This window comes from Lactuca serriola, chromosome 1 (genome assembly GCF_051521515.1).
Source record: "Lactuca serriola cultivar US96UC23 chromosome 1, Lser_US96UC23_V15, whole genome shotgun sequence".
NCBI classification, from domain to species: domain Eukaryota; kingdom Viridiplantae; phylum Streptophyta; class Magnoliopsida; order Asterales; family Asteraceae; genus Lactuca; species Lactuca serriola.
This window is the reverse complement of record NC_136408.1, coordinates 23,385,383-23,457,471: the sequence shown is the minus strand read 5'-3', so window position 1 is coordinate 23,457,471 and position 72,089 is coordinate 23,385,383. Positions and strand designations below refer to the sequence as shown.

General features: G+C 36.5%; 2 protein-coding genes, 1 long non-coding RNA gene and 2 pseudogenes across 4 annotated transcripts; 2 read left to right on the top strand and 3 right to left on the bottom strand.

The window, feature by feature from the left end:
* The first annotated feature begins 31,014 nt into the window (after window positions 1-31,014).
* Window positions 31,015-35,915, top strand: LOC145067768 (uncharacterized). 2 transcript variants are annotated; one of them, XR_013688882.1, is made up of 2 exons: window positions 31,015-31,128; window positions 34,987-35,915. It is a non-coding gene; the product is annotated as an uncharacterized LOC145067768 (long non-coding RNA). The 2 variants fall into 2 exon arrangements; XR_013688883.1 differs by having other exon boundaries at window positions 34,984-35,915.
* Window positions 31,500-34,176, bottom strand: LOC145095138 (uncharacterized; annotated as a pseudogene).
* Window positions 35,916-39,864: 3,949 nt separating the features above from the next.
* LOC145073743 (uncharacterized) lies at window positions 39,865-41,356 on the bottom strand. Its single transcript, XM_079020272.1, has 2 exons — window positions 41,220-41,356; window positions 39,865-40,782 (listed from the first exon to the last, which is right to left on the bottom strand). Exon 2 carries the CDS (start codon window positions 40,754-40,756, stop codon window positions 40,055-40,057), a length of 702 nt encoding a protein of 233 aa, XP_078876398.1. The 5' UTR covers window positions 40,757-40,782; window positions 41,220-41,356; the 3' UTR covers window positions 39,865-40,054.
* Window positions 41,357-43,387: 2,031 nt separating this feature from the next.
* Window positions 43,388-44,972, top strand: LOC145052489 (putative 1-acyl-sn-glycerol-3-phosphate acyltransferase 5 pseudogene; annotated as a pseudogene).
* Window positions 44,973-46,430: 1,458 nt separating this feature from the next.
* Window positions 46,431-51,800, bottom strand: LOC145073639 (uncharacterized). Its single transcript, XM_079020191.1, has 17 exons — window positions 51,264-51,800; window positions 50,381-50,740; window positions 50,153-50,293; window positions 49,926-50,058; window positions 49,730-49,843; window positions 49,450-49,523; window positions 49,271-49,345; window positions 49,088-49,180; window positions 48,928-48,988; window positions 48,508-48,840; window positions 48,295-48,421; window positions 48,069-48,168; window positions 47,879-47,948; window positions 47,628-47,780; window positions 47,460-47,555; window positions 47,061-47,380; window positions 46,431-46,989 (listed from the first exon to the last, which is right to left on the bottom strand). Exons 1-17 carry the CDS (start codon window positions 51,354-51,356, stop codon window positions 46,804-46,806), a joined length of 2,529 nt encoding a protein of 842 aa, XP_078876317.1. The 5' UTR covers window positions 51,357-51,800; the 3' UTR covers window positions 46,431-46,803.
* Window positions 51,801-72,089: the final 20,289 nt, after the last annotated feature.

The following is a 72,089-nucleotide window of genomic DNA, read 5'->3' as shown; positions in this document are numbered from 1 at the left end:
AATGAAGCTCGTACGAGAAAAATAAGATTTTTTCGAAGATTTGAAAAATACATGGTAAAATGATAATGTGGTTGTCCGAGAGTGCACCACATGGCAAGCCGCAAAATCTCTAAACCGACTCAGAACCAGCTTACCACGATGTGGCAATCTTATAATCATGATGTGGCGAGTCATGAGGAAAACTCTTGAACTGACTCGACACATGGCAGATTCGGGAGGAACCAGCAAGCCACGACGTGGCGAATTGCAGATTTCATCCCTATAAATACTTGCAAAATAAGCCTCCTCTCCATAGAAAATTTCATCTAACTCCGCTCTTTTCCTCCGAAGACTTCCCCCTCCCCCCCCCCCCCTCGTGGTCCTACCATCCCAAGTTTCCAACCACTTTCAGACAAAGTCTAACGTCAAATAGAACATGCTTCGAAATTGAGTTTACGACCTCACTTTTAAACTATATTAATGTTTTTGGGGGAGAATATATGCTCGTTATATATATATATATATATATATATATATATATATATATATATATATATATATATATAGAGAGAGAGAGAGAGAGAGAGAGAGTAAATTCCTGAAATCGTCCCTGTGGTTTGGTCAAAATTGCATGGTTGGTACCTAACTTTTTTTTTTGCAATCGGATCGACCCTGTGGTTTGCTTTTGTTGCGTTTTTCGTCCCTATGGTTTGGTAAAAGTTGCATGTTTGGTCCCTAACTTTATGTATCTAAGGGACGAAAAATGCAACAAAATCAAACAACAGGGACGAAAAACGCAACAAAATCAAACCACAGGGACGATCCGAGTGCAAAAAAAAAGTTATGGACCAAACGTACAATTTTGACTAAACCACAGGGACGATTTCAGTAATTTACTCATATATATATATATATATATATATATATATATATATATATATATATATATATATATATTATAAAACGACAAATATAGTTTTTAAAATAAACAGTAAATGTTGTTGATCGTTTTATAATTATAATTGCTAGTGAGCTGGTTTATCATTATTATACAATGTTAACTTTGACCGTTGACCATTGACATTTTGACCAAGTTGAGGGTTTTACGTTGTAGATTAAGTATTTGCCTCTAATTGTTGTATAGGTGGGTCGTGGTACAAGTCTGTACCTCTGCGTGAGCCGTGGGATTTGTTTGCTTGCTTTTGAGGTGAGTTTTCTTACTATACTTTGAACTACAGTATTTATCATTTGAATGTTAGGATATTTCTAACATCCCAAGTTCGGAAGCAATAAGTTGGAGGGTGCTAAGTGTAAATTAAGGAAGCTACTCGACGAGTAGGTATGCTACTCGTCGAGTCGGAGCGGGATTGATCGCGAGTTTAAGTGGCCAACTCGCCGAGTCAACGATGGACTCGATGAGTTGGTGCTGAAGAGAGAAAACCCTAATCTCGAGGGTTGCACCCTATTTAAAGGACTTTATGTCCTTCCCCCAGCCTTCTAATCCCCCTGAGAGTTCCAGAAAACCCTAATTTCATGTGAGGCTTCATTGTTGAGGATATTAGGACTTGGAAGAGGAAAATTGTTTGAAGGAGCTTGAGAAATTGGAAGCTAGCATCAAGGGGTTTGTATAGATCTGGGATCTACATCAGATTTGGGCACCTCTCTGAGGTAAGGAGCCCTTATCTTAAGCTATTTCCTTTGTGTTTCATCCTTGGTGGTTGTTTTGGGAGTTCTTTAACTTGTTTTGAGACCTATCTCGGATTTGGAGTTACATTTGGGGTTGCTACTCCAGATCTAGACTCATGATGGCCTAGAATGTCATAAAGCTTCAGTCTTTGAGTTATTGGTGAAGCCCCTTTGTCTAAAACCCAAGCCCTAGTATGGTTTGGGCCTATATCTCCTTGGTTTCACGTAAAGTTTGCAACTTTATGTGAGGGTTAGATTGTAGAAGGGTGGATCTATGGATTGGAGCCCCTGCATGGCTCGAAAAGCTTCTGAATGGATTGAGAACTGGAGAGACTCGGCGAGTCACATGGGTGTACTCGACGAGTTGTTTGAACATGTGCATGGACTCGACGAGTTGGAAGAACGACTCGGCGAGTCTGTTGAAGATAGCCTTGGACTCGGCAAGTCTGTTCTTGGACTTGGCGAGTCTGGTCGCAGACCCCAACCTCTTTTGGTTAAAGCCTTGGATTAAGTGAGTCGGTCGGCGACTCAGTGATCGGACAGGATGAGACTCAGAGATCGTTGGACTCGACGAGTCTTGGGGCGACTCGGCGAGTTGATTCGTATTATGGGAGTTTCTGAGTATAGGAACTCGACGAGTCGTCGGGTGACTCGGCGAGTAGAATCAACCAGGAAGGTTGACTTTGACTGAGGACTTTGACTTTGACTTTGACCAAGAGTTGACCAGTTTGACTTCCAAGGGTATTTTGGTAATTTTGGGTATTTATGGAATTGGTTGTTTGGTAGTGTTATGTGGTGAAGATCGTGTCTATGGTCGGAGCAGCTTGGTCTTATCTTTCCAGTCGGCAATTACAGGTGAGTTCTCCTCACTATATCGATAGGGTCTACGCCACCAAGGCCGGCCCTGTATCGGATGGAAATCTGGGTATTGTTTGTTATGTTATTGCTTTGCTAGATATGCATCCTGGTATTTAGGATGGTGTTATGTTAGTGACCTGGTTAAGGTCGGTACCCAGTATATAGGGTAATGTTATGCTAGTGACTGGTTAGGTCGGAATCCTGGTTAGGATGTTGCAATGTTATTGATATGCTAGATACATCCTGGTTTAGGATGGTTGCTATGTTACTGATATGCAAGATTTCATCCTGGTTTAGGATGGTTGCTATGTTATTGATATGCTAGATTTCATCCTGGTTTAGGATGGTTGCTATGTTACAGATATGCTAGATTTCATCATGGTTTAGGATGGTTGCTATGTTATTGATATGCTAGATACATCCTGGTTCAGGGTGGTTGTTATGTTACTGATATGCTAGATACATCCTGGTTTAGGATTGTTGCTATGTTACTGATATGTCATGTGATCTGTTAGAATGTTTGTCTGGTTAAGGATTGTTATGCGATTAATTGTTTATTGTGCATATGATTGTTTGACGGGGGTTGGGTTGAGGCAGGTCCTAATTTGTGCTCTAGGTCAACATACCCAGGGCGGACCGGATATTCCGAAGGCGCAGCGAGTGTTCCGGATAGGATAAAGGCCCCAAGAGGGCGGACCAGACGTGCCGAGGCTCATAGAGTGGACCAGGCCGACTGAAGGCCCGGTGTGGGCGGACCAGTCATACTGTAGACTCAGAGAGTGGACCAGGTGGATTGAAGGCCCAGTGTGGGTGGACCAATCACACTGTAGACCCGATGTGTATGGCTGTTCTATTTGCGATATGTTATGAGTATGTTTGTGTGTGGTTGGTATTTTTGGGGCAACTCACTAAGCTTTCGGGATTACAGTTCAGTGTTTTGTTTCAGGTACTTCAGGAGAACGTGGCAAGGCGAAGGCGTGATCGTACCTCTCCTTATGTTTTATGATTTATGTGATATGGTTCTGGGGAATACTCTGATGTTTAAACTATTTTGAAAACAAAGGTATGAACTTAATGGTTTTGAATGAATTAAAATGTTTTAATTTGGATCAAATTTTATGCGTGTTACGAGTTGGTATCAGAGCCTTGGTTTGAGTGAATTGGAGGAACATTCGTGTGAATCCAGTCTCAAATCAAGGAGGGCTTTACAAAATGGTTTTCAAAAGGTTTCGAAATAAGTAAAGGAGGATGCAGAGGGTATGATCAGCCAGAGCCAGTAAGTAGACCCCAAAATACCACACAAGTTATTTGATTATGTGATATGTTAGAACAACATGCTAGTAATAGGCTAGGGATCTTCAGGAATTGCATGATAGAATTGCCTGATTTCATGATGCCTATTAGCCTAGGGTTTTCCTTATATGAAATTGACATCCTTACTATAGTTGTTTAGTGTATGCATCACGACTGTGCATAATCAAGATCTTATAGCCTGAGAATGTTTGATTCGAACTTAGGGTAGAATTGGATATTCGAAAGTCTATCGGGTCCAGCGTTATGTGTTGCTAGTATACACTAATGCTGCAAGGTCGGTGGAAATTTCATGGATTGGGTGGGTAGTGAGACACCGGAAGGCCAGATATGAGATGTTTAGCATTCCTCTAGGAGTGAGGATTAATCGCTCGTTACATTTATGTATATTGTTAGGGCGTTGTGATGATACTTGAGACAAATATGGGTAGGTATGGAAGGTAGTATGGGCCCGTACTACTGAAAGCACAAGACGCGTACACGTGGCAAGGAATTCACAACCCCTAGGGTTGGGTTTTGGAGTTGTTCCCTGTCATTATATAGGTTATTAGAGACCTTTTGGTGTATTTCCAGAATGGTGGTCACAAGACGTCTTGTGACCGGATCCAGGTTATGATTGGGAGCTGGCAGCCATGATAGGCCAGCATTGTCAGGGGATCGTTTCAGGGAGATCCTCCGGGGGGAGACGATCGAGATTGTTCGGGGATAAATTTCAAAGATAATTGGGTCTTTCAAGACGGCCATGGTTGGGTATTTTGTCGAGCGTCATGCAGACATTGCTGAAACGGTGGCCGCGGCAGCTTTGGCAGCTGTAACGACGGCGTGGAGAGGAGCTGGACGAGCTTTCCCGGATCGGGACATGTTATCGGTACATAATCTGATGAGCAAAAGGATACAGTTATCTGGGATCAGGAAGATGACCTGTACTCATTATATTTCTGCGGGTTGAGCGGGAGAGTCTAGCTTGTGGGTTTATAGATTTGAGGCTCGGGGGTTTGCTAGAGGCTGGGTTATGTGAATCTGACTAAAATATCGTTTTTATAATATGAACATGAACATATGTTTAAAAAGTACCAAAAAGTTTGAATTTTGATATATTTATTAATTTTTTTCTATAAAAAATAGACCTTAACTTTTCATCAAAGAAAATGAAGTGAGTTTTTTTTGAAAAAAAAAAGTTTGTTTTTTATATATTATCATGGATCTCTATGGAATGATGACGAAAAATCGTGAACCGCGATATTTTCACGTTTTTTTTTTCCGATAAAAAACATAGTCTAAAAAAATTTTATACGAAAAAAAGGAATTGAGTTTTATTATAATCCGGTGCATGTGCGTCCATTGTAAAAGTCTACAACTGTTGATCGTTTTAAATTTCGACGTTTTGGATTGGTTTATTGGTTATATGATTAAAAATGGTTCTCTCTCTCTCTCTCTCTCTCTCTCTATATATATATATATATATATATATATATATATATATATATATATATATATATATATACACGTTTAATTGAGAATAATTTTGGATTTGAGAACAAAATTAAAACATGCATTGGTTTTAATTAAAAGATGGGCCTAGTCCATCTGCTTTACTTATTCACGCAAAAAACCAATGACACCCAACTCCGATCTTGCCTTCCGCCCAACACCGCCTCCTCCCGCAAATCGCATCAGCACCATCAATCACTACCGGAGATAACCACTGTTGGGAAGACATTTTCTACAGGTGGTTGTATCATGGGGTACTCCATGTTGCTTCTTTTCAGCCTTGCAAGTGTCGTATGTGTTTCAGTTCATCATGAGACGTAATTAGACAGGTAACAATTTGAATTCGATGCTTGCTCAATCTAGTTTGAAATCCACCTGAATATTCATTAAGATGCCATAATTTCATATATATTTCCATTTCATCTCAATGTATAAAATGATGATAGAAAATCAATTGTTAGGGCATCTATAAAGTTTTAATATTTTCACAAGATTTTCTTTAGTCTTTAATTATTAGTGGAACAAAATGAGAATTGGTGGTGATGAAGTTGGTGCAATGGCAGAATTAAATGATATAGTAACATAAGTACTCATTTTTTAAAGTTGATTTGCATTGCCTATCATATGTTCGATGAAAGTCCTCTAAGAAAATATACATCTTTGAAGGTAGTTAGGTGTTATTATGTCTATGTATAATTTAATCCCAAATGTTTATTTTTGTATTTCATTTTTGTAGCCATTTTCAGGAACCACTAAACTATCCTTTATATTCACAATTGTTTTTGTGTTCACAATGCTAATAAATGGATGGAATGGAAGTATCTACATATTCTTTTTTCTTTAAGTTGGAGTTTGAATTACAAGTTGAACATTTATTAACGTCATTGTAAAATTTTATTACGAACTTTGTTGTTCATTTGCTTGCTTTTATGAGGAATTATGTATACAGTTGGATTGAATTGTTTTTATTGAAAATATTAAGCTCTAGGGGTTGGATTAGAGTCTATTAGAGAATTGATGATCACTGTAGGATTTCATGCACACAATGTGTTTGTCGTATTGTTTGAAAGAACCTAATAAGTATGAAAGTGACATTTTATTTGAAAATCCTTAACTTTGAACCGTCATTAAGCCAAGCATTAAGGTCCTTAGGTTAAATTGAATTTCACATCTCTATAGCCTAATATTAACCAACAATCATGTTAAAAGTGATAAACTTTAGGCTTAACCATTAATTCCTTAATAGAACACCAAAAGTGATTTAGAAGCAATTATGATCAATTTTCCCAAATCAGTCATCCAACTTCTAAAATCCGTGAAAGTCAATACGAACATCTAAAAATCATGAGACTTGGTTTTTATGGAAATGTTAGTGTGTCTACTTTCCTCGAACTTTGAATCACATTTTGAAATTCCAACTCCTTGAGGGGTAAAATTGGCAATCTTCTCAGGCTGGTCCATGTTGTCACATATTTCATGCACTGTCTTCAAAAAATCATAATTAATTCATCAAAACTCCAAATGCTGAAATTCCAAAGCTTATAGTTAGATATGGATGTGTAGTTTCCAACATATAAAGGGACTGATGTAATTCTTAGTAGATTGATACAGTTTATTCCAAGAGTGTTGAGTGGTCCAGAAATGACAGCTAAAAGTTACCAACTTGTAAATTGAAAATAAAATAAACCAAAAATCATTCGAATGATATATTTATATTTCTGAAAAGATAAAAAGGGGAACTTTACCAATATAATTTTATAAAAATTTAATAGTGGGTTGAAAGGTAAGAAAAGATATCCCAAACAGAGGATTAAAATCAAATAGAAAATAAGGAAATATGTACATAAGTTTTATAAGATTAATACAACAAACACAAGCTAAATAATGTTATAATTTTTTTGTAGGCTCTCGGAAAGGAAATGATCCATGTTGCTCATGCTAGCTAATTTTCAAGCTCAAGGAGGTGAGTTATACTAACTCTCCTATTATGTAGGCATTACTTGTTTTGTGTTATTGTTCACGGATACCCTAATAAAATGTGATTATGTGTATCTAATCACATATGATTTATGTGGCTAAGATTCATTTTCACGTTCTCGATTCAATAATTGTTTTTTTCCTCTTTAATCATATGTGATTAAATACATTTAATCATATGTGATTATATATTTCTAATCACATATGGTTTTATTTGGAAAAAACAAATCTTGTCTATTTAAATCATATGTGATTAGATGCACACAATCACATGTAATTATATACACAATAACAAATATTGAACCAAGAACCCGAAAACAAATCTTTATCTAAATTAATCATATGTGATTAAATACATATAATCACATGTGATTATATGAATCTAATCACATATGATTTATGTGAACATAACTCATTTTTCCTTTGTCGATTCAATAGTTGTTCTCATGTATTTTATCACATCTGATTATATGTATAATCATATGTTATTAAGTACATGAGCACAACTATTGAATCGAGAAGGAAAAAATGAATCTTGTCCATCTCAAATGATATTTGATTATATACATATAATCACATGTGATTAATTACACAAAAGAAATTATTCAGTCAAAACCACAAAAATAAATATTGTCTACATAAATCATATATGATTAAATACATATAATCACATGTGATTATATGTATCTAATCATATATGATTTATGTGGATGAGATTCATTGTCACATTCTCTATTCAGTAATTGTTCTTTGTCAACTGTAATCATATGTGATTAAATACATATAATCACATGTGATTATATGTACCTAATCACATATGATTTATATGGACAAAAAATAATGATGTCTATATAAATCATATGTGATTAGATACATATAATCACATATGATTATATACACGAGAACGACTATTGAATCGAGAACACAAAGATAAATATTGTCCACATATATCATATGTGATTAAACGCATATAATCACATGTGATTATATGTATCTAATCACATAGAATTTATGTGGAAAATATTCATCTTCGCGTTCTCGATTCAGTTGTTGTTCTTGTGTATTTAATTACATTAGATTATATGTGACATCCCCATTTTTACAGCCAGAAAAGACCGATTTCGTTTATGCTTTTTAACAAAATCAGAGTAACTTTTTAAAGAAAAGTGTTGCGGAATTTGTACCCAAAACAAAATATGACAAAAAATTTATCAAAGCATTTCTTAAAGAAATGTATTTTCATTACATTACAAAACTCGGGATGTCATTGTCAATATAGATAAAAAACATAAACAAACATCATAGGCCACAAAACAAAATTGGCCTCAAAGTAATATAGGCCTTATAACATTCAGTTTATTTTCTACTGGCCTATAAATCCATAATCTCTCGTCAGATCATCCAACTATGCTTTTGCCACTACCTATAATACAAGAAACTGAGTGGGTTAGGCTGGGGAGCCTGGTGAGCATATAGGGTTTTCAACCCATAATAAATAAGTTTATTATTTTCAACAATCATTAAACCCGATTACATGTTCCCGTTATCCACACCTTACGTCCCTAAATCATCTAATATAAGGGACCTATCCTAAGGAATTTCATCGGGATGGACACTACTGCTAAGGGGATTCCTCAGCCATAAGTGTCCGTAAGGCAACCATGAGGGGGGGGGGATGGAGTACACTGGTGAACAAGTCGTTCACAAACACCTACAGGTTGCGAGCCTGCTAGCGTTCCACTGGACTTCCTAGAAAAGTCTGTGGTCATCATCCATACTCCTTTAGATGGCTGGATCAACGTCAACATCGAGGCCTCTCATCATTTTATTTCGTCACACACCAACTATTTCATCTACCCATTTTTCACCCAACATATTTGTAGATATAAAACACATATACAACTCAGATATGAAAACGAAGTTTATATCTTTCATACATCATAGATCACAGGTATAAATTATTCATATATCAGGTTTAGATCTGAAAAGTTCACATCTGAAGTGAGAGTGTCTAGATCTGAAGGAAAAAGGGTTAGATCTGGAAGAAAAGTTTAGATCTGAAGGAAAAAAGTTCAGATCTAAAAGGAAAGAGGTTCAGATCTTTCATCTAGCGTAGATCCCAAGGAGGTGATTCAGACATAACACGTAATTTATATAAAATACTTCATATCTATGTGTAAGATGAAAGTGACTATACACTCACATGATAAGGAGGTGATTCGGACAACACTTCGCTTCTTAAAATAATCTTCTTTGATGAAACCGGGAGGTTTGCTTGAAAACCAGGCTCTGCGGGGGCAGAGTTCCCAAACCAAAAAACTCTTTTTCTTGGAGCCTTCGGGCTCTCCGAGGCTTTCTTCTAATGCTAGGGGGTGCCCTAGGATTTTAGGGGTTGTGGAAGGTTAGAGAGATGTTAGAGAGAGAAAGTGATAGTGAATTGATGAAGAAAAAAGGCTGCCCTCGCAACGCTTTTATAGGGTGCGAGGCCTCAGTATGCTGGGCGTACAACAGCTCTATGCAGGGCATACTGCGAGGTTCGTATAACATGTCTCGGAGTCTCGGTGGTGCATCGTGGCTCATTTCGGACCGTAGGAAAAGTCAAACCATGTAGCGTACCCATCCTTGTACGCGGGGCGTACCCCTCGCATTAGCTCGCATTTTCTCATCTCGACTTCTAAAATTCATAACTTTCTCATACGAGCTCCGTTTTTGATGTTCTTTATCATACTCGAAAACTTTCGTTTAGACTCCGTCGACTAATTTTGACTCTATTTTTAAAGTTATATTTTTAACAGGCCGGGACAGGAAAGTCCGTTAAAAAATTGATAACTCCTTCATCTGAACGCTGTAACGACCGGAAAATACAACCAATTTTAATTTTTTCAAAAAACAGCTCGATTCCATTAAATCTTTACAAAAAGGTTTTCAATAAAAAACATTTAACGTATTCCCAGAATCACATTACTACAAAATCATGAGGAGCGGTACGATCACGCCTTCGCCTTGCCACGGTCTCCTGAAGTACCTGAAAAACATAAAACCACAACTGTAAGCCCGAAAGCTTAGTGAGATATCCCCAAAATACCAACCACATACACCATACACGCATAACATGCCACAACATATCAGATCACAGAACAGCCATGCACTTCGGATCTACTGTGTGACTGGTCCGCCGCACTGGCCTACAGTCCACCTGGTCCACCCTCTGAGTCTAGCCATAAACCTCGAGTCTACTGTGTGATTGGTCCGCCCGCACCGGGCCTTCAATCCACCTGGTCCACTCTCCACATACATCGAGTCTGCAGTGTGATTGGTCCGCCCGCACCGGGCCTTCAATCCACCTGGTCCACTCTCTGAGTCTACAGTATGACTGGTCCGCCCACACCGGGCCTTCAGTCTGCCTGGTCCACTCTCCGAGCCTCGACACGTCTGGTCCGCCCTCTTGGGGCCTACAGCCTATCCGGACCGCTCGCTGGGCCTTCGAAACAACCGGTCCGCCCTGGGTATCTTGGCCTACAGCACAAAGCAGGACCCGCCTCAACCCAACTCCAGTCCAAACAACCATGTGCACATATACATACAATCATATAGCAATTCACAGTCAACAAGCAGATCAAACAGATCACATAACATATCATCATCCTAACCAGGATACCGACCTAACAGGTCACTAGCATACCATCTCCCTATCTCTCAGGATACCGATCTCAATCAGGTCTCTAACATATACCATCCTAGCTCTCAGGATGCAAACATATCACAGCAACAACATAACAACAACTACCCGGATCTCAATCCGATAAGGGCCGGCCTTGGTGCCTTAGACCCTGTTGATATAGTGAGGATAACTCACCTCGAAACTGCCGGCTGAAAGGATAAGATCCCGCTGATCCAAGCTCCGACACAAACTCCTCCACTGAACACCAACACACTCAATTCAATAAATATCCTTAATTACCAAAATACCCCTGAAAGACAACTGGTCAACCTTTGGAAAAGGTCAAAGTCAACCCCTGACTGACTCTACTCGCCGAGTCAACCCGATGACTCGCCGAGTCCCCATGCTCAGAACTTCCCTCAATCCGCGACCTAACTCGCCGAGTCACCCCGAGACTCATCGAGTCCAATATCTCTGGGTCCACTCGCCCACAAATTACCGAGTCATCCCTTGACTCGCTGATTCTCGACTCAACCAGAAAATATTGGGACTCTTCGACAAGACTCGCCGAGTCTAAGGCTATCTTCAACCTACTCGCCGAGTTGTTCATACAACTCGCCGAGTTCCAGGCCATCTTCATCCAACTCACCGAGTTGTTCTTCCAACTCGTCGAGTTCCAGCTCATCTTCAAGCAACTCGTCGAGTCCACCCATGTGACTCGCCGAGTACCACCGGTCTGAATCCATACAGAAGCATTCCTGGCCATGCAATTGATCCAAAACATAGATCTAGCCTCCTACAACCCATCCATCACGTAAAGTGGCAAACTTTACGTGAATCCAAAGAGATCTAGGCCTTTAAAACTTTAGGGCTAGGGTTTGGGACATGATAGCTTCACTACACACTTGAACACAGGGACTTTCAGGCATTCCAACCCTTCTCCATTCCAGATCTGAGGTAGCAACCTCAGATCTAAATTCTAAACTCCAAAACACCAAAAGATAAGCTCCCCACAAACCCCATAATGATGAATCCATAAGACTAACAGCCCAAGGACGAGATATTACCTCAAAAGAACGCCCCAACTGCAATGGAACTCGAATCCAAGCAAAGCCCCTTGCTCCAAGCCTCTTCTTCTTCAAGATCTCTTCAACAACCACCTCTCCAAGCTCCAATTCACTCAACAATGGGGTTTCTCCACGAAATTAGGGTTTCTGGGACTCAAGGGGGTGATAAGGAGGTTGGGGAGGAAACATAATGTTGCTTATATAGGGCTCAACTTCCGGATTTAGGGTTTTCTCCATTCAGCGCCTACTCGCCGAGTCCAATACACTGACTCGCCGAGTCGGCCACTTAACACGCGACCAAGTCGCGACTCTACTCGCCGAGTCCACCCATGGACTCGCCGAGTCTATCTTTCACATTTTACTCTTTTAGCCCTTCAACTGTACTCTTGCTATTCCGGGATGTTACAATTCTCCCCCACTTACATTAGGCTTCGTCCTCGAAGCCTGCAACAACTCAACTCCCAGCAATACTCCTGTCATGCACCACCTGGCATTAATCCAACCAGGTTTCTCAAAACACAACCATAGAACCAGAAACTCGTTTTCTCCTTCCTTACGGTGTCCTGACCACCGTCTCGAGCCGGGCACCGACTGTACCCTCTGATAATCACCCTCAATCAATCGAGAATTACCCATGATGCATCACTGCTCCAAATCTCAACAATCACTCGACCATATGGGCTAGAAAACCATGAACCATCGGATCCACGATCCGAATCCCACTCTATCCATTGAATGTTGACGGAAAGACCCATCCTTCAATCTCAGAGCAACTCCCACGAGTTCTCTTCTTGCAATCACATACACATGCTGAACTAGCTCTAGCACCCTCAGGTTGGGAAAACCCGATACACTGATGATATCCTCAAACATCCCCCAGGATGAACCACTAATACATACCCAATACCCTGATCAGAATCACACTGAGAGCCCAAGACTCTCTCCCTGCATCCCTTCCAAGCCTCTTGGCTCTACACCTGTGAAATTCCTTCCGCGACCTCAGTAGACATCCCAAACCGGATGAGCTTCTATTCCACTGCCGCAAACACGCTGCTCGATAACCATACTCGAATTACTCTATCCATAACTCTGCTCTGCCGCTTTCACTTTCGTGAACTTGCACTCCCTCTCGGAGTTACACACCTCTCTCTTTTCCTTACCAAGGAATCCACTTGGCCACATTGTCACTCCGACAAGTGTCACGGTGCTCGCCCAACGCTACACCACCCTTTTATAGCGTATCTGCTATCCATGCAACACACATGCTCTGAATCTGCTCGCAAGGACTCTCGAGTCCATGCACCATCTCCACTAATCAAGATCAATACCTGGGGCCAGACCTCCTGATGCTAACAATCGCAACATACTCAATCCATCTCCTCAACCGGACTAGCAATACCTGCAGAGTTTTCAGCATGACTGGACCGCTTCACTAGGCCTTCAGCCAATCTGGACCACTCTCAGAACCTTCAGCCAATCTGGACCGCTCTCAGTGCCTTCAGTTTGGCTGGACCGTTCTCCGAGCCTTCGGCCTGACTGGTACGCCTACCGGCCTTCAGTCTATCCGGACCGCTCAACTAGCACTCATCATTCCGAGTTATCACTCCCGGAAACCCTCCTATGCTCACTGTTCTAGCCCTTTAAGGGTTCCGAACTCTGTCTCAATCACAAATACTCGATCCCGGCCTCCTCCCAGGCCCTCCACAATCAAATGCCCTAGGTCTGTATCCCGCCCCGCATGCCCGACACTTGCTCCTATCAGCCTATACCCTGGGCTGACAGAACACTGTTGAATCCCAACAGCTAAGCACCGTCAAATACTCATCGATGTCCCGAAGAATTCTCCAATTCTCCCCCACTTGTAGCACTGATTAACAACCATCGGTCGCCATCACCGACCTCCCAGAACAACTCTGCACAAAGAAACACTTACATGCGGACTGCTTCCCACAAGCATAAACAAACTTAACAAGATCCCACATCAACACTGATTATCCCGCTCGAAAGAAATTTAATCTGCATCTAACCACTCCTCAGAAAGTAGATGCTACCCGGCCTTCAAACTAATGCCAGGTTCCCACTAATAACTCTCATGGATGATAACCAACGAAATTCCCAAAACAATAACCCATAACCAAACCGCAACCCTCAAAACGACGAATACCACATCGAAAACCAAACAAAATACCAGCACATAAACAATACACCACAATAATCACAAGATAACAAGATATCAAGAAAGAAATATACCCGCAGCTACATCCGGCACTGCTCTGACCTCCTCTGCCGCAAGCTGATAAGCATGACCCTGAGCCCTTTGGGGCTCCGCTCCACCCTGAACTCCACCTGTGATCCTCAAAGTGGCCGGTGCTGGAGCATGCACCGGTCCTACAGCAAGCTGTGGACAGTTGACCCTCAAGTGTCCAATCTGATGACAATGATAACAGATCCTTAAATCCCGAACCGGTACTGACTGCCGACAATCCCTCGCATAGTGCCCCTCCTTTCCGCACTTGCGGCATGCACTACCGGACCTACAAAATCCGGTGTGACCCCTCCCACACTTCCCACAAGTGTGGCTGCTCAGATCCCCCACTCTAACATCAACGGTCTTGGACCGTTTTGGCGCCGGCTGCGACTGCACCGGAGCCTGCCTCAGCTCACGCAACTGCAACCCAATCTCAAACTCACGCCGCCTAGCGGCCTCCTGCAACTCCAACAAGGTCTCGCACCTCTAGGCAGACACAAACTGTCTGATGTCCCTCTTGAGCATGCTCAGATATCGAGACATCTGAGCCTGCTCCGAAGCAAACTCCTGGCAAAACATCTCCCTCTCAGTGAACATCCTTGTGATCTCAGTCACCGACTCCGAACCCTGCTTCAGCTCAAGGAACTCCTAAGACAATCTCTCCCTCTCAACGTGCGGAACATAACGAGTACTGAACATCTCCCTGAACTGATCCCATGAAACTGCAGCCCTCTGCACATCCGAATATGACCCCGTGGTCAATCTCCACCAATCCTTCGCCCCGAGCCTCAGCAGGTTCAGAGCACACCTCACCCTCTGATCAGCAGGGCATGAACACATGAAGAAACACCCCTCCACGTCTGATAACCACCTCATAGCAACAATCGGGTCCTAATTCCATCGAAGGTGGGAGGCTTCGTATTATCGAAGTCCCGATACTGAAAGCCCCGACCAGCTCCTCCCCCTGTCGCCGCTACAGCCGTTGTAGCCGCCGCGGCAGCCATCTCTGCGAGAGCCGCATAACGCTCATCAAAATACTCAACCATGGCGGTCTTGATCGACCCAAACAGCTCCAGCAACTCAGCCCGGAACAACTCAGCAATCTCATCACGCAGGATCTCACGAATCCTCGCATCCAACTCACACGTGCTCATCTGACCGATAACCTCAGGCGGTACCGATCCGCCCGGAACTCTCTCTCCTGCTCCCGATCCTGATCCGGATCCACTCTCATCATGCCTCGGAATCTCCATACTGAAAAACACCATAAAATCTCAGACTCTTCCCACTAACCTAGGATCCAACTCTCTCAACCCAACCCTAGAGATCATGGTTTCCCTGATACGCGTATGGGTACTGTGCTTTCAGTAGTACGGGCCCATACCACCTTCCACACCTACCCATATTTGTATGAAGTACTACCACAACACCCTAGAGAAACATGCATAACAACGCTCAACCCTTACCACTAGAGGAACACTGAAAATCTCCCATAAGGGACCCTAGGCTACAGGCATCACAAATCAGGCAACATTATAATGAAATCCTGAAGATCCCTATCCTATCACTAGCATGCTGTTCTATCAAGCTCAAAAACAAATAACATGCATGGTATTTTGGGGTTACTTACTGGCTCCGGCTGATCGTACCTCCGCGTCCTCCCTAACTCATTTTGAAAACCATTTTAAATACTCTTTTGAAAACTCTCCTCGATTTGAGACTGGAGTCACACGAATGATCCTCCAATTCACTCAAACCAAGGCTCTGATACCAACTTGTAACCACCGGAAAATACAACCAATTTTAAATTTTTCAAAAAACAGCTCGATTCCATTAAATCTTTACAAAAAGGTTTTCAATACAAAACATTTAACGTATTCCCAGAATCACATTACTACAAAATCATGAGGAGCGGTACAATCACGCCTTCGCCTTGCCACGGTCTCCTGAAGTACCTGAAAAACATAAAACTACAACTGTAAGCCCGAAAGCTTAGTGAGATATCCCCAAAATACCAACCACATACACCATACACGCATAACATGCCACAACATATCAGATCACAGAACAGCCATGCACTTCGGGTCTACTGTGTGACTGGTCCGCCGCACCGGCCTACAGTCCACCTGGTCCACCCTCTGAGTCTAGCCATAAACCTCGAGTCTACAGTGTGATTGGTCCGCCCGCACCGGGCCTTCAATCCACCTGGTCCACTCTCCACATACATCGAGTCTGCAGTGTGATTCGTCCGCCCGCACCGGGCCTTCAATCCACCTGGTCCACTCTCTGAGTCTACAGTATGACTGGTCCGCCCACACCGGGCCTTCAGTCTGCCTGGTCCACTCTCCGAGCCTCGGTACGTCTGGTCCGCCCTCTTGGGGCCTACAGCCTATCCGGACCGCTTGCTGGGCCTTCGTAACAACCGGTCCGCCCTGGGTATCTTAGCCTACAACATAAAGTAGGACCCGCCTCAACCCAAATCCAGTCCAAACAACCATGTGCACATATACATACAATCATATAGCAATTCACAGTCAACAAGCAGATCAAACAGATCACATAACATATCATCATCCTAACCAGGATACCGACCTAACAGGTCACTAGCATAGCATCTCCCTATCTCTCAGGATACCGATCTCAATCAGGTCTCTAACATATACCATCCTAGCTCTCAGGATGCAAACATATCACAGCAACAACATAACAACAACTACCCGGATCTCAATCCGATAAGGGCCGGCCTTGGTGCCTTAGACCCTGTTGATATAGTGAGGATAACTCACCTCAAAACTGCCGGCTGAAAGGATAAGATCCCACTACTCCAAGCTCCGACACGAACTCCTCCACTGAACACCAACACACTCAACTCAATAAATATCCTTAATTACCAAAATACCCCTGAAAGACAACTGGTCAACCTTTGGACAAGGTCAAAGTCAACCCCTGACTGACTCTACTCGTCGAGTCCCCATGCTCAGAACTTCCCTCAATCCGCGACCTAACTCGCCGAGTCACCCCGAGACTCGTCGAGTCCAACATCTCTGAGTCCACTCGCCCACAACTTACCGAGTCATTCCTTGACTCGCCGATTCTCGACTCAACCAGAAAATATTGGGACTCTTCGACAAGACTCGCCGAGTCCAAGAACAGACTCGCCGAGTCTAAGGCTATCTTCAACCTACTGGCCGAGTTGTTCATACAACTCGCCGAGTTCCAGGCCATCTTCATCCAACTCGCCGAGTTGTTCTTCCAACTCGTCGAGTTCCATCTCATCTTCAAGCAACTCGTCGAGTCCACCCATGTGACTCGCCGAGTACCACCGGTCTGAATCCATACAGAAGCATTCCAGGCCATGCAATTGATCCAAAACATAGATCTAGCCTCCTACAACCCATCCATCACGTAAAGTGGCAAACTTTACGTGAATCCAAAGAGATCTAGGCCTTTAACACTTTAGGGCTAGGGTTTGGGACATGATAGCTTCACTACACACTTGAACACAGGGACTTTCAGGCATTCCAACCCTTCTCCATTCCAGATCTGAGGTAGCAACCTCAGATCTAACCTCTAAACTCCAAAACACCAAAAGATAAGCTCCCCACAAACCCCATAATGATGAATCCATAAGACTAACAGCCCAAGGACGAGATATTACCTCAAAAGAACGCCCCAACTACAATGGAACTCGAATCCAAGCAAAGCCCCTTGCTCCAAGCCTCTTCTTCTTCAAGATCTCTTCAACAACCACCTCTCCAAGCTCCAATTCACTCAACAATGGGGTTTCTCCATGAAATTAGGGTTTCTGGGACTCAAGGGGGTGATAAGGAGGCTGGGGAGGAAACATAATGTTCCTTATATAGGGCTCAACTTCCGGATTTAGGGTTTTCTCCATTCAGGGCCTACTCGCCGAGTCCAATACACCGACTCGCCGATTCGGCCACTTAACACGCGACCAAGTCGCGACTCTACTCGCCGAGTCTATCTTTCCCATTTTACTCTTTTAGCCCTTCAACTTTACCCTTGCTATTCCGGGATGTTACAAACGCTCTCAATTTAATGAACACTACGACTTTTTTTTAGATCGCTAAGGCAAAAAATTCCTCTATCGTAAATTTACTATTTACGTCACGCTGTGTCGTGCCGGTTTTGCCGCGAAACTTCGACAAGTCATAACTTCTTCATTATAACTCGGATTTCAGTGTTCTTTATACCTCCGGAATCCTTGCCACGACCACTACATCTTTCTTCATCAATAAGGGGCTTATCTAACATTTTATTTTTGACGCTTATTTTTATTATATCTTTACAAACAAGTATATAATCACATAAAAACACATAATTCACATAATATTCAAGTAATTCATATATATTACTTTAAAATAGGTTACAACGGTTGACCTAGACTATTACATTATCGCATCAATGCTTAGCCTCGAAACACAGGCGTTACATTATATGTATCTAATAAGATATGATTTATATGGACAATATTCATTTTCGCATTCTCGTTCAATAGTTGTTCTTGTACATTTAGTCACATATGATTTATGTACACAAGATTCATTTTCGTGTTTTCGATTCAATAGTTTTTCTTTTTCCACATTAATCGTATGTGATTAAATACATACAATCACATACGATTAAATACATAAGAAAAAATATTGAATCCAAAATGCAAAAACGAATATTATCAATATAAATCATATGTGATTTGATACATACAATCACATGTGATTAAGTACATACAATCACATGTGATTAAGTACATGAGTACAACTATTGAATTGAGAAATAAATAATGAATCTTGTCCACATAAATCATATGTAATTAGGTACATATAATCACATGTGATTATATGTATTTAATCAAATATGATTTTTGTGGACAATATTCATTTTTGCGTTTTTAATTCAATACTTGGTCTCGTGTATTTAATCGTATATGATTTATGTGAAAAAGATTTGTTTTCACGTTCTTGATTCAATAAATCATATCAGATGAAATATATATATATATATATATATATATATATATATATATATATATATATATATATATATATATATATATATATATATTGTGACATCCTCAATTTCACGGCCAGAAAAGACCGATTTGTTTATGCTTTGTTTTACAAAATCAGAGTAATCTTTTGATTAAAAGAGTTGCAGAATTTGTTCCCAAAATAAAATATGATAAGAATTTATCAAAATCATTTATTAAAGAAAATGTATTTTCCTTAAATAATAAAACCTCGGGATCTCATGTTCTGATACAGACCGAAAGCATAAACAGTATAAAATAGATCTTACAACAGCTATTTATGACTACTGATCTATAATCCAAAATCTCTCGTCAAGTCCACCAACTTATACTCTTGTGCCATTACCTGTAATGCAAAGAAAACTGAGTGGGTCAGGCTTGGGAGCCTGGTGAGCATATAGGTTTTTCAACCCACAATAATACATTTATTATATTCAATTATCAAACATTCAACCCAAATACCCATCCCCATATCTCCTTTATTTTCTCAAGGGTTTACCCTAAAAATCCACTATCCTTCATTCATTCATTCCTAAGGATTTACCTAAGGAATTGGCACAAAGTCCATTTGCTACCATGGTTTATACAACAGGCACTACGTCACATAGTCACCAAGGTTTACACAATAGGCACGAAGTCACATCGTCGCCAAGGTTTATCAAATAGGCACGAAGTCGCATCGTCACGAAAGCTTACTCAATAGGCACGAAGTCGCGTCGTCACCAAAGCTTTACTTAATAGGCATAAAGTCGCATCGTCACCAACTATTCCATCTATCCATGTTCTACCCAAAATTTTTGTAGATATAAATACAGGCACAATTTAAATCATTTCACACCCGTATAAAAACATCAATTCCAAGCCCATCTCAAATAGACAAATAATATATAACACATAGCACGTATTTCATAGCTAATACTTTATATTTATGTGTTAGAAGAAAGTAACTATACACTCACTTGATCAGAAGATGATCGAACAGCACTACAGCCTGTAAAAGTAGTATTCTTCAGTAGATCTGGAAGATTTTCACAAAAACCGGGCTCCTCGCGGGCAGAGCTTCGGCTCGGGAATTTCACTTCTTGGGATCTTCGGGGCCTCGGGACTTGCTTCGGGGCTCGGGAATGATACCGGGGCTTCGGGATAATTCTTGCACGAAAAACGATGCAAAAACGCGAGAGAAAGAAGAGAAATGAGCAAATGAATCGGCTGCACTCGACTCCCTTTTATAGGGTCTGGAACTTCGAATTACACTGGGCGTATTCTTAGGTTACACTGGGCGTAACCTGGATAAGCCCGGTGACTCCCCCCTTGGATAATATCGATAATTTATATTTAAATTTAATATCGAAAATATTTAATAAACTTCAAAAATCTATATCTTCCTCATACGAACTCCGTTTTCGACGTTCTTTATATCCCCGCGTAGGTGAGACTACGCTCTACAACTTTCGTTGGACTCCGTCGGCTAATTTTGAATTTATTTTTATTATTTATTTTTAGTAGGCCGGGACAGGAAAACTCCTTTATAAATTCGTAACTTCTTCATCCGATGTCCGTTTTCGCCTATCTTTTTATCGTTTCACTAAAATTAACGATATCTTTGATTCTCGTTTAGATTGTTTCGGCTAAAAACCGCTCGGTCTCAAATCGAGTATTCGGGCTGCATACTGCTAAGTCGAAACTTAGAAAAATCATAACTTCCTCATACGAAGTCAGATTTGGACGTTCTTTTTATGCACGCTCACGGTTTAACGTATTCTATGACTTTCATTTAGATTGCTAAGGCTAAATATCTCTCTAACGTAAATTCACTTTTTACGTCGCGTTATGTCGTGCCGGGTCTGTCGTGAAACTTCGACAGGTCATAACTTCTTCGTTATAACTTGGATTTTGGCGTTCTTTATATGTACGGAATCCTTGTAACATATACTACAACTTAGTTAAGATTATTCATTCTAAATAATCTTCTATCAAAAAGTCATTTTTGACGCTTATCGTCTCTAAATTGACTAGCCCTGATCTACGGGCGTTACATATATATATATATATATATATATATATATATATATATATATATATATATATATATATATATATATATATATAATCACATGTAATTACATACACGAGAACAACTATTGAATCAAGAACATTAATACAAGTTTATGTCCACATTAATCATAGGTGATCAAATACTTATAATTACATATGATTAAATATATGTGAAAAATTATTGAAATGAAAAATCAAAAATGAATATTATTCATGTAAATCATATGTGATTAGATACACATATTTAATCACATATTATTAAAGTTGACAAAAAATAATTATTGAATCGAGAACGCAATAATGACATATGTGATTAAATATATCTAATCACATTTGGTTAAATATATCTAACCACATGTGATTATATGTGTCTAATCACATGTGATTATATGTATCTAATCACATGATTTATATGGACAAAAAAGAATATTTTACATATAAATCATATGTGATTAAATACAAATAATCACATGTGATTATATACACATAATTATAGGTGGTGGTAATGGGTGGTGGTGGTATGTAGTGATGTTTGGTGGTGGTGATGGTGAAGGGTGGTGGGAGCGACATGTAGGGTGGTGATTATAGTGGATGGCAGGTGGCGGTGGTGAGTGGTGGTGATGGGTGGTGGAGACGGGTGAAGGTGATAGGTGGTGGTGGTGGTGGGTGACGGTTGGTGGTGAGGGTGGTGATGGAGTATATTGGTTTGGGTGGGTGATGGGTAGTGGTGGCGAGTGGAGGTGATAGGTGGTGGGTGGTGGTGATAAGTGCTGGTGGTCGGTTGTGATGGGTGGGGGTGGTGGGGTGATGGTGATAAATGGTGGAGGCGAGTGGTGGTGATGGATGGTGGGTGGTGGTTAGTGGTAATGGCAGGTAGTGGTCATAATGGTGGGTAGTGAGTGGGTGCTAATGATGGGTGATGGTGAAGGTGGGTGGGGGTGGGGGTGATGGGGGAGGGGGTGGTGGTGGTGGGTGGTGATGAATAGTGATGGTGGGTGGTGGTGACGGGTGGTGGGTGGTGATGGTGGTGGCGGGTGCTAGTTTTGGTGGGTGGTGGGTGGAGGTAGTGGTGACGAATGGTGGTGATGGGTGGTGGTGGTGGGTGATGATGGATGGTGATAAGTGGTGATGGTGGTAGGTGATAGGTTGTGGTGGTTGGTGGTGATGGGTGGTGGAGGTAGGTGGTAATGGTGGTGGCGGGTGGTGGTTTTGTTGGTGATTGGTGGGGGTGGTTGTAGCAAGTGGGTGGTGGTGGGTGTGGTGTTTGGTGGTGGTGGTGGTGATGGGTGGTGGAGGTGATGGTGGGTGGTAGGTCGTCGTGGTGGGTGGTGGTGGCGGGTGATTGGGTGGTTGTGTGGTGCTAGGTAGTAGGTGGTGATGGTAGTGACGGGTGGTGGTTTTGGTGGGTGGTGGGTGGAGGTGGTGGTTACAAATGGTGGTGATGGGTGGTGGTGGTTGGTGGTGGTGGCGGGTGGTGGTGATGGGTAATTGAGGTGGGTGGGGTTGGAGGTAGGCGGTGAGTGGTGGTTTTGGTGGGTGGTGGGTGGGGGTGGTGGTAGCGGGTGGTGATGGTGGTAGCGGGTGCTAGTCGTGGCGGGTGGTGATAGGTTGTGGTGGTGGTGGGTGTTGGTTGATGGTGGTGGCGAGTGGTGGTTTTGGTGGGTGATGGGTGAGGTGGTGGTAGCGGGCGGTGGTGAAGGTGAGTGGTGGTGGTCGGTAGTGTGGTGCATAGTGGTGGGTAGTGGTAGTGGTTGTGGTGTTTGGTGGTGGTGGTGGTGAGTGGTAGGTAGTGGTGAATGGTGGTGTTGGTTGGGTGGTGAGTGGTTTTGGTTAGTGGGTTTTTTAATTGTTTGTAACAATTGATTGATTTTTATGAATATTATTTTATTGTTTTAATTAAAAAAAAATTATGTAGTCCAAATTTGTTCTATATATATATATATATATATATATATATATATATATATATATATATATATATATATATATATATATATACTAGCCATCTACCCGCGCAATGCGACGGGAGGCAATAACTTTGTTTAAGCAATTAGTTTCATTTCGGTGAATAGTTTTTAAACGAAAGTTAAAACTTCAATAAATAAATTTCTTGCGACGATTTGTTTCATTGCGGAAACATGTAAAAATCCATAAATAACACAATGAAGTAGACGATGATTGTGCATTGTTGGGTTAAAAATAAAAATTTATTATTATCTTTCGTCAAAAATAAAGGTACGATTTTTGTTTCAAAGTATTTTGTATGTTTTTTTCTTTTAACATATAAGTTGCATTATTATTTGGTGTTAAAAATAAAATTATATTATTGTTTTGGGTAAAATATTAAAAATCAAAATATGTCCATATTTTTGAGTTTTTTTTAAAAAAATAATAGGGCAAATTACACATCTAGTCCTTTTACAAGATTTTTTTTATATTATCCATATTTTTCTATTGTTTTTTGTGGTATACATATTAAGTTATAATATGAAGTCTTTGTATTTAATAATTTATTGGGTATTAATCAATATAGTATTATTAAAATAGTTGGTTTCCGGTCAATTTAAATTAGACATGTTTGATTTTTATTGTTAAGAATTATTAATCATTCAATCTGGTTTTATTTAAGACTTACTTTCTTGTTTTATCAAATATTTTCAAATATAAAAATAATAATAATAAACAATGTAAAATGCATAGTTTTATTTTCTTCCTATTGAAATTATTTTTGATAATTCTTATTTTTAGATTTGATATAAATGACATGTATATATGTATAATAATTCTTATTACCACTTTATTTAAAAAGTAAAAGTTTTAAATTTAAAAAAAAAAAAAAAAAAAAAAAAAAAAAAAAAAAAAACAATGAATAACTTTGTCCGTCATTTTCAGTTTGTATTAATAATCTATATTAATAACTAACTTGTATTTTTGTGTATTTTGTATAATAAAGATAAATATTATAATCAATATTATTTGACATATTTTAATTTATTATTCACGTATTAACCTCAATAATAATAGCGGAATTGTAACCTTCAATTTTAAAATTTGAATCGCCGTCTAGGATTTTCAATTTTCCATAATATATAGGACACGTTTTTTATTTGGTATAATAGAAAAAGATTTATTAACTTTATTTTAGGCATAATATATTTTTAGTTTGAATCTTTGCCTATCTTTTCTACCTAAATAGGGTTTAGTTATAAATTTAATATTATTTTATTGGTTGTTACTTGTACTATTGGCTAAATCGTTTGGACGTCTTAAAAAAATAATATTATTATATTGAAGTTATTTTTAGAAACAGTGAGATTTCCTTTATATATATATATATATATATATATATATATATATATATATATATATATATATATATATATATATATATATATATATATATATATATATGGAAAGCTTGTGATCACTGATCAATAGCTTATCAATAAGTAATCTGAATATATGTTTTAGATGTCCGTGGTGTTTTTTTTTTCTTTTTTATTCAAAAGCTCTTGTTCGTCTCTTTAGTGTCGCACGAACATATGTTTTGCTTGAAGTCTTTGCTTTTAGAATACGATAAACGTCAAAATGTATGTGCATCTTTTTTTCATAATAGATTTGGAAAAACACTTCGTAAGGTTTTATAAGGTCTGCAGAGGTAAAAAAAAAAAATGAAGTCCTGTCTTAATTCATTTGTTAAAATTTGTATATAATGATGATAAAAAGAAAAAAGAAAGTTGATAACTACTATATTACAACCATTAAGTCATATATCATAGTTTCTTCCTTTTTTTTTCCTAAGTTTTATATGAATTCATAGTACTTGATCTTGTTTAAACAAAAAGATTTATATCATAAGAAATTATGTTGTAACTATAAAAAATAGATATTTTTTAAATTATATTAAGGTAACATTATTAAAATTATACAACTAATAGAAAGAACAAGTTCTACATTTATATATGGATTGTCAAACACAAAATTCTTTTTTCCGTATATATTGTAGAAACATACATATAAAAAATAAAAAATTAAATAAAAAATCTCATTTTTGTATGATAAATCTGAATATTATTTATTTCAAAATGAATTCAATATTTTGAAAGAAAAACATTATAATATAATGAACAAAGAAAATAAAGTTTTGTGAACATATCAAGTATCTTGATTAGACTTTAGAATATATTAAAAAATAAGTTTTTTTAAAGTTTTTTTTGTACAATATAAAGACTTTAAAAATAAACAATTTTATTTTTTCATTTATGTGGACATTTAGACCAGTTATTTTTCTGCAGAAGTGGTCCGTTGACTATATAAACACCTATAAGATATTTTACACTTCAATAAACTCATTATATGCCTAAAAACATTCTTAAATTTTCTAAGAAATTTAAATCCTTCAATCTTAATTTTATTTTAAAATTATGACTTTTTATGTAACTTTTTGTCTTGAAACATATTATGTGAAGTAAAATATTGGGACACTGTCACTAAATAGTAACATATTCTATATTTTTCATCCAAGTCAGTCAAACAGTCGAACTCTATTATAAGAGTTGGCACTTAAATCTCAAATTTGTTCTCTATTATTTAAATATTTTGATAGTTTGAATAGAATACCGATTGAAACAATTTGATCATTAAACGACAAGCAATTAAGTTTTAATTTTGTTCCAGTTTCAAAACAAAAAAATCCATGAATTAAGATGGTCTTTGAAATGAAATAGCTTTTTCTTCAATTTCAACCATCATCATTGAGCCATGTCTCCATATGTAATTAATAGGCCTTCTGCTGAAAAATCAAAAGAGCATTCATAACATAATGAAGGTGAAGTGGAGAATGAGCCATGCATGTCTCCATATGTATCCAACAAAGTCAACACCCGTTTCCTTTGATTTGCCACCAAAATATATATAAATTACAAAAAGAGATTTACAAAAACCACTTGTCGTAATGGAGGGAAATGGGAAATAATGACAAGAACTAAACACATAACTCGTGTAATAATGAGCAATTCAAATTGGGAAAAGTTTTCAATCTTTAACCTCTGACGACTGACACATCCATAATCATAACCCCACCAGTGCAAATTGTCCATGGAACTGGGCCAAAGGACAAGAATATATATGCACAGAGAATAGTCACTAAAATGACACAGCAAAGGAAATCCATGGGACATTCCAGTTTAAAAGATATCCATTCAGGATGAATAGTCGGGCCAACTTGTAGAGAACGTCATGCATTCGTAACATCAGTGTCGATTTATTTGTTTCTGCTAGTCATTGTATGCATGATGTATAGAAGCATATAAATGAGATTGTATATATGGTGTATAGAAGCACGACTGTTTATATCTTTTTTCCTCTTATGTGTAAAGATAAACAGGGAGTCATAAGTCATTGGTTTAATTAATCTCTAAAAATTTTGGACAGATGGTAGACATATCAGTAGATTGAGACACAACTATCTATACCTTATTTGGTATTATTGGTAAGATATATACTGTATACTGACTACTGAGTCTTAATTTGTTTTACTCTAGATAGTCGACTCCAACTGTCCAACATATATAGAGTTCTTGGTTTATCCTCTAAAAAAGGACATTTATGGAGAATTGATAGAGTCGATATATATCGACATGTATCTCCCTATTTTCTTGGGTGGTGTTGTAATTCTTAGACTTATCAATCACCCCAAAAAAACTGTCTTGAGTGTTGTAATCTAACTAAGGGGAACATGGCACATACGAAACGATAAAGCACAAAACATCACGCAACATGCACTCATTATGTAGCAACCACATAAAAAGAGAATAAATGAACAGATTGCATTCCGTAGGGAAGCATTAAAATTTGAACATAACACACACTCCAAAATACGTCCATATCAATTATTAAACTTAATGTTAGAACTTCCATTAATATGTAACAGATTTTCTATTAATATATAATGAAAAATAAAGAAAGATTGCATGAACTATGAAGCATGTACTAATTTATTTTTCTATTATAACAAAGGTTCAATGTCATAGGAGTCTTGGAGGTCTGCCAACTTCCGGTTCATCCTCATTAGTCATTATTTTATTTTATTATTTTTTTTTGGTGTGTATTCTATGTCCCTAAACTTTCAAAATTGGTCAAAAAAAAAAAAACTATTTTCAAAAATATGAAGAGGTCATCCGGTCACCACGCTTACGGGACATATCATGTGTCATTTTAATCACCCATGTGACACTAACATGATGTCCCTTTTTCTTATTTATTTTTTTTCATTAATATTAAACTCATTATTATATTATAAAATGGACATCCGATTACCACGCTTACATGATGCGTTCACATTCCAACGCTAGAGGTTGAAGAAAAGGCTCGGGATGAATTTAGGAGTCTTTGTGCAAGCCGTATGCGGTGAGAGTCACACGTACGGTAACGAGGGGGGTTCGCGTCTATACGTGTAGTGTGGGTGGTTGGGCCTACCTACCCTATTTGTTCCATGGTCTATGGGTCTACACGGCATGGATTTGTTGATTGACGAATTGGATCTTGGCTTGTTGTCCCACCGACGAACCAATCTAGAATTCAAAAGGGAAGGCAATAGAAAGGGGTCTCCTTCTCTTTGTCTTCTTCTCGCCGCTTCTCTCGTCCATGCATTCTCACAACTTCCTATTGAATCAAAAAAATGCCTACACCCATGCTTTCTGGAAAAGTATCATGCCAAGAGGTGGCAGGAGCGCAACGACCTAGCCCAAACCTACTTAAACAACCTAAAGGATTGGCCCGGTCTGAAGGAAGAAAAAAGTCAACCTTGTAGAAAAGCAGATAGAAGAGGTAGCCTATAGACTCAAGCAACGAGCTCGGTGACTCTCTTAACTATGGTAAAATAGTTAGAATGTAAACGAAACACATGCTTCACTCTCGCTTTCAGTATTTTGACAAGAGGGGATCCGCCGAGTTGACCTTCTTCGATCTCCCGAGGAAAGACTTCCAGCTAGCAGTAGGCAAGTAGTTAATCATATCCCATTCTCTAACTATAACTCCGAGTGAGATTTCCCCGACAAAGGAAAGGGTTGTAGGTGATGGCGTGTTCTGCTTTTTATCTAGAGAGGGGTGCTGGAATCTTTTCTATGGGCTCGTGCGTGGCAGCTGGTATAGATGAATAAAGGTAGACCGAACGGGACTATATTAATATAATTGGCGGCAAAGCGGAATAGAAAAGCACGGACGAGCCACATGCAGGAAAACTTGCACCATCATCTACTTTCTACCACCACCACTATTATTCATCATCACCTACCCACCGTCCACTACTCCATCCCAACCAAAGCAAAAGTAAATACATGAAATCTAATGACCCAAACATTTGAGTAATCAACTACACCCTAAACATGTAATATTGGTTTTAAGAAAAGTAGTATACTTTAGTTTCGCACGGTCTACAAAGAGAACGCATACAACACACTCCAAATTTCTTTGCCTTTAGAGCAAAGAAGAAACGAGACATGTCTGGATGATAGGCGTGCGTCGATGTGTTCAGGCAATATGACACGTGTGTCATTAACACGACACGTGACAAACCAAGGCACACGTGGAAATTTCTAGACAAGTGATACAACAAAGACATGTCTCGTCTTGTGGATACACGAGGCGTGTCTATAGTAAACATGGTTGGATATGTTGATACGTGCCTAAGAATAGGTTAAGTGGCAGAATCTAGGTAGGCACGTGGACACAACGCGCCCATGAGTTGGAAGAGACACAAAGGTCCAACCTATATATATATATATATATATATATATATATATATATATATATATATATATATAAGTAGTTTGAGGGTGTTTTTACCGAGAAAATGAAAAACCAGTCATTTTAACGACAACTGTCAAGATGTACTTCCCGTAGATAATAGTTGTTAAAAGATGCATTGATGTAACAAATTCCTATAACGGGACATAGTGATAACTATCAAGATAGATTTCCTATAAATAATAGCTTCCGAGGTATAAATTCCCCAACACAGTAAAAAGTTTCTGAGGAAACAAAGTAAAAGGTTCCCTGAAATTTCTCGTATATGCAGTCTATTTGCAAGGCTTATGTTTGGGGAAGAGATTCTTCGTGTTTGACCTTTATGGCTTGTTAAAGTATAAAGATCGAAAGTGTTTTCATAACTTGGTAAAGTTTTTGGAATGTATTGATGTAACACCAACCAGTTTGTAAATTCCGATAAAGTTCATGAAGAGAAAACCATATTTATCATTGATTACATGTCATGATATTTCTTTAAGCATAGTAATGTATTGGTTGCTAAAAAGTAAGGATGTTACATGAAATCTCAACTAACCAAAAATCCAAAATCATAGACCATAACCGAACACATAAACCATAAATCCAACGATAACTAAATCCAGTCATTCATATCCATCTGGTCATCTTGGTTCTTAAACAAGGACACAAATCGAAAATACAGATCATTACCAAATATGAAACCATTAACGAAAATCAAATGGGAATCAAACGTCGGCAAGTCACGAATTCCAACATCCGAGCTCTCCAAATCTAAAAGAGGTTAAAGTTTATGGTGGGTTTGATTTGAGGTGGAAACAAGAGGAAGTAAATATCAAAGATGAATTCGATCGTGATGGTGTGTTTGTGATTCGTGACCGTAATCATCTTTAGTGATCACTCCTCCTCCACCATCCCATACCCCAACCCTTTCCATGTCGCCGTTGATCAGCTCTCTAAACACTACCACATAAATGTTGATTTTCGCTAACATTTGAATTTAAGAACCAAAGGTTAAACATATTCCAAACTCAACATCATTTTTGGGATTTGCTTATTTAACTCAATAAACACTTTTTGATAAAAGTGTTTAATAGTTTATGTTATAAAAAAAATGTTTGGAGTACTTTGGACAAGCTTATGCATGTCAAGATCCTATAAGTCGATACATTAAAAAATGTTTGTATTAGTTTATAGCCATTTCATAGTTGATTTAGGTGAATGAGTTGTAAGCACTTTGAAAAGATGAGAAACATGCAAATTTTCAAAAACTATTTTTGAAAAACTATTTCTAAAATCACTTTTATATTTGCAAACATTTTTTTAGACTTTTTAACTTTTTAAAAAGTCAAAAGTCAATAAGCCCCTTTCATAAGCAATCTCAAACACCCCTTCAATCCCCTTTTTTAATAGGTCAAATTATTACATTTCTAATTAATTAAGCAATTTAAAGTATTTGAAAAATAGATAAAAAAGAAAAAATAAATAAATAAGTAAGGGCAAAAAGGTATTTTTCATGTTTAACAAAAAAAAAAAAAAAAAAAAATCTTATTTTAGACCATTCGTACAAGTTCAAAAGATTTTTGACCTTATCCACACTTTTTTGTTAACCATTGGTACCAAATTTGAAGTTTAGTCTATCTTTTTTTATTTTTCTTTATTAATTTCGGTATTTAAATATTTAGAAAAAAAATTAAAAAATAAAATCTCACCCCACCTTCTACCAGTAACCCCCGCTCTCTCTCTCTCTCTCTCTCTCTATATATATATATATATATATATATATATATATATATATATATATATATATATATATATATATATCATGTTTAGAGTTTCACTTGCAATACCTGCATACACACAAACAAAACAAAAGCATTGGTCATCTTCATCATCAGGTTCTTCCTGATTCATAACACACACATACTGATGAACATACATATGCTTCATTTTGAAACCTAACAAGGTAGCTTTTTTCAACTCTTTCACTTGCAGAAATTCAATGTTTTTTTCATTTCAAAAAGGATATCTGAAGGTAGCTTTGAAGGGTCAATTTTGAGTATTTGATGATGAGGCTTCATTAAATCCTGATATGTGCACATCTATATATATATATATATATATATATATATATATATATATATATATATATATATATATATAATCATATCTTCATATTTTTAACCATAATTATGCTTATTATCAGGGCCGGCTCAACCAATTTGGGGGTTCTAAGCGACCAAAATTTTGGGGCCCTTTGACATTAATATACTTAATGTTATAAACCCTCCTCCTTTATCCGGGCTTGGGACCGGCAATAATAAACTAAAAGGTTTACAAATGGCGGGGTTAAAAAAAAATTATGTATATTTTTTTTGTGAATATATTTTATGACATAAAGTTTATTTTTCTAGCCTTTTTAGATGCAAATTCTTTAATAAAATTTTCATAATCAATTTCTTTTACTAAATGTTTTTCAATTGACAAAATAGCTAATCCATTTAATCTTTCTTGTGACATTGTAGATCTTGAATAATTTTTTAATAGTTTTAATTTAGAAAAACTTCTTTCTGCAGAGGCAACGGTTACATGAATAGTTAACATAATCCTATAGGCAACATATGCATTTGGAAAAGAACTAAACTTTTTAATGTAATTAAGTATATTAATAATTGTATCACGTTCTAAATGTATAATATGTCTTAAAAGTTTTAGTTCATTAAATAAATCTAAACCATCAATATCTAAGCTATCATCATGCTTTAAAGATTTTTCAAGATTTAAACAATGTTTTTTCAAAGTATTTTCATCAAATGATTTTAATTCCTCTATACTAAATAGAAAACCAAAAATATTTTTGAACTCGTTAAATTGCTCAAATCTACTTTTAAGTGAAGTAATGGCTTTATCTACTACATATAAAAAGTAATCAGTTTTAAATAACTGGACAGGAGTTTTAATAGTTTCATTAACAACATTTTCATCATATCGTCTATTTCTTTAAATGATACGTTTTTCACGAAATTCAGGTTTTACATTCATTTCTAATGCCAATTCTTTTGCATAATCTAAAGCTTTTTCAAATCCGTTTTCTCTATATTCTTTAAAGAAACACAAAAGTCCATTTAGTTGATCTATAGCATCATCGATACACATATCACTTGATTGCAAGTTTTTACTAACAGTGTTAATAGCAAACAAAACATCATACCAAATAATCATTCCTAATAAAAATTCATAGTTTTCAAGTTCATATGTAGCTAAACATTTAGCTTCACTTTTAATTTTTGGGTCTCCACAATTTTTAGATAATTGTAAAAGTGTTTTTCTTAATTGTGGTGCTTGAAATCTAATTGTTTTTACACTTTCTACCCTACTTTCCCAACGAGTTTGTGATAATGATTTAAGTGTTAGGTTTGATATATTATCTTGTAATATTTTCCACCTTTGAGTTGATGAAGCAAATATCGAATATATACGTTGTATAACTCCAAAAAATTCACTAGCTTTATCGCACGAATTAGCCATATCACAAATTACTAAATTTAAACTGTGACAACCACACGGAGTGTAGAATGCTCTAGGGTTAATATCTAACAACCGTTTTTGTACACCTTGATGTTTTCCTTTCATATTTGATCCATTGTCATAACCTTGACCTCTAACATCATTTATATCTAGTCCTATATTTTTAATTTCATCAACTATTGCATCATATAAGCCTTTACCGGTTGTATTATCTACAATTAAAAATCCTAAAAAATACTCCGTAACTTCAATTGGAGTTGTTGAAAGATCTAAACATCGTAAGATAATCGACATTTGTTCCTTATGACTTGTATCGGGAGTACAATCAAGTATTATTGAAAAGTATTTAGCCTCTTTTACCTTTTTAATTATTTTACTTTTAACTTCTTCTCCTAATAAACTAATAAGTTCATTTTGCATATTGTGTCCAAGATAATGATTATGAATTTCTTTGTCATTAATTCTCCTAATATGTTCTTGCATAATAAGATCAAATTCCGCAATCATTTCAATTATAGTTAAAAAATTACCATTATTTTCTTCATAAATCTTTTCATTTGTTCCACGAAATGCTAAATTATTTTTTCCTAATGTTTTTACTACAGCAATGATTCTTATTAATACATTTTTCCAATGTTCTTTTTCTTTATTTATTTGTTCTTGGATTTGCTTATCAATTGTTTTATTATTTGCTAATCTAGTTTCTAAGTCAATCCATGACCTCATATTGAGAATGTGTCCGTTACTTGCTTCGTGTCTTTTTAATATACTAGAAATATTATTCCAATCATTATTACCTTTATGTGCTAATGAACATGTGGATGCATTCACATTAAATAATTTACAACAAAAACAAAAAACTCTATCTACATCTATAGAATAAACCAACCATGTTCGTTCGTATTTTTCTCCATTTAGTATTTTTTGCATGTAAAGAGATGTACTAAAGCTTCTTAAATGTTGATCTTTTGGAAATTTAAAATCATAAATCTTAATAGGACCTTTTTCTATGATTAAATCTCTTAAATTAGTACTAATATTATTCCATCTACTTGGATCATATATCTTAATAGGACCTTTTTCTATCATTTTCACTATTAGTTTGTTCGTTATCAATTTCAATATTACTTTGTTCGTTATCATTTTCACTATTAGTGTGTTCATTATCAATTTCAATATTAGTTTGTTCGTTATCATTTTCAATATTCGTTTGTTCGTTATCAATTTCAATATTAGTTTTTTCATTATCATTGTCAATATTAGTTGGTTCATTATCACTTTCAATATTAGTTGGTTCATGATTATTATTATCAACATTATCTTGTTCTTGTTCGATATCAACATTAGTTTGTTGTTGTTCATTATCAACATTTTTGTTTGTAGTTAAATATTTTAAAAACGACCCTTTTTGTTTATCTATAAAAGGTTCTTCTTGCATTTTTCGTTTCCTTTTTGAGGCACCGGATTCGTATTTTCTCTTTGACATGATTATTAATTATTTGATTGATAATAACTACAACTATAGAGGATATGGATTAGGATTATACCGCCCCTGAGACAATAAAAAGCTCAAAAACAATGAAATCTGCCAAATCCGGAATGAGTTATTGGACATTCATTCCTGCACAGATCCACACTTAAGGATGAATAGAATATATAGGAAAAACCTGAAGGGTAAATAGTATTTTATAGATTTTTATATTGTTTACATGTTTTTCTTTTTCTAAAACATTTTTTAAATGCATTAAATTGAAAGTTGCTTGAAATGCAAATGAAAGATAAATATAAAAAATTAAAAATACAAACAATTGCATTATAATTTGGATTGATTGGACCACCTCTTTCTTGAATCAATGCAAATGAAAGATAAATATAAAAAATTAAAATTACAAACAATTGCAATATAAATTGGAATGATTGGGACTACTTTTTGCCATTTGAATGATCAGGACCACGTTTTGCCATATTCTCATGCACTTTTGTTATTTAATTTACCAAACCACTAGCTTTCATCTGTAGAAAATTTCTAACTTTAACAAGTGAAATAATGATTATTTAATACAAAAATCATGATTGAAAGTATATGGAAAACTCAAACGATTCCAACTCCAATATTATAAAGTAAACAACAAAATTTCAAATGTATATTATAGTTGCTCACCATCGGCTAACCCTAATTAATTGGATATTAACCCCCAATTAGATAATCATAGATAATAACAAGATCAAAACTAATAAGTGAAAATACAAAGCATATTAATGCCGACTTACTGTTTCAATCATTCAATCACAGCAGAGCAGATCATCAAATCAGGAAAAACAAAGAATGAAGAAGGAAGAAGAATTGAAGTCTGAAGATTGAAGAACAATAGCTTGCAGCGATTCAGCGAGACAGCAACTCAAACAGAAGAATAGAAGAGACGATTGGAGAAGGGCATATAATTGAGAAGGATAATGGAAAAAGAACGGAAGTTTTATGTCGTATATGCGTATCGTCCTTTGATTGAAGAATCCCTCTACACTTACGCGTGATTTTTTGGAAACTATTACCTTGGATCAAAAGTAAAGGGGCCCCTTACAATTGGGGGCCCTAAGCCCTACCTTCACTTATAAAACATTAAGGCCGGCCCTGCTTATTATTAGTACAAAAGATACTTAACTTGTTATATTTTGTGTTGTAGCGGTAAAAGACATGATCGGGATAAAAAAGGAAGCAAATTGGGAGCTGGAAGCTAGGAATTTCGACTAAGGCAAAAAGAAAAAGGAAAGATGAAAAACCACAGTGTGATGACCCTCACCACGACGTGGTAAAATGAGAAATCCCGATTATGTTATGGCTCGTCGGATATGCGATTTTTACACCAACCACAGTGTGGTGGCCATTAACACGCCGTGGTGCACCAATTTTCGAAAACTATATATAGATCGACTTTTCTCTCAAACATGTTGGATTCCGGAAGTAATTATCGACTTTTGGAGGCAAGAAACGTTCCTTGGGAGATATGGAGTATATATTTCGGTTATTAGCTTCATTTTTTAGAGATCTAAGGCAATGTTACTCTTTTTTACTTGTTTACTTTGATTTTGTCATGACTATCAAAGTGAATCTTGTTTTTACATGTTTGTTTGTTGAAGTTATGGGCTAAACACCCTAACTTTCATTTAGACTGGATTACTTGCGTTATTATGAGTTGATTTTATAGATTGGATTAAGCTAGTTGATTATTTGTTATGTTAGCTTGTTAAAGAACCTCTCTATATTTATGATAACTACTTTTATGTTTATTGCTGAGTTTAATTAAGTTTGCATGACTTATCATTCTTAATTGGCTTGAATCTTATGATCTTTTGATTGGCAAAATTGTAGGACTAGTGTTTTGACCAAAAACCTAAGGTTAAATAGAAAAGTGGGTAAGTGGATGTAGGAGCTAATATATGAAGATCAATCATATATTGTATTTATTTAATTAACCTAATAAATCAATTCATTATAAGTCTCACATAACTTGAATCGAACACTAGTAAATTTGTTAGTTTATCCGCTTGATCACCGAATGAATGAACTTATTTGTTAAAGGATTATGTTAGTGAACATTAAGCTAGTCACCTTAGGAATCAATAATCAACGAAGCATTAATACATTGCACTTCCACTAATTCAAACATAAAAGCAAGTATATCGAATCTAAACAAAAGTCTCTTAATTATCTTGGTAAAAATCGTTTCTTGTTTTCCTAGTTTTTCGTGTGTTTGCTATTTGTTTTCTTTTTAAGTGTTAACAGAGTGTTTAAGTTTCTAGTCTTGCAAAATTAGAGAAAAATCATCTTTTTAATTAATAGTTATTTAGTTAACTTTAGTAGATAAAATAAGTTATTATTTTCGTTCTCTATGTTCGATACCCGACTATTTGTGCTATTCTATTTCCGATTAGGTACATTGCCTTAGGCGTAATAGTTAGTTAAATTAGTTGGCTAAAACTAGTATATAAATTACGTATCAAAGCCTCTCATGATACCAAAAGGCGCATATCAATTACTAAAACTCACCGCTACTCTTCAATGTTTAGGTTCAATAGCATCTTCTCCCTCTTTCAACTTCACCTTTTCCGGAATCCAAATGGGTTTTTCTTGATACATTTGGGGTACGAAACCAAGACATCCCCAAATCTCTCAAGGAAGAAAACTAGGTGTGGGTGTCCCTTATATATATATATATATATATATATATATATATATATATATATATATATATATATATATATATATATATAGTACAAAGTAGTTTGAAGGAGATTTTTTCGGGAAAAGGAAAAAGAGGGCGTTCTAACGACAACTACCAAGATAGTACTTCCCATGGATAATAGTTGTTAAAGGATGATTATCTAACAAGTTCCCATAACAAGACACAGTGACAACTATCATATGATGGATTTCTCGTAGATAGTAGTGTCAGAGGTATAAATTCCCCAACACGGTAAAAGGCTTCCGGAGGGTAACACAGTAAAATGTTTCCTGAAGGAAACATCGTAAAAGCTTCGCTGAAGGGAAAACACAGTTATATTTATTCTGAAGGAAACATAGTTACAAAATTTTCATATATGCAATCTATCTACAAAGCTTATGTTTGGGGAAAAGATTCCTCGTGTTTGACCTTTATGACTTGTTAAAGTCTTAAAGAATGAAAGTGTTTTTATAACTTGGTAAAGCCTTTGGAATGTATTGATGTAACACCAAATATCTTGTACACTCTCATAACGTTCATGAAGGTTTTTGTAAAACTATATTTTATCATGATTACATGTGATGATATATGTACAACCATAATATTGGTGGTTAAAAAGTAAGGATGTTACATGAAATCTCAACAAACCAAAAATCCAAAACTATAGACCATAATCTAATCATTCATCCATCTGGTCGTCTTTGTTCTTAAACAAGAACACAATCGAAAATGAAGACCATTACCAAATATGAAACCATGAACGGAAATCAAATCGAAAACAAAACCCATAAATGTGTCGGCAAGTCACGACTTCCAACATCCGAGCTCTCCAAATGTGACAGAGGTTGACGTCGATTGTGATGGTGGGTTTGAGTTGAGGTGGAAAACAAGGGGGGGTAAAGATTAAAGAATCAAAGATGAATTCGATTTTGATGATGGGTTTGTGTTGGATTTTTGTGACTGTAATCGTCTTTAGTGACCACTGCTCCTCTGCCATCCCATACCCCAACCCTTTCCTTGTCATCGTCGATTAGCTCTCTAAACTCAAACCACCATAAAGATGAAATATCGATTTACGTTAGCATTTGAATTTAAGAACCAAAGGGTAAACATATTCCAAACTCAACATCATCTTTGGACTCTTCTCATTTGTAATTTTTAGGTTGCGTTTAGTTACGGGAAAACAGTTTTTGTTTTTCGTTTTTCGTTTTTTGTTTCCCCTTTTTAATTTTCATTTTCCGTTTTCAGTTTTCATTGGAAAATTTAGAAAATGTGTTTAGTTAAAACTTTTTCATTTTTCATTTTCAGTTATAGAAAATTAGGAAACATGTTTAGATGTGCATTTTTCTATCGGTTTTCATTTTTAGAAAAACAAAAACGGTAGGGGTAGTAGGGTGGGCGTGGGGGCGGTGGCGATGGTGGGGGCAACAACGGGGGTGGGAGTGATGGTGGTAGCGGTGGCAACAGGGTGGCGACGGCAATGGTGGTGATGAGGTAGTGGTGGTGGTGATGGTAGGTCGGTGATTAAGGTAGTTGTGTTGGGTAAGTGTGTGTCTGTGTGTATGTGTTTGTGGGGGTAGGGGTGGGTATATGTGTGTGTGTATTTGTGGGGATGTGGGTAGGGATGGGTGTGGGGGTGGGTGAGTGTGTCCGTAGGGGGAGGGGGTGTTTATGGGGGGTGGGGTGGGCTTAAGAGTGGATGTAGGTAGATAGGTAAAGATGTGGTGAGTTGAGGGTGTTAAGGCAGTGGTAGTTAGAGGTAGATGGGGTCGGAGTAAGTGTGTGTTTATATTTTTAAAAAAAATTGAAATTGAAAAAATATAGAAAACAATGATTATCAGTTTTCCAAAAATTTCAAACTTCTTTGTAATTTTAGAAAACAGAAAATTTTCATTTTTCGTGAAAAATTTAGAAGATACACAAACTAAACGCGTTTCCAGAATTCTCATTTTTCTAAGAAAATTTTCCGGAAAACAGTCTATTTTTCCACAACTAAACGCAACGTTACTATTTCCCTTGGACATAATTCAATCTAACCACCAAGGACTTATAAACCTTGTTTGTGAACAAAATTACAAACATCGTGTAAACAAAACAAAACGCCAATAAGTTCAAATCCATCAATGAAGCTTAAACAAATATGAAATTTCTACAAAATGGCTTAATGGTCCAACCTTTTGTCATCACAAGAAAAAAACTCATCAAGAACATGTACCAAAAATTGGACAAAATATTTCCAGTGTTCAATCTTGGGAAGAAAATGGAGAACAATTATGGAAAATCCAAACAACCACATATATGGAAGATCTAAACCTCCGGATTAATCGATGGTGTGATCTGGGTGTGATGTGGTTCAGGAGAATGATAAGATTTTAGACCTTGTAAGGCCTACTTATTAATGGGTGATGACTTAATTGCCATATGTGGCTTTTTTTTCATAAAGGTAGAGCGTGATGGCGATGATTCGGGTTGAGAGGATTGAAATGAGGACCTACCTTATATTAAGATGGTCAAAAGTCAAAGGCAAACCCAAAGACCAGGTGGGTTCTCGAACCCACCTACTTTTTAAAATTTATTTGAAATTTATATAGAAAAAAAAATCAAATCTATATTGAAAAAAAAAATTAGGACATTTTATTTGTAATTTGTATTAGTTTATACTAGCCTATAGTCATTTCATAGTTGATTTAGGTGAATAAGTTGTAAGCATTTGAAAGATAAGATACATGCGAATTTTCAAAAACTCATTTTTGAGTGTTTTGAAAAGCTATTTCTAAAATCACTTTATCCATTCGCAAGCACTTTTTTACTTTTTAACTTTTTAAAAAAGTCAAAAGTCAATAAGCCCCTTTCATAAGCAATCTCAAACACCTCTTCAATCCCATTATTTAATAGGTCAAATTATTACATTAACCCTATAACAAGACAGGGGGACATAGAAGTACACAAGTAAGTTTAATCCAAAAAACATCCTCATGATCAAACACTGTTCAAAGTACAAATAATGGTCTAAAAGCAAACCTTTTATAAACAGCTTCATATACCATAATCAAATAAAGAAAAAAGAAACAAATGATATACTTCTCAATTCTCATTCTGAATGGCAAATAACTATGTGATGTCCACATCATATTAAAATTTAACTCAGTTCCAAAGAAGAGCCAACAGAAAAAGAAGACCAATTATCAGAATTGGTGAAGCTGCAGAAAAACCTGTTTCATGGTGATGACCTCTCTGCTGATGGCCTCCATGTCCATGATGATGATGATGATGATTGCCGCCATAGTTAAAACCATGAACAGCTCCACCACCACCACCACCATTTCCATACATCTGAGGACCAGTGAAAGCATGCATTTGAACATTAAAGAAAGATGGAATCAACCCACCAAATGAGAAAGTAAAATTCCCAAAACTTGCAGTCATTGCAGGCCCAAAACCACCCATTAATCCAAATCCATGTTGAGGGAATGCGTTTCTGTCTGGTGGAGGGGCGGTTTCCGGTCGCTGACCTGGCGGCCGATGTGGAATCTCGACACCTGGAACTGACTTTGATCTTGGGTCTGTTGAGTTTTTGCCTCTTCCATATAAAGGTACTAACTTTTCTTCTTGAATTAGGGCTTTACAAACTGGGCATTCTTGTGAATGTGAATGAATGTGGAGCCATTTGTAAAGGCATGGCCAGCAAAAGAGGTGACCACATAAAGTCACGATTGGATCTTGAGCTAAATCAAAGCATATGTTGCATTCAAAGTTTCCTGGATCGCCATTGTTGGAATTGTTAGGGTTTGAACAAGATGGGGATTGGGGTGACCTGTTTGGCACTTCCCCAAACCCAGCAGACATCTCTCTCAGAGCAAATGCTCAATTTCCTGTAGTAAGCCCACCAATTAATTATCAAACTTCAAACAAAAAGCAAGAAGAAAGATAACCAAAATACCCTAGAAACTCAAGAAACTTTCATGGTAACATAGACTTGCAGACAACCAAATCGAAGTATCTAAACTTTTTTACATCGTCCATCCAACAATTGCAACGATAAATCAAAATCCCGATGATCAATTAAACTACATGAACAAGTAAAACCCTAAAGTACAACAAACATCAATCAAACAAAACTTGGACCTTCTAGGGTTTCAGGAGCAGAAAATTCAATCAAAAATGGTTCATTACTTGAAACGAATTCGGAAAAACTAAACAGAAGATGAATTTATGAAAAACTGGTTCGATTCGTGGAAGAAACAAAACAAACATCAATCAAGATCAGGAAAAGATCATAAAACTACAGAGGATCGGGGAAATAACTCACCGTATAGATCTACGGAGAAATACAGCGACCGGCGAAAGCGATGCACCCTGAAATCAATATTCGTTGCTTGAGGTGTAGAATCGGAGGAAGATTCCTAGTTGCATGCGATGGTTGTTAAAGACTTCGTTCCTGTTTAGCATTTTAAAATCGTTGAATCTGATAGAGTTTGGTTTGTTGAAAATCTCTGGAAGATTCTTGTGTCATGCAATGTTCGCTGCAGTGCTTAGCTACTGGATCGGCCTATCTGTTTTTGGATTTGGGCTTAACCCAACTAGAATTTTGTAATCTCATATTCTCATTGGATTTAATAAAATAGAGAGTAATGTTATAAATAAATAAATAAATAAATAAATAAATAAAAAACACGTAATTTGGAAAGTATTGAAAATTGACCTTTTTTTTTTGTATTAATACGTCAAAACTGGGTTGTAATTGTTAGTGAATAATGGTTAGTTGATGACTGAAAGTTATAATTTTTATTTATTATGAGTATTGGAAGAAATAGTTTGAAACTTTAAAATTTGTAAAATTACATAAAATAACAAATTGTTTAAAAAGGATTCTTAAAAATATATGAAGTAGTTTTTAAATTTGAGACGTCTTATTTAAATTAAAAACTAAAAGCTAGTAATGTCAAACGAAACGTTTTGTATAAATCGAACGTTTTGTCAAAACTTAAAAGCTAGAAGATCCCAAATTTGAAATAAGGTGTTTTGATTAAATTAGTTTGCTTGGGATAGATTTATGACACGTCATGTAATACTTGCATTTGCAGTCTTAGATGTTTTATGAGAGTTATTTTTAAATCAAATTGAGATAAATAAATAATACAAATAAATGAAATAAATAATACAAGGTTTTTGTAGAAAATAAAAAAGAAGTTGAGGTTTAACTCATAAAAAACCCAACATATAGGGTATTTTATGTTATTAACTTTTTTACAAAATGAAAGAATCAAATATAAGAAATAATAGGGCATGCATATGTCAAAATTCGTATACTTCAAATATAATTGTTAATGATTAGTGAACATACTTTTAGGTGTTGTTTGTTTTTTCTAAGGCAAAATGTCTGCAGTCTGCGGACCACATCTGTAGACCTCTGCAGTAGAAGAGGTGGACCAAACGTCTGCAGTCTGAAAAAAGAAGACTGTTTGTTTTTTTAACATCTGCGAGCTACTAAAATAAACTGAAATCTAAATAAACTGATTTTTTTAAACTTCAAAATGATTTTTTAATATTTTTATGACTTTGTTATAAATAATTAACGAATCTAGATCAATTTTTATGTATTATCATATAAAAAATAAAAATAAAAATGCTATAAATTAACGTATATATTTGCTAAAAACCAACAACTTTGGTTGCAAAGTTATAATTAAACATTATAATTAGTGATCAAATAATTTGATATATAAATGGATGGAAATAAACTTTGATTTTTTCAATTAAATCCATTAAAAATGTACCATAAATATTTTCTCGAAAAATTGATGATACTGTAGTAAATAATATTTTACAAAATTTGGCAAAAAAATATAAGAATATATTATGATTTTTTTCATATTTATATAAACAACTTCAACGACTAGTATTGTAATAAATCTTATTTATAAATTTGTCAAAAATATAATATTTGTATAGTCGAACGTTTTTTTTTAAGTTTTATAATTTTTTTTTTTCAAATTGTATATCATTAATAAAGTTGGAAAAAAATATAAATTAAAAAAAAAAAACTTGAAAAAAATTAAGATATATATGTTTTTTTAGGCTAGAAGATGTCTGAAGATGTTAGAAGACTATGGTCCACATCTGCGCCAAAAAGAGGGCGCACAGACATTTTTAGGTCTGCAGTCTTCGAAAAAACAAATAGTCTGCGAAGGCTAATGTCTGCGCGTGGTCTGCGCAGCGCAGACAGAAGAAGCCACGCAGATCTGCAGACAAAAAACAAACACTACCTTAGACTATAATAACTAATAATATTTCCAGGGTATTGTTAAGTTATGGCTTTATTGGTGTGATATGTTTCCATGCATTGCTTCTTGTTTCTTTAACAAACATCCACTAATTCTTTTGCCAATTTCAAGGAAAGCATGTATATTGTGAGTCTACTTTCATCTATTTAACAGCAAATGCGCCTTTATTACATGACCAAGAGTTCCAAAAAAAATGGATGCGTGTAAGACTTCAAACTCAGACTCCGATGGTGGATTAAAGAACTACCCTTTGACTTTTCAAAGGGCCATAAGGGGTTTTGTATGCTTGGTTGTTTATCTTTCGACTGCCTTTGTATTTATCGTTTTTTTAGGCACTCCTGCTGCAGTTTTTCCCCGATTTTTCAGCATACATTATAGCAGAAAGGCATTGTCTTTCTTTTATGGAATTTGGCTATCTTTATGGCCATTCTTATTTGAAAAGATCAACGAAACTAAAGTTGTTTTCTCTGGAGAAACTGTTCCAGAAAAGGAACGTGTTCTTCTTATTGCTAACCACAAAACAGAAGTTGATTGGATGTATCTTTGGGATCTTGCATTGAGAAAGGGGTCCATAAGTTGCGTCAGATATGTACTTAAAAGCAGCTTGATGAAATTACCTTTATTTGGTTGGGCATTGCATATTTTGGAGTATATTTCAGTTGAAAGAAAATGGGAAGTTGATGAAAGTAACATGCAAAAGATGTTGTCAACTTTTACAAATCATTCAGATCCATTGTGGCTTGCTGTTTTTCCCGAAGGAACTGATTTCACGTAATGCATATTATATTAGATATCCTTTTTGTTTTTTGTTTTTTATTGCATAGTTTAAAGCATGTAAAGTTATATTTTATATGTATTTGAATTGCTTTGTTTTCTATTTGATAAACAGAGAGCAAAAATGCATAAAAAGCCAAAAATTTGCTGCTGAAAATGGGTTGCCTATTCTCAAGAATGTGTTGCTTCCTAAAACAAGAGGTTTTCATGCTTGTTTGGAAATCTTGAGGGGGTCTTTGGATGCAGGTTCTACATTCTCTATAACTTTTATAAAATATCTTATACATATCTCATAAAGTCCATAATTTATATCATCAAAGCTTATTATTCATTTGGTTATCCCTAACATATATATCTTCCAAATTGCGACCTTTTCCCAATTTGCAAATTAAATTTTGATCTATCTTTCTCTTGCAAATACCATCATTATTTGATATATATATATATATATATATATATATATATATATATATATATATATATATATATATATATATATATATATATATATATATATATATATATATTACATGTGTTCTCACATTCGCATTATGGTTTCAGTATACGACTTGACAATAGCTTACAAAAACCGGTGTCCCACCTTCTTGGACAATGTTTTTGGAATAGAACCGTCTGAAGTTCATATCCATGTTCGACGCGTCCCCCTAGACGATATCCCGACTTCACAAAAGGAGTCCAATGCATGGCTATTACAGTCATTTCAACTCAAAGACCAATTACTATCCGATTTCATTACACGTGGTCATTTTGAAAACGAAGGAACCGAACAAGAGCTCTCAACAATAAAATGTGTGATAAATTGCATAATAGTTATAGGGACTACTTGTTTATTTACATATCTTACATTTTTCTCATCTGTTTGGTTCAAAATATACATTGGTGTAACTTGTGCCTACCTTACTTTTGCTACGAATTCTGGCTTTCGTCCTTCTCCGGTTATTGAATATGTGAAATTGTTTGTATATGGAAAGAAGTTGGTTTAATGAAATGCAACAATTAAGTTTTTACATGTTGAAACTTATATATTGTTTTTGGTTGGTGAATTCAAGGGCTTTTATTTGATTCGATTTTTATAACTCTTTTTTATTGGATAGTGATTCGTACAAAAAAAATTATGTACACAACAATCTTTTTATAGAGTTGTACAAGACAATATTTTAAAACATGTATTTTTATGTATGGAGAAAAAACATTGTTTGTACGAATCAATTTTTTTATGGGTTTTAAATCTTTTAAATTATAGAAATTAAATGTATTACATAATACTTCTAATGAAATATGTAATGTTGATTAGCTTTTTTTATGGGTTTTAAATCTTTTAAATTATAGAAATTAAATGTATTACATAATACTTCTAATGAAATATGTAATGTTGATTAGTTGATTTGATTGAAATTGACAGCTTATTGAGATCGAAATAGTCAAAAGAAACACACTTCGTGTTTTTGAACACAACCCACCTAGCTAGTTGGAAAGCTTTCATCCTAATCGCCGGACTATATTATACTTGGTATTTTTTTATAACAAAAAAGTCAAACCCTTATATAAGTCGTTTTTACTAGAATCATCTATGAACACTTACAAAGAAACAATTTCATTCGTAAATGAATACAAAGATGATTTTCATCATCAAGATATCTAGTATGCACACCATTTTTTGGGAATTAACTATTGGCATTTGGCAAGTTGTCAACATACTTATTTTAAGACATAAAAAAAGTATTGATTTTTTTACATTACAGCCCTATATATATAAATATAATTCAAAACATCAATTTTTGAACAAACCATATTAACGATTTCAATAATTTAGTCTTAGCCGCGACAGAATTTAATTTGTTAGTAACTTAAAAAGCATTGAGAATAATTCATTCTCAAAAACAATATTAACATTTTAAAAGTTGAAAAACGTTATCTTGTTGTATATTATCTTTTGTAATCCTCATTATTTGTTCTTGTTCCCTCTAAATATTCTGAAAGTTCGCCAAAGTCCCTCGAGTCTTATAATCGAACATTACTACTTGTTGCCATTAGCATCACGGAACTAATTGGGAAAAGAAAATCTCAAAAATACACAAATATATGAAGGCTTTTTTAACAAAATAACCATCCTCATTCTCTTAATTCTTTAAACAAAAAACCCATGTAATTTTGTAATGAGCCCACTACAAAATTACTATGATACAAAATGAATTTTTTTAGTTGTCTACAAAGAAAAACTTCAAAAAAAAACAGTAGATAAAAAATCATATTTTTAAAATACATCAATAATTTCACAATATATGTATTTTTTTCAAACTTCTTAAGAGAAAATTAAGATTTTTTTTATTGAGTTTAAAAGGTGGTTATTTATTAAGAGCCTCCACCTATTGTGGTTATTTTCTCGATTTTATATCCTCTAAACATATATAAATAAACTAAGTAATAACCAACATAAACACTAGTCAACAAATCTTCATAACCTTGCATTTCTTTTTCATCTTTCCTTTTAATCCATACATTCCTCTTCTTCCAAAAGGATTTCATCAATAAAAAGGACCCCCACCCCAAAAAATCCAAATAACTCTTGGGTTAGAGAGAAAAAAAAAAGAAAAAACAAACCCCTAAATCTAAAGCCATCAACACTTCGTGCCATGACATTTCCCTACAATTATACAGTTAAAAGTAAACCTCCCGAAAACACAATTAACCTCGGGTTAAAAAAAAAAAAAAAAAAAAAAAAAAAAAAAAAAAAAAAAAAAAAAAAACTGCCTATGATTTACAAAGATCCCTCCCATAAAAGGAATCAATATGATTAACACAAAAGATTTTGCTTCAAAACCATGATTCCATTTCTTCACCCCAACCCGTACACAATCCTTCCCCTTCACCTTCATCACTAAAAAGGGTTTGATCCGAGCAATCCAACGATGCCCCACACGCCAAATTATACGCTTGGCATGCTGAATGACACACTCTCAATCTGTTATCTCCATCTTTTTCACATTTCTGTATTGATATCTGTAAAATACAGAAAGAACGACTTAATACAGAAACCCAGGGAAACACATCTTAAGAAAAAACAGGCTTACCCAACAAGCTAATCTTTTAGCAGCTTTATCGCAGTTTCTCCCTCGAAAAATATTAAGAATTTTTCTAGCACCAGTTGGATACAATCGATGATAATTTGGCATCACCACCACTTCTTCAAGCTGCTGCAATATGCTGGATTCACTTGGTGCACAATGTTGCCCTTCTGCATCATTTATCAACACATCTTTACAAATCGACAGACTTTCTAGAACCTTTGAAGTGTTTCTACATGTGTAACCCGCGTAATCGGAACATCGGAATTCGCAAACACCGTTGTCACACACCCCACCATGAAGACTACATTGTTCGTCACAAACAGCTGTATAATAAAGTCCAAAATTTTCATTTCAAGTCCCTCAACTTTAACATGTTCAAAACAATCGAGAACTGAAACTCACCTGTTGAGCAATCGATCCCGGTGTATCCGTTTTTGCATTCGCAAATACCGTTTTTCAGGCACTTCCCGTTTCCACTACAATTGGTTGGGCAGGATCCTGAAAAAATACGTTCGTTTTATATAATGAAATAAAAATTAAAAAGTGTCAAAAGGGAAAAGAAAATGTTACGTTTGCTACAATCATGGCCATTGAACCCGATAAAACAGTGACATTTTCCATCAATGCAGTCACCATTGGAGTTGCATGAATTCGGGCACTGCCCGGATGTCAAAATAGGGTTTATGCTACAGAGTTCATGATATGCTGGGCAGATAAGTTCACCTACAAAAAAAAATAAAAAAACTATTGTGCTAAATAAACAGTGTAAATCACAGAAAAATAATGTCAATAATCATTATATGAATAACAAACAAAATTACCATTAAAACCAGGAAACTGAATGGGTCCCCCAGCTTCAGGGCAAGTTCTCCAAATGCCATCAACAGCAACCTGAAAACAGACATCGATTTATGAATTATAAAATAGGAGAAACTTATTTAACATATTGTTTATTCTTTAAGCATCATTTATCCAGAAAAATAAAATATCTTTAAGTTATTCTTTAAGCACCTCTAATGTGTTATTTGTACATCTTCGTTGATAACAACCGTTTCCTTGTGTCATAGAGCCTCTTACAAATCCGTTTCTCACTAACGAAGAGGACATACACCTTCACAAAATAGAAATTAAATCATAATCATAAATTTTTCCTTATTAAAACATTATAATTCAAAAAAAATCTACCCAATTATTATTATTATTATTATTATTATTATTATTATTATATAACCCTCACCTCGAGTTACTTCCACGCACTTCGCCCAACATTCTATCAGGCTCCCTTGCACTATTAGTGTCTATACACGAACCATCAGAATAAGCTACAAAATACGTGCAATAATCAGCCAATGACGACTGCCCACCTGTCATCAATAATCACCAAGTCAAAATCTTTTTCAACTTTATAAAAAGTAAAAACACTTGTTATGAGATACTCATTTTTAGTCACCTTTGTTAGGTTGAGGAAAATAACGGGCCCACAGAGGAAGATCACCACTATAATTTACAATTGGGCAATAACCCTCGGCTTCACGGTTATATGTACACCCTGTTAACTGTGTTGTGTTGCAATGGTAGGGCCCATTCCATAGGTTACAAGGGGAAGTTAAAAACTCGGTTCCTTGGTTATGTCCCCAATCAAGATGATCTGCCATGCTGTAATTAGCTTCATACCAACCACTATCTTCTAATAGAGCCAATGTCATCTTTGAAACTACTGATCTTGTATCAACTGAACCAGTCATGATCTCGTTCATCAGAAGTCTCTTTTCCCAATGAGATCCTGATTCAGACAAAAAGTTAGGGAAATCAGAATTGATGTTTCTTTTTGAGTTAATGAGCTTAATGGGTTAAGCACTTATTTAGATACCTGAAGTCCCACGGCCTCCACCGTCTTCTAGCTCGAGTCCGGTGAAATTCTCGGAGAATGCCTGCCAACAAAAGTTTTTTATACTTCATTCGTTTGACTTATTTATCCAAAAAAAAAAAATAGAATATTTCTACAAAAGTAAAAGAAGGGGGAAGTGTACCCCGTAATGATAGCGTGAATGCATGACAACGCGTGGGAGCACGACACGTGTCACTGTCCTTCCAAGTTTTTCATCCGTTACAGTTTCGGTAACCTGAAAATATTTTGAACAAGAAAACCAATGATCAATTTAACATGTTTCGGATTTTAAAAATATAAAAAGTTTTGGAATTTAACAATTCACCTGAGTTCGCCTCCTTTTTCTCTCGTCTCTAAAATGTGTAAAGGCATGAGGGTCGAATCCAAGGACATGCATCACCTGCAAATCCAAACTTATTAGGAACACTTTTTATAAAAAGCTCACATCTTTATAAATTTTTTACGAAAAAAATAATAATAATAATAAAAAGAAACCAAACTCACTTCATGTATGAGTGTAGCGGAAAGTAGTGTTTCTGCTTCTGCGGTCAAGTGGCGAGGGGCAACATTCACATGCCCTGTTCAAACAGACTTAATCTGGTAAGCTATATATGGTTGTTTCTTTTTTACTTAATACAGAAAGAACAAAGGAGAATCTTTTATAACTTTATATGCTTTTTCACTCTCATTTACTCTTTCCTTCCATTTCCCAAAGTTTTTTTTTTGTCTTTTTCTCGAGTATACTTTTTTAAACATCATTTATCCAGAAAACACTTTGTATTACCTGCAATTGCACGACCCCATTGATCACGTTCACATGCTACGGCCCATGCCAGTGTATTGCCAGATGTCGGTCTTGTGGTCACCAAAAGAACTAAATCAGCATCCGCAACACCCTCTGTCAAGATTTTAAAAAAAAATGTCATCTTTGTAAATCATGAAAAAGATTGGTCAAATGTGAAACTTTGACCAAGATTTACCTTCAACATATTCACGAGGGAGTTGAACACCACCATCTTGACCACATGCAGAGTAACCACTTAACCGCAAGTTTCCTCTTACAGGCTCAACAGCTAAAGCTCTTCTAAACCAATCTGCTGTCTGCCCTAAAGCCTGATCAACATATGAAAAAGACGATTATACCCTTAACATAATAACATACGAATAACACAAAACCCAAGAAGGAAAATGTGAATTTGAAAAATACCCTTCGAAGGCGATGCCTTTTATCCTCCCCTGCTATATCATCTGAAGTGCAATTATACCAGCAATCTCCATAAATTGGTGGATCATTTTGAGGATTACAAGAGGGTGTACCCAAATTAGAAGCTGCAGGGGGTTCACCTAACTGAAAGAAAAAAAAAATAATTAAGAAATTTATATTAAATAAAAAAAAAGTGAATAAGTTTCAAGATTTTTGTTTGGTTAAACTCACTTTCACTATATCCCCAACTTTCCTGCAGTCTCTAGCAGGTGAGTGACCCACAGCATCATAGTTTAAATAAATTCGGATAGGTTGCTTTGCATTCTTGGGCAAACTTGAAACTTTTTGAATTTCCAATAATGCCCTTCCTGTGTGGTGAAGAGGTTCTGAGGTATCAGGAGCTTGATAAACCTGTGGAGTTACTGAATAAACTTTGTTTCCTGGTTTCTTTCTTCTTTGTTCAATTATTTCATCATGAATACAAGAATGTGATGCAACATTTTCAGCACCCGTTTCTGGCTCTCTCCACTGCAATTCTTTATCGTTATATTTTGCTTGAATGATGTCCAAAAATACCAGGAGTAATAGAATCTGAAATGTACAACAAAAAATCGATCAATTATTGTAGCTAAAAGAAACATAAAAAGGATGTGAAGTACGAAATTTGGATTTTCTAAAACTGTAAATTTTCTATTTTTTTTATTAGATACACACACAGATCTCTAAAGCGTACAATGACGATAGCCCATCATGAATTCACTTGAAGCATCTCAAATTTAAACTCTAATATCCAAAAAGGGACCGGATTTAGCAAACCCTAATTTTCGTTTATAAAGAAGTAGTCGTACAAACATAAGAAAGATTAAATTGAAACAGTAAAAGAGTATATTACAGACAAAATAGTAATTAAAGACCAAGAAAGCTTCGATTTTTTTAACCAAAAACTGCTGAGGTGAGAAAGGGCGTGAACAGTTCCATTGAAGATTTTGAAAGCTTCAATCTTTCAAATACAAAAAAAATGGATAAATAAATAAAACCCTAGAATTTCCATTGATAACAGTACTGAAAAGACAAATTAACTCTAAAAGACGAAAAAACATGATTGAGATTTTACCTGTAGAAGTAATAGCTCAGTCCAACATTTTCGTCTGGAAAAAACAGCACATCTACTATTACCATTACTCCTACAACGAATCTTGAACTCCATTAAATGTGTTGAATCTTCTCCGGCGAAGTAACCGGCACCATCAAATCGCAGCTAACAATGATTCCCAGATCGGCGACCCCACCGTTAATAAAACTCCCAATCTTTCTCGCATTATTCTCGAAAAAACAAAATGGGTTTCGGATATGAACTGCTCTTATGATTTAGACAACATAACAAACTCGAAATACTATATTACACAACGACTGAATGGCGTTAAATTCGCGGAGCTGTAAAAAGTAGACTAATTCTTGTTTCTTCTTCGGTCGCCGGCTTGTAGAAACAATCGATTTTGGACCAAATCAAACAGTGTCTTCGTAGTTAAGGAGTTAAAGTTGTTCTTTATAAAGGGCAGCTGTGTGTTGGGTTTTCGATGAGAGAGAGGAGTGTAGGATTCTTTAAGGAGGAGGAAGAAATGGAGATGATGGTAAAAGGCGAGTGGGTGTGGGTGTGGGTGGAGCAGATTTTTTTTTTCTTTTTTTCTTTTTGATAAATTTATTTCGTCATGATTATATGTGTATAAATTATTAATTTATTATCAAATTGGCAGAAGTAATCCAACACGGTTTGTATATATATTTGTTGTATTTGTACATTAAAGTGTCATTACGCGTGATCTTATCTATGTAGATCCTACAAAATATTTGCTATCCTATGTTTTTGAATAGTTCTTTTGGAAAAGATATCTACAAAAAGTATTTAATATAGAATCTTAATTTAGATTACAATTTATGTTGTTTAAGAGAAAATTACTCTTTCAAAACAAAATGTATTCCTTTTAATAATTAGATGAAAATACACATTTATTTTGTAATTATGAGCATTGTGATTTTGAAATGCCTCAGTTATAGTCTTCCAGCTCTAAACGTTACGTTGCTCATATGTTTCATATTATTTCGTAATTTGGTATTGAAATCTCTTATGGATTTTGAAAGGTCGATAGAACAATTTTTCGAACAAATGGCATCAAATCAAGTTTATGATTATTTTGAACTTGAATGTTGAGTTTTTTTCCTTAGGTTTGTTTGAGTCTTTGATAGTCGATGAACGTATATTCCGCAATGCATATGTCATTATTTTGGTTGATTTGTTTACAAAATTTAGAGCATGCTATATATAGTTTTCGAATCTATAATAATTGATGAACATATATTCCGCAATACATATGTCATTATTTTGGTGGATTTGTTTACACAATGATATAACATGTTATATATGTTATACTAGGTGTGAAATTCGTGTATTACACAGATTGTTTTAAAAAAGATTAAACATTAAAATGTAAACAAAAAATATTTTTTAATGTACAACTTTAAATTAAAGAAGAAACATATTTATTACAATTTAATATCATATATATGATGTTTAATACTTTACATATATAAGTATATGACTTTGGGCGTGTTTGGCACAAAGCTTTTGAAAACGTTTAAGAGCTTTTAGCTTTTAGCTTTTGATAAAACGTTCTAGTTTAAACAAAAGTTTCGTTTGGCAGTACGAGCGTTTAGCTTTTAGTTTTAACAAAACGCCCCGATTCTAAAAGCTACTTAATGTAGCGTTTAACAAAACGCTCATGAGTTTTTGAAATCATATTCCATAATTACCCTTTAAAATATATTTATATATTTATTTATTTTTAATCAATTGTCTTTTTATGTAATTTTATATATTTTAAAAGCTTCGAGCTACTTTTGTCAAACATTTATATAACAAATAAAAGCTACAGCTTCTCGTTACTAGCTATCTGCTACATGCTACCAGCTACCTGATACCAGCTAACCGCTACCCGCTTCCAGCTAACAGCTACTTTTTCCAAACACGCCCTTTAATTTTAAAAATTAAAACAAACCAAAAATTAACAAGTGGATAATATTTATTTCAAAAATACCACAAAATGACAAGTGTCAAAATTTATGAGAGATTAATATGTGGCAAAAAAAACCTTCATTTATTAAAGAGGATATAGTGAGTGTGTAAAATCAAATGTGTTTTGGGTTTTTCATTCGGGAATATATGAATTTCAATTTTTGCAATGTTTGATTCAATATATTTTTAGATTTACAGCATTATTTCATCTGAAGCATGTCATGTGCAGTGGATATATGAAATAGAATTTGTTTTATGTTTTAGATTAATTTTATAATTGTTGAATCACTATAGATGCTTGTCTATTTAGCAATGCATATATCCATAGTTAGATCAATATTTTGTTCGACAGTTTACATGTGGTACATAGGTTAAAAACACTTTGGTTTAAGGTTGAGTAAAGGTGTTTTGCAATATGTGAATCTTTCTCGATCCTTGTATGTCAATTTCGCAATGCATGGTTTTTTTGTATATGTTTAGATTTTAATTATAACGTCCAGATTTTCCAAATGAATATTTTATTTTTAAATTAGAATTAACACTCATTTTCATATAATTATATTCAAGAAAAAATCATTTGTTCATAAACCATAATAAAAAATTAGAGTTATAAAGATAAGCATCGTAAAATCTCAAATCATAGAATTGATGATGTGTCGCCATCCCACGATCTGATGAAGTATTTGAAAAACTTTTAATCGACAACTGTAAGCACAAAGCTTAGTGAGTTCCCTAAAATACCGTATACAACAATATACATACAAGCATACAACCAAGGCTCTCAGCACAAAGACCGATCTGCCTAACAAGCATCGAGTATTTAGACTCACAACACTTAAGTTGATCTTGCAATCAATTCCTATATATGAGTATCTAGACTCGCAACACTAAAGTTGATCTTATCATCAAATCCTAAATAAAACATATGAACATCATATAGCAAACAAATCAAACAACAGACTAACCATTCTACACAAACAAACATAACCTGACAGTACCTATATCCTAGCATACAAGGACATATACTATCACATGTAGTATAGTGAGAAAACTCATTTGGTTAAACAGCAGAACTCAACAGCAACCTCAACAATAGAAACAGCTAACACAAGCCACCTATTGTCAAACCAATACCAGGTCTATAACATTATGTTTCCTTCCATATATGGGTCATGGACTGGAAGTCGATTATGTAAAGGCTTTGGTCCTTCAGGAAGTAAATCTTAGTCCTTACTTCTTATGAAAGGAGGTAATGATGATTAAGAGATTTAACCCTTGAACTGTGTATTGAGCCGAAGGGTAAAAAGGGGAAAGTCATAGGTCGGGTTCTTGCATGAAATATGGATTTTTGTTCGATACGTTTTTAGTCCAAGATATCTAGATAATATTGTGGGGTTCTTCAATACTTTTCTAAGGATATGAAAATCAACGAAAATGGAGTTGGAACGAATAACTTATGACCGTTAGAAGTTATGAAGGTTTTTGGGTTTAGGCTAGTACGTTGGGCGTACTAGGCATGGCTAATCGGAGGTTCAACCTGGTACGTTGGTCATACCAGGAGTACGGTAGGTGTACACAAGCTTGATGCAAACCCTAATATTTGGGTCTTGGACCCTATTTAAAGACCTCAACTCATTTCAAACCCTTATTACCTTCATCCTCCATCCTCTCTAACCCTAAGTTTTTGAGTGCTTTCGAGTGTTCTTAGTGTATATTGTAAAAAAGAAGGAGCCCATTGAAGAAGTGTTGGTTGCATTGTAGCTTATAGATCTAGACCTTGTTCACCTTGATCTTTCTTCTTAAGGTATAAAGCTTGAATCTTGATGATACATTTGTTAGATCTAGCTAGTTTTGGGTGTTATGAGCTTGTGGTCACTTTAGTGCATAAAGTTTAGATCTTGAAATTTTGTGACCTTGTTATGAATAAAGTTGGAAACTTTATCCATCTAAACATCATATTGATTCGGATCTGAATGTTGGAGACTTGGACTTAATAGATTAAGTTGAGAAAGATGCACTTTTGGTCACTTTGAGACTTAAAGACTAGATCTTGATTGTTTGCACCATCCTAATAGATAAAGTTGGAAACTTTATCCATTATGGATCTATTAGGAACCATAAAAATGTGATCGTGGTCCTTTTATCCCTTCCATGTAAGAGTTATGATGTCTTAAAGGGTTAATAAGTCAGGTTTTTAGCTTTTGGACCTTTTCTAGCCATGGAAAGTCATAAAAGTGGAAACTTTATGACTTAAGTCGATGTTTTTGGTCTACATTTGAGTTTGCATGGAAAGGCCTTAAGGAATAAGCACTTAATGAGAATGAGAGTGTCCAGATGTAGTACGCTTAGCATACCAAGGGGTGCATTGCACGTACCTGGTCAAGGTCCCGTGTTTTGGTCAATGATGCACTACGTTGGGCGTAGTTACTGAGTACGCTTAGCGTACTCAGTCAGTTTGACTTCTTGACTTTTTTACTTTGACCTTTGATCAAGGGTTGACCAAGTTTGACTTAAGGGCATTTTTGGTATTTTGAGCTGTGGTTTGAGATTTGGTCACTATTTGTTGTATAGGTGACTTGTAGAGTTGGTATTCAGAGTAGCATGTTGTTCGGCTATTCCGTCAGACTATGAGGTGAGTTTTCCTCACTATACTTGTGGGTCAAAGGCACCAATTTTGACTCGCTAGGTTATGTATCTCGGTATATAAGAAGTTGTTATGTTGTGATGACCTGTTAGATCTATATCGTGGTATATAGGATGTTGTTGTGTTATAGTGATCTGCTAGATATGTGTATATATCCTTATATGATAGGATGTTGTGGTAATGGTATGTTAGTTAAAGTGCTAGTAGACTGCTTATCATCTAGTGGAGTGCCCTAAGGGTTGTATGTAGTCATGTAGGATAGCCTAAGAACTCTTGATCTAGGCTTTCTTGCATGTTCCTTGTTTAGTTGTGGCTCTAGGGTAGGATCATCTGTTCGGGTGGCTATCTCACATATGGTTACTCATTTCATGAGGTTAGTTGGTAGTAGAAAAGTGTGATGTGAGAGGAATAGTAGGCGGTAGTGAGTTGTATGATTGATGTTTTCCTGTATTATGTGCCTACTTGATCCTTGATTGTTTATATGTCGACATATTGTCGTAGTGGGTTGAGGCGGTCCTGATTTGTATTGTAGGGCAAGATACCCGTTGTGAGTCGGATGTAATCCGTGGGCACGAAGGCTTGGGAAGAGCAGTTGGGTTGAGGCGGTAGGCCAACAAACCCTAGGTATTCCAGTTCGGTGACTGATTGGACCTGTTGCATGTTGGCATTCCAGTCTGATGACTGATTGGGCCTGGGCATTCCAATCTGATGATTGTGGACCATTATGCATGCTTGTATGTTTATCGTATAGGGTATTTTGGGTGAAATTCACTAAGATTTGTGCTTACCCATTTGTTTATGTTATCAGGTTCTATCGATGATCGTGGGAAGGCAAAGGCGGAACTGTACACAGTCATCAACAACATTGAGGATTTTGTGTTCGTTTAAATACTTTGATTTTCAATAAATGTAATTGGGAATAAATGGTTTTTCCTTATAATGGATTTATAATTAGGAAGTTTTACCTTAATAAAAATAAAAAATATGGTCGTGAAAATGGGATGTTTCAAGTTGGTATCAGAGCCCTAGTTTGAGCGAATTGGAGGAGCACTTGTGTGAATCTAAACTCAAACTAGGATCCAAGAATTTTAATAAAAACGTTTTTGAAAAAGAATTTATAATAAAAGTGTTGGGTTAAGTACATGGGATCGATCTCTTGTCATATTCTTGTTTGATTATTGGCTTGGGATCTGGAACGTGAACATTTACTTAAAAGAAGATGCAAATGTACAATCAGTCAAAGCCAGAAAAAGGAGAGTGGTTCCCAAAATACCCATACCCATTATTTTGTGTTGAATTTGAACTTGATGATATATATGAATTGTTAGAGAAGCATGCTAATAGTTAATCTAGGATTCTTATATGGACCGTTAGATAGAAGTGTCTAATTTCGGTGATGCCTTATGATATATGGAATTGTGTGCTATATGTTACTTCATTATGTGATTAGTGTGTTCATGTTGATTAGTTTTATATGGTCGGGGTTAAATAGTCTCGGAATGATTGACTTAGCCTTAGTTCATGTTCCTTGTTTGGTTGTGGGCTTAGGGCAAATTCAATTATTCGACAGGCTGTCTGACCCCGTATTGTGTACAACAAGCATGCACAAAAGCAACTAGTGGTGTGGGAATGAGGATGATCCTAGGAAGAGTGCCTTGGAAGTTAGTTATAGCTCATAGGAGAAGTAGGTGTTATCATATCTAGGAATGGTCTAGTGTAGTGACTTAGGACATTGGGATGAATTCTGAATCGACTACAGATAGGTGTGGAAGGTAGTATAGGCCCATACTACTGAAAGCATAGGATACATATGAGGTTCAGGAGGAATCTCGAGGTTACTAAGGAACTAATAGGAATATGGTCGGGTGTGTTGAGCACTGTTTTTTGATGTATGATCTTTCCAAGGTTTATTTTCAGTATGGCGGCTTTTGAAGGTTCAGGATCAGGAGATGGTGGCACTGGGGGAGCAGGTACGAGTAAGGAGGAGATCAACGGGATTATTTCTGTCGGTGTGGCCAAGGCAATCAAGGAGGCGATTTCTTAGTTGTTTGAGTTGGTCAAGACCACGTTTGTCGAGGAGTTTGATCGGTGTTATTTCGCCATCACACAGATAGCTACTTTCGCAGCCACAACAGTCATCGCCATTGCAGGATCCCAGGGAGGCGGGTGATGCAGTACCGAGAGTTCATTTATACGAAGCCTCCGACATCCAGACGTGACAAGGACCCGATCATCGCTTAGAGATGGATTTATGACGTGGAGGATGTTTCTTCACATGTTCATGTCTCAAGGTCCAAAAGATGAAATTTGCATTGAATCTTCTTTGTTGGGGTGTGAATGTAACGCCCTGTTTTGAATCGTTTTCCATTTTGGAGTAGTGATCAGGGATTGGGTATTATCGGGCTTGATTCCCTTGAAGAATTGAGGTTTTGACTAGTTTGGGGGTGGATAATGCAATTTGGATGATTCGGGTTTTTGGTTTGTGTTTTGGAGTCAAAGGGTATTTTAGTAATCTGTCAGCTCGGGCTTTTATGAAAATTGGAGGTTTGTTCATGAAATGGTAAGACGATTATGGGTTGATTAAAGCGTAGAGCTTCTCGTTACCTTTTTATAGATATAAGGATCGTCGAAATCGGATTTATAACAAAGAAGTTATGGCCTTCAGAGTGCTTAAGGGTTTAAGGGGAAACTCTAGTACGCGGGGCGTACCTAGGGAGTACACGCAGCTTAATGGTGTGAAGTGCATTACGTTGGGCATAGTGTGGTGTACGCTTAGCGTATTGCGAGGGTGGAAACAGGGATGTGATGTAACATCCCGTTATTTTTCTATCTTGTAAAGCTAATCAATTCAATCAAAAGTCATACTTGTTTCTGTTAACTTATAGCTTTGTTAAGGGTCTGTTTGAGAGTTCGAAGCTTAGTAGACTCAAGGATTGTGTGTTAGGAAGTATTAACTTGAGATCATTGAGTTGTAATTGAGCCATAAACACCTTCACAAAGAGTTCACTGCCGTAAACTAGGGTTTACGGCCGTGAACCCATGATGGTCGTGAACTTCTCATCATAAGTATGGTGTTCCTTCATTATTCTTCATTTCTCACATCCTCAAGTCTAGAACTCTCAAAACTCTCTCAAGTATTATCAAGAACACTCTCCTTTCTCATCAAAATTGTAAGTGATTCTACCATATTCACTTGATATCCTTCTTATTCACAAGAAACTCTTTGATTTCATCCATGAATTCAACACTTTTGGTTTAGATCTTCAAATCATCATCCTTTACACCAAGAACACCAAAAACACACACTTGTTCTTGGGCCGTAAACTCCTTAAAGACTTCCAAAACATGAGTAACTCTTCTATCATCTTGTTATACATTAGAAACACTTGATTCCAACCAAGAAACAAACACCCAAATGCATGATCTTCAAGAGTTCACGGTCGTGAACCCTTCATCCATGGTCATGAACCCTTCATAAGATCTTGAGGTGGTTGTAAACCCTTCATAAGATCTTAAGGTGGCCGTAAACCTTCATGAGAACAAGTCTTGGCCGTAAACAATTCATGTGTATGGCCGTAAACACCTCTATGGTCGTAAACACTTATAGTGTGGTCGTGAACTCCTTTTCTTTCAATCACATGTGATTGTAACACTTCATTTCAAGTGTTTCCTAACACCTAAGGTTGTTTACCTTACATCATTAGTTGTTATACACACTAATTATACACATATATGTGTCATTATATGATTAATAGGATCCATTTGTGTTCAAGATGTCACTTGGCATTCTTAACATCCTATATCAAGTCATCAGTTGAATCACCCTCCAAAAGGTGAGTTCATACCCCCGTATTTTCATAGTTTTTATAGTTTTAAGGGGGGGGGGGGGATACAAGTCTAACACAAGGATTTTATGTTACAAATAATTGGATTCCAATTATCTTATCAAAAATGGATTTCAATTATCATTAAATCAAACACTTTTAAATTATGTTAAAATGACATTAATTCATCAAAAGTATTTCAAAATGTTAAGCTCTTTAAATGATTTTATAAACTTATATTTTTCCCCAAAAATCATATTTATATAAATAAGATTTAAAAAGTTTATGACTAATAACTCACTTTGGTTCCTTTTCCTTGTTTGGATGTGGGCTTAACGTATCGGTTATTTGTTCGAATATCATTTAAATTTATATATATATATATATATATATATATATATATATATATATATATATATATATATATATATATATATCATAGTATATGTGTATAAATATAAAAGTTAATTCATTTAGTTTAGACACCCTCTGTAACATGTTGAGTAAGGGGTTGCATTCATGAACACTCAATATCAATTCAAAAATTACATATAAATTATAATAGGAATAATTTATGATTCACAGAACATTAATTTACGATTCAAGTGTACTAAAGTACACTGTTTTACAAGAACAAAGGTTTGATTCAAAACTAAACAAGAGTATACATCTTTCATATACTAATTCAGGGGAATACTATCAATCATTCATTTAAGAATGATTGGGTTTTCATAACTATTATACATGTAACATCTATATGCTTTTTATGAGTCATTTGCTTCAGGTTGTTTAATTCATTTAAACAACATAGTTAAAGTCCTGACATTATAACCAGAATCTCCAGCCGGGGATCAAAACAATGTGTGTATAGATCTATATTGGGATTGACAACCCCGCACTCAGACTGTTAGCTACAGTCAGGCATACACGCCTACGAGTGACAGTTTTTGACGCCTTCAAAGCGTTGAGTCAGGCCATCTAGTCTCGGTATGGTTATAATAACTCATTAAAAAGATATTAACAATACTTTAGTGTATAATTAACTAAACATAAGTACATTTTCAAATTACTAGTTTACAAGAGACAATTTACAGTATTATGTTACAGTTTACAATAACAGTTGGGGGAACCGGGCACACTCACAGTTACAAGTTTTACATAAAGGAATATAAATACAGAACATTGGTTTACAAACAGAACAGTTTTACTCGATTAAAACCACTTTCCACATACAACAGAAAATATAGGATTTTCTAGAACAGTTTACATATTCAAGAAACAAAAAAACATACTTTCAAACATAAATACTTATGCACTCATTCAACTTTATGTTGATACTCTCTTTTCAAATTACTTGTATTCTCATGAAATCAGTAGACAGGTACTCCCCGAGCTTTTTAGAATATGGAGCTATTTTTGAGTCATGTCTTCTTCTTTTGTATAACTATTTTGGTGTCAATATACATTGATTGAACACATGTAAAAACTTATACATATTAACGCAATGGTTTTTTGTACTTTGATTACTATGATGCATGTGTTGTGATACTACAAATGAAGTCATCCACCCGGACATTTCCACCGTCTGGTTTGGGGGTGTGACATGTGATACCTCGTACGTTGGGCATACGAGGAGTACGCTGGGTGTACGAGGGTTAAAGGAAAAACCCTAATTTGGAAGTTGTACCCCATATTGTGACATCCCCATTTTTACGGCCAGAAAAGACCAATTTTGTTTATGCTTTATAAAAATCAGAGTATCTCTTTTAATAAAAATGTTGCGGAATTTGTTCCCAGAAAAACGTGATAATCGTGTTAACAAAGCATTTCTAAAGAAATATATTTTTATTCACTTTTAAAACATTTAGGATGTCATCGTCAATACAGAAACATAAGCATAAACAAAACTTACATTCATTTACTCTAGTGATCTACATCTCTTTTAAATCTCTCAGTGTAATGTGACTTCATATCAACACCTGTGATATAAATAAACTGAGTGGGTCAGGTTGGGAAACCTGGTGAGTACATAGGGTTTTCAACCCACAATAATACAATTATTATATTTAAACAATCAAACAATCAACCCAATTATCCATCCCCATTATCTTCTTTATTCTTAAGGATCTACCCTAAGAACCAGCTATTTCTCATTCATTAATTCCTAAGGATCATCCTAAGGAAACAACATGAAGTCCATTATTGCCAATGACACATTGGTCAAGCGCAGCTGCTAATCTTGTCACTTAGGCGCAGCTGCCAGAATTGGGACATTTTCTATGAGGCGCTTCTGCCGGTATTGACCTTTAAACGCTACTGTCATGGTCATAAGGCTCCCTATTAGGCGCAGCTGCCGATACTGTCCTTACAGCGCAACTGCTAGGACGTTTACCGTAGATCTAAATCATCTACGGGTTGTGGCGCAGCTGCCGATGCTCATCTATAGGGTACTAGGTCCATTGTTGCCAATGTATACCTATAGGGTAGTAGGTCGGTACTACTAATGCTCCTCTATTTCAGCTTTTATCCCTCATCATTCATCTACCCATGTTTTACCCAACATATTTTGTAGATATAAAATACTTTATACAGTTTACATCATTTAAAACATGTATAAAAATCTTTCACCAGCATAGACAACAAGTATTCAGACAATATGCACACATAGCATGTAATTTATATTAAATACTTCATATCTATGTGAAAGATGAAAGTAACTATGCAGTCACTTGAAAGGTGGTGACCCAGCACTCGGACAACGCTTCGATACTCTCAAAACGATTTTCTTCGATAAAACCTAGTACCAATACCACTAGGGTTTAGTCTAACGATAACCGCGACAAATTAATTAGTCTGACTATTATTATTATTATATAAGCCTTAATAACACTCGATATAACTCATAATAATATCCCAAATAATTATTTTAAGGGCCTAATAACATTCCTATAATTATTTGAAAGCTATATTAAAAATTGTGTAAGCGTAGCTCACTTACAACGGATTTTAACGAAAACCGGAACTTAATTTGGAGCAGCGTTTCGAAACCGAAATACCCTTTTTCTCGGGACTCCGGGAGCCTCGGGGCTTCCTTCGGGAGCTAGGGGATTTTTCCTAGGGTTTAGGGGGTTAAAATAGGCTAGAGAGAGAAAGTAATTTAGAGAGAGAAAGAAAATTGGTGTGAGAATTCGGAAGGCTTCGCTGCCCTTTTATAGGTGCCTGATCTCGGATTTACGTTGGGCGTACCGAGGGTACGCTGGGCGTACTCCTCGGATAAGACTTCCAGCTGGCTTCGCACGTGGACCGACCTCGGAGTGGAAAAGAAGCGAACGTACGCGGGGCGTACTGGACCTCAGACGCGGGGCGTAATGCGAGGCGACGTGTCCCTCATCCGAAGCGAGCCGTGATCAGCAAGCGACGGTCAGGATTAAGCCACGTCATCAGTCCATGCATCAGCTTCGCAAATTCACTTTCCAACTTTAAAAATTCGTAACTTTCGCGTACGAGATCCGTTTTTGACGTTCTTTATATCCACGCGAAGGTGGGAACGTACTCTACAACTTTCGTTTAGACTCCGTCGGCTAATTTTGAATTGATTTTAAATTTTATATTATTAACAGACTGGAACAGGATTGGTCCGTTAAATCCTCATAACTTATTCATCTGACGTCTGTTTTCGCCCATCTTTTTCTTGTTACGCTACTCTTAATGAGATCTTCGATTCTCGTTCAGATCGTGTTGGCTAAAAACCGTTCGATCTAATATTCGAATTTCGGGTTGTACACTGCTAACCCGAAACTTCGAAAAATCATAACTTCTTCATACGAAGTCAGATTTGGGCGTTCTTTTTATGGACTCTCTTAGTTTAACATATTCTACGACTTTTGTTTAGATTGCTAAGGCTAAAAGGTCCTCCATCGTAAATTCACTATTTACGTCTCCCGGTGCCATGCCGGTTTTGCCGTAAAACTTCGGCGGACCATAACTTCTTCGTTATAACTCGGATTTTGGCGTTCTTTATATGTACGGAAACCTTTTAACATATACTACAGCTTGGTTAAGATTATTTATTCTAAATAACCTTTTTACGGAAAGTCGTTTTCGACTCTTATTGCCTCTAAATTAACTAGCCCGGATCTACGGGCGTTACACATATACACACATTAAGTCTTTTGGATGGCCTTTTTACCAGCTTCCAAGTCCCCAAAACCCTAGAAATCGTCTATAAGCCTCCATGGTTGTGATTTTGAGCCCATGGTGTGCATTTTGGTGTTTTTGGTTCATTTCCAAGAAGATGGAGTTTGGTGCAAGGTTATGGATTAAGTAAGAGCTTGCTGATCTTGATTATATGCTTCATTTCCAACTTGTTTGAGGTAAAATGTTGTGATCTTGTTCATTGTTGGCTTAGATCTATGTGGTATGAGTTTTGGTCCCTTTTTGGACCCAATAATGAGATCTAGTGGTTTGGTACCACTCTAGAAGCTATGAGTTGCCACTCTTGGTGTTTCTGAGGTTCTAGATGCATAAAGTTGTATCCTTTAGGGTTTGGAAACCCCCATGCATGAGATGGTGTCCATTTGGTGAAAGTTTAATGCTCTATCTTGTAGATTGGGTCTTTTGGGGCATGCAAAGTCACTACGATTCTAGACATTTGAGTGGACTTAGATTTGTGATTTGCACTTTTGGACTTAATCATTAATAGCTTAATGTCGGAATTGGCTTAATAAATAAGTACGGTGGTCATACAAGTCTGTACGCACAGCGTCCAAGCCAAATTGCATGTACGCTTAGCATACAGTTGAGTACACCCTGCGTACTCAGTCAGGAGGGTTTTTGATTTTGGGCTTCCTTTTTGGGTTTGGGTGTTTGAGTTCTTAGTGGGCCATCTAAGTATACGTGTTTTGGACTAGGAATTTTGGTTGGGCTTTAGGGCAAGGACCATGTAAGGGGGTTTGGGACCAATTTGGAAAATTTGGCCATATTTAGGCCTTGATTGGTTGTTTGGTTTTCCGGCCTTTCAGATTGTAAGTTTGGGCCTTAGTCTTGGACCAAGCTAGGATAGGGGTAAAATGGTCTTTTTACTTCGAGTATGGATTTATGGTTATGGTTTGGAACCCAATTGTTAATTGGGTGTTGTTTTGATATTGATAGTTCGGGGAATCTGTCAGCCAGCAGCCAGGATCGTCTATGTGATTCGGCAGTGCGAGGTAAGTCTCCTCACTGGGTTTCGCAGGTCGAAGGCACCAATGTCGGCCCATTGTTTACATGTTAGGATGCTAGATGTATGTTCGACTCTTTCATGTGTTAAATAATGGTATACTTACCGAGTAAGGCACAATGCCAGGCAGGGCCTGATGAGGATATCATATGTTATTTATCAGTATGTGTTTTTATGCTTACTGAGCGAGGCCTCATGACGGGCGGGGCTCGATGACTGTATGGGATGTTATAGTCTTTGTGATTGTTACATGTTCTAGTAAGGTTATATGTTTATATGATTATATGTTTATATGATTATGTGTGTATCGGGCGGGGCCCAATGTAAGGCGGAGCCTGATTATAGACAGATCTGTAGTATGAGTGGGGCTTGATGTCGGGTTGGGCACGAGGCCGAGTGGGACTCGAGACAGGGTGAGGCCCGATGGAGGGCGGGGGCCCAATATGTGATTTATGTATGTGTGGTATGTGGTATCTTAGGGAGCTCACTAAGCATTGTGCTTACGGTTTTCAGTTTATGTTTCCGCTTTGGTTTTCAAATGGAAGAGCTCGGGATGATTGCAAAGCACACACCACATGTTTTCGCATTTTGTGATTTACTCTGTTTTGATAAATCTTTATTACCTTGGTTTTATGGAAATGTTATGTATTAAAGATTTATTAATCTAAAAACGAAAATTTCATGTCATTACTTTTGGGACGTTACAATGAAGGATTGGTTGGAGTTTGTGACCCAAGGTTTTTTGCATGTAGAGTGAACTACAGTGACTTGGGAGTAGTTTATGGACATGTTGTGAGCGGAGTATGTTCCTCTTGTGGAGCGGGAGCGACTAGAACAGGAGTACCGGTCGCTTAAGCGTCGACTCGGTGACAGAGATCACTAAGATGATTATAGAGAGAGCTCTTTTTTGTAACGCCCGCGTTTCGGGGCTAAGCATTTCTTAGACAATGTAATAGTCTAGTTCAACTATTGTAACTCTTTTTGAAGTAATAAAGATGAGTTATTTGAATATTATGTGAACTTACATGCTTATTACTTATTTATAAATGTACAATAAATAACGAATAAAAATAAGCGTCAAAATTAAAGTGTGAGATAAACCTGATACCTTTACATAAAGTTGTAGTGGTCGAAACAAGGCTTCCATAGATATAAAGAACGCTGAAATCCGAATTATAACAAAGAAGTTATGACCCGTCGAAGTTTCCTGATGGAACCGGCTCGATACCGGGAAGCGTAAATAGTGAATTTATGATAGAGTGAGTTTTAGCCTTAGTGATATAAACAAAAGTCATAGAATACGTTAAACCGAGAGCTTCCATAAAAAGAACGCCCAAATCTGACTTCGTATGAGGAAGTTATGATTTTTCGAAGCTTTGACATAGCAGTGTACATCCCGAAGTTCGAATATTAGATCGAGCGGTTTTTAGCCGACACAACCGAAACGAGAATCGAAGATCTCGTTAATAGTAGCATAACGATAAAAAGACATACAAAAATGGACGTCAGATGAAGAAGTTATGAATTTTTAATGGACTAATCGTGTCCCGGCCTGTTAAAAATACAACTTTTAAAATAAATTCAAAATTAGCCGACGGAGTCTAAACAAAAGTTGTAGAGTACATTCCCGCCTACGTGTGGATATAAAGAACATCGAAAACGGAGATCATATGCGAAAGATACGAATTTTTAAAGTTTAGACTCGAATTTGGGAAGCCTATTGCTCGATCGATGACGTGGCACAATCTGGACCCTCCATTGCTGACTCGGTACTCGCCTTGGATATGTAACACGTCCCCCCTCGCTACGCCCAATGTCCGAGCTCGGAACACACGGCGTATTGCTGTCTTCTGCGAACCGAATTAAGCCACGTCTCCCCACCGAAGCTTCGACACAAGGCGATCTTATCCGACGAACGCGCCGCGTACCACCTTCGGTACGTCCAGCGTAGATCGAAGGCTCGCCCTATAAAAGACAGCGAAGGCTGCCGAATTTCTTGCACATTTCCACTCTCTCTCTAAATTACTTTCTCTCTCTAAGTTCCCTAACCCCCTTAAAAGCCTAAGTAAACCCCCTAGCACCCGAAGGAAGCCCCGAGGCTCCCGGAGTCACGAGAAAAGAGTCTTTCGGCTCGGGAACGTTGCTCCACCGAAGCCTGGTTTTCGAGAAACCTCGTTGTTAGTGAGCTACGACTACACTATTTTTAATATAACTTTTAATTAATTATAGTAACATTATTAGGACCTTAAAATAATTATTTGGGCTATTATTATGAGTTATATAGAGTGTTGTTTAACACTTATATAATAATAATAATAGCTAGATTATTAATTAGCCACGGTTAACGTTAGACTAAACCCTAGTGGTATTGATACTAGGTTTTATCGAGGGATAATTGTTTTGAGATATCGAAGCGTTGTTCGAGGGCAGAATCACCACATTTTCAGGTGAGTGCATAGTTACTTTCAGCTTACACATATATATGAATTATTTTATATAAATTACGTGATGTGTGTGCATATTACCTGTATACTTGCTATCTATGTTGGATGAACAATTTTATACATGTTTTAAATGATTTAAACTGTATATATATTTTATATCTACAAAATGTGTTGGGTAAAACATGGGTAGATGTAATAGTTGTTGTGTGACAAAATAAAATGATGAGAGGCCTCGTTATAGATGTTATTGATGATCCAATCGTCTAGCGAAGTATAGATGACAACCACGGACTATTCTAGACAGTCCTGTAGAACACTAGCAGGCTCGCAACCTTTAGGTGTTTATTTGAACTGTGTGCTCACCAGGTGTACTCCATCCCCCACATGGTTTCCTTAAGGACATCTATTGCTGAGGAATCCCCTTAGCAGTAGTGTCTATCCCGATGATAATCATTAGGCTAGGTCCCTTATGATAGGTGTTTAGGGACGTAATAAGAGGATAACGGGAATGGGTAATCAGGTTATTGTTGATTGTTGAAATTAATAAACTTATTTATTGTGGGTTGAAACCCCTATGTGCTCACCAGGCTACCAAACCTTACCCACTCAGTTTCTTGTATTACAAGTAGTGGCGCATGAGCATAGATGTGATGTATTGGGATGAGAGATTAAGGCATTTTAGGCCTGTAAATACGGTATAATAGAGTAAGGCCAATGTTGCATTGTTTATGCTTATGATCTGTATCGAACATGACATCCCGGGTCTTTTTAATGAAATACATTTCTATGGAAATGCTTTTGATAAATCTTTATCATATTTTGTTTTGGGACAAATTTCGCAACACTTTTATTTAAAATGTTACTCTGATTTTCAAACAAAGCATAAACAAAATCGGTCTTTTCTGGCCGTGAAAATGGGGATGTCACATTTTCTGCCCTGAGTACACCGCTTCAAAGCAGACACATATGTCGCGATACTTAAGTATGCTCAAGACTAATATTCGAGAGTTTGTATATACTCAAAAGTACCAGACCTTGAGCAAGATGCAGTCAAGCGCCAGGAGGAGGGAGATTGAGTTGGAGATTCAACAGAATGAGGAAGGGACAGCTTCAAGACAATATCCGTCAGCGGCCAAGCGGTTCAAGTCCGCCGGTCGGAGTTCAGAATCAGCTAAAGGGAAGTGCAAATATTTTGTATGTTACTGGTGTGGAAAGGAGGGTCATTTTGGTAGAGATTGCAGGTGGAGTTCGTGAGTTTGTTTTCATTGCAGCCATGTGAGCCACATCAAATCTCTTTGTTTATTTCTCGTTTCCAGTAAGGTGTTGGACCTTGCACCCTTAGCTTAGCAGTTACCCGACGGTCATCATGGGACAACGGGATTTTCGGGGGCTGAGTTTTGAGTTGTTTGTTCTTTTTATGAATGAATTAATCATCTTTTCCCTTGGTTGCATGCATGTTGGAATTTGTGAATGTGGTGTGGATTTAGAGTCTCCTATGTATCTGGATATCACTGGTTGGGATCAAGTAGTAGAGTGCAAGTTGGTTTGGGTATCAAGGGTTGTGAAGTTGTCAGATTCAAGCATACTTCAATTAGGGGAGAATGAAACCTCATAGCGGGAAGACCCTTTACCAAGGTTCAATTCTTAGTCAGTATTTCTCCAAGTTCAAGACTTTTGTGAAACTGTTAAATTTTATGGTTTCGCTTCAGGTTTATTGTCAGCTATTGGTTTTCCCTTGAGTTATATTAGGTTTAATTGCAATAGAAATTTGTAGGGCGTGTTTGTGCATTAGACTCTAGAGTGTTAAAAGCCTTGGTTGAGGGATGTGGTGAGACCTTCCTTGCATGGTCTAGTCTAATTGGGCCAAGGAAGTTTGAGTTGCAGCCCAAGGGCCTAATAGGGTTAATTAAGTCTTGTTGGGATGAATGTATGTCTTGTTAAGCCTGAGTGTTGTTGTTGGTTAGTAGATCGGGGTATGCCCGAGTGCCGTTCTTGGTTAGTAGATCGGGGGTAAGCCCGAGTATTATTAGTAGATAGCTGAACAGAGATGTCAGAACGAGTAGGAGTATGGCTTAGAATAGTATGTGATCGTTTGGTTTTCTTCGCATTTGTGCACTTATATGCAGAATGTAACGCCCGCGTTTCCAGGCTAGACATTATTGTTGATGTAATAGTCTAGGTTAACCTTTGTAACTATTTTGAGGTATTAATGATGAAATATTTGAGTATTATGTGTTTTATGCTTAGTTGCGTGGCTTAACTGAATTAAGAATAAAATAAGCGTCAAAATTAAAGTGTGAGATAAGCCTGATATCTTTACAAAAAGTTGTAGTGGTCGAAACAAGGATTCCGGAGATATAAGGAATGCCGAAATCCGAGTTATGACGAAGAAGTTATGACCTGTCGAAGTTTCGCGACAGAACCGGCATGACGCCGAATGACGTAAAATATGAATTTAAGATAGAGCGATATCTATCCTTAGTGATCTAAACGAAAGTCATAGGGTTCGTTAAACCGAGACCGTGCATGAAAAGAACGCCCAAATCTGACTTCGTATGAGGAAGTTATGATTTTTCGAAGTTTCGACTTAGCGGTATGCAGCCCGAATACTCGAAATAGAGATCGAGTGATATTTAGCCAAAAATTTCTAAATGAGAATTGAATATCTCATTGATAGTAGTCCAACGATAAAAAGACAGACGACAACGGAGTTCAGATGAAGGAGTTATGAATTTCGAACAGAGTTTTCCTGTCCCGGCCTACTAAAAATACTATATAAGTAATATACTTATAATATATTAAAAATCCATTCAAAATTAGCCAATGGAGTCTAAACGAGATTTGTATAGCATAATCTCACCTTCGTGTCGATATAAAGAACATTGAAAACGGAGTTCGTATGCGAAAGTTATGAATTTCTGAAGTTCGGGGCGCGAACCCCAAAGTTGTGTCAGAGACCACGACGTGGCAAGTCTTCTGACACCTCCGGGAGTCCCCCAGACGCAACTTGCGATGACGCATGCAGTGATGATCAAGCCCACGACGTGGATAAAGGTGCCACGACGTGGCAAGGGCAGATTTTGCCTTATAAATAGATTTGAAGGGCCAGCCGTTTAGGGTTGCTATTTTCTCTCCTCTCTCTCCCGTTTTACCTCGATTTACATGCAAGAAATATCCCGAAGCAAGTCCCAAAGCCCCAAAGATCCCGAGAAGTGCAATTCCCGAGCCGAAACTCTGCCCACGAGGAGTCCAGTTTTTGTGAAGATCTTCCAGATCTACCGAAGAATACTACTTCTACAAGCCGTAGTGCTGTCTGATCATCTTCTGATCAAGTGAGTGTGTAGTTACTTTCTTTTATCTCATGGATATGATTTATTCTCTATGAAATACGTGTTATGTGTATGTGTCTCATCTTTTATCTGGAATGTGTTTTGAATGAACATACTATATAGGTTTTAAACTATGTATAAAAATGTATATTTTATCTACTAAAATGTTAGGTATAACATGGGTAGATAGTTGTCTTGTGATAAAAAGATGAGAGGCCTCGATGTTTTTGATTTAGTCATCTAGCGGAGTTTAGATGACGACCACAGACTTTTCTAGACAGTGCTGTGGATCGCTAGCAGGCTCGCCACCTGTAGGTGTTAATGAACTTGGGTGTTCATTCACTGTACTCCATCCCCCTCATGGTTGCCTTATTTGACTTATATTGCTGAGGAACCCCCGAAGCATGTGTTGTCGTCCCGAAGAAATGTTCTTAGACTAGGTCCCTTATGTTAGTTGTCTTAGGGACGTAAAATGAGAATAACGGGAATGGGTAATTGGGTTATTGTTGGTTAGTGGAATTAAATACAATTATTTATTGTGGGTTGAAAACCCTATATGCTCACCAGGCTTCCAAGCTTGACCCACTCAGTTTATTTGTATTACAGGAAGTGGCGCAAGGGCATAAGATGGATGAATCATCAAGTTGTTTTGTTTATAAGTTTGTATATGTATATATTTATTGAATGACTTGTAATGTTATCGTTTATGCTTTATGGTCTATTTCGGAACATGACATCCCGAGTTTTGATTATATAATGAAAATACATTTCTTGATGAAATGCTTTGGTAAATATTATTTTATCATACTTTGTTTTTGGGAACAAATTCCGCAACTCTGTCAAATCAAAAGGATTTACTCTGAAATTATTTTAAAAGCATAAATGAAAATCGGTCTTTTCTGGCCGTGATTTTGGGGATGTCACACAGAATTAGCATGACGGTGGTTGGACGAGAAGGTTTTGGGCCGATCAAATTTGCTGATTTTTGGTCGGTTTCGTTGAGATGGGGGTTGTGTCAAATTTTAGAGTCTCGCTTGATTGTCTTGAGCATAGGGTGGAACCATTATTGATGATGGTTTCAGATGTTTGCATTTCAGTGGCCTCAGCCGCATTGAAGGGGGTCAAGTTTGAAGGACCTTCAGGGGTTATATCATGAAGTAGAAGCGAGGACTGATTTCGAGACAAATCTAATTTAAGTGGGGGAGAATTGGAACATCCTGTTTCCTGCACTACTAGAAAAACAACATTTTACGACGCGCAATGCGTGTCTTAAAAGGCGCAGACGACGCGCAAATTCGTGTCAAGAAAGGCCCTGTAATAACGAGAGACGACACGCTTTTGCGCGTCGTCTATTTACGACATGCATTTACGATGCGCAATTACGACATGCATTTGCGATGCGCAATTACGA

What these genes read in the sequence shown, in the direction of transcription:
- LOC145073743 (XM_079020272.1), bottom strand. Translation starts at nt 40,756, where the DNA reads ATGTCTGCTGGGTTTGGGGAAGTGCCAAACAGGTCACCCCAATCCCCA.
- LOC145073639 (XM_079020191.1), bottom strand. Translation starts at nt 51,356, where the DNA reads ATGGAGTTCAAGATTCGTTGTAGGAGTAATGGTAATAGTAGATGTGCT. An exon ending in GAAAAAGGAGGCGAACTCAG is followed by an intron (nt 49,181 to 49,270) that starts GTGAATTGTTAA and finishes AAATATTTTCAG; the next exon opens with GTTACCGAAACTGTAACGGA. An exon ending in GTACAAATAACACATTAGAG is followed by an intron (nt 47,949 to 48,068) that starts GTGCTTAAAGAA and finishes GTCTGTTTTCAG; the next exon opens with GTTGCTGTTGATGGCATTTG.